Source organism: Eretmochelys imbricata, chromosome 1, assembly GCF_965152235.1.
Source record: "Eretmochelys imbricata isolate rEreImb1 chromosome 1, rEreImb1.hap1, whole genome shotgun sequence".
In the NCBI taxonomy this organism is placed as follows: domain Eukaryota; kingdom Metazoa; phylum Chordata; order Testudines; family Cheloniidae; genus Eretmochelys; species Eretmochelys imbricata.
This window is the reverse complement of record NC_135572.1, coordinates 9061986-9133698: the sequence shown is the minus strand read 5'-3', so window position 1 is coordinate 9133698 and position 71713 is coordinate 9061986. Positions and strand designations below refer to the sequence as shown.

At 45.9% G+C, this 71713-nt stretch overlaps 3 protein-coding genes and 3 pseudogenes across 3 annotated transcripts; 5 read left to right on the top strand and 1 right to left on the bottom strand.

Annotated features, from left to right (window-relative positions):
* Window positions 1-14725: 14725 nt before the first annotated feature.
* On the top strand, window positions 14726-16282 carry LOC144259706 (olfactory receptor 52R1-like; annotated as a pseudogene).
* A 424-nt stretch (window positions 16283-16706) lies between these two features.
* LOC144279774 (olfactory receptor 52B2-like) lies at window positions 16707-17705 on the top strand. The gene has a single exon (XM_077841420.1). The coding sequence runs from the start codon at window positions 16707-16709 to the stop codon at window positions 17703-17705; it is 999 nt and encodes a 332-aa protein (XP_077697546.1).
* Window positions 17706-31608: 13903 nt separating this feature from the next.
* LOC144259705 (olfactory receptor 52R1-like) lies at window positions 31609-32656 on the top strand (annotated as a pseudogene).
* Window positions 32657-33866: 1210 nt separating this feature from the next.
* LOC144279771 (olfactory receptor 52H1-like) lies at window positions 33867-34865 on the top strand. Its single transcript, XM_077841404.1, has one exon. The coding sequence runs from the start codon at window positions 33867-33869 to the stop codon at window positions 34863-34865; it is 999 nt and encodes a 332-aa protein (XP_077697530.1).
* Window positions 34866-53069: 18204 nt separating this feature from the next.
* Window positions 53070-54068, top strand: LOC144279764 (olfactory receptor 52R1-like; annotated as a pseudogene).
* Window positions 54069-68592: 14524 nt separating this feature from the next.
* Window positions 68593-69591, bottom strand: LOC144279756 (olfactory receptor 52D1-like). Its single transcript, XM_077841388.1, has one exon. It carries the CDS (start codon window positions 69589-69591, stop codon window positions 68593-68595), a length of 999 nt encoding a protein of 332 aa, XP_077697514.1.
* Between the last annotated feature and the right edge of the window lie 2122 nt (window positions 69592-71713).

The following is a 71713-nucleotide window of genomic DNA, read 5'->3' as shown; positions in this document are numbered from 1 at the left end:
CAAATCCCCCCTCATTCTTCTCTTCCACAGACTAAACATCCCCAGTTCCCTCAGCCTCTCCTCAGAAGTCATGTGTTCTAGTCCCCTAATCATTTTTGTTGCCCTCCGCTGGACTCTTTCCAATTTTTCCACATCCTTCTTGTAGTGTGGGGCCCAAAACTGGACACAGTACTCCAGATGAGGCCTCACCAGTCCTTTTGCAGAAAAGGACCTAGGGGTTACAGTGGACAAGAAGCTGGATATGAGTCAACAGTGTGCCCTTGTTGCCAAGAAGGCCAATGGAATTTTGGGATGTATAAGTAGGGGCATTGCCAGCAGATCGAGGGAAGTGATCGTTTCCCTCTATTCAACACTGGTGAGGCCACATCTGAGGAGCCTTCCTGGGAATGTTCAAGATAGCATATGAGCAATGGCTGCCACCTGCAAACTGAGCCATGCATGGACATGTGACTTGCCTATGTAACTTCAAACACCATCTTGCTGCTGTGATTTTCCACAGTAAGAACAAAGGGGTCCTTCCACATGGCAGAGGATATAAAAGGCCCTGGGATCCCCTCCATTTTGTCTTCAATCCTGACCTTTGGAGGAACTGTGCTTGAAACCAAAGCTCTGAACAAAGGACTCAATGACCCATCCGGGCTGGGATGTTTGTACTCCAGAGACTTGATTGCTTTAAATCAGCAGGAATCCCGTCAAGCCTGACACAAGCTTGAAGGAAGAACTTTACAATTGTTCTATGTATTTGATTCCATTTAACCAATTTTAACTCTCACCTATATTTCTTTCTTTTTTATAAATAACCCTTTAGATTTTAGATTCTAAAGGATTGTCAACAGTGTGGGTAAGCTATAGCTTGTATATTGACCTGGGTCTGGGGCTTGGTCCTTTGGAATTGGGAGAACCTTTTGTCTTTTACTGGGCTATTAGTTTTCACAACCATTCATCCCCATAAGGAGTGGTGCTGGTGGTGATACAAGGGAACTGGAGTATCTGAGGAAATGGCTTGTATGATCACCCCTCTCCGGCCCTGAAGGAGTTAAAACAGCCCTGGGAGAGATCTTCCTGGGGGAGGCAATAGTAAAAGCTGCAGCTGGGAATAGGGATTAAGAACAGCTGGGGGAAGCTGACTATATAGCTGACCACAGCTGTGGCTAGCTCAATCAGGGCCCAGCTGGCCTTTATAAGAGGGCTGTGAGCCACTAGCAGAAAAGAAGTCTCACTCTAGTCTGTGAGAAGGAAGGACTAGCTGCTTGAGAGTGGGGCAAAGGCAAAGGCAGCTGGAAAGCTCCAGCCTGGCAAAACCCCATGCTGCAGGCCTTGAGGAAGGCCTATGAAAAGGTACTGGGCCTGCAGAGGAGCAGCCCAGAGAAAGGCAAAGGCAGAAGGTCCTAACACCTTGCCAATGATGAGTGGCCATTACACACTGCAGTCTTCCCCAGTAAGCGGGGGCTAGATGATGACTGGCAGTAGCCACTGAGGTAAGGTGGGTTTAGAGGGTTGGGGTTCCCCTGGGAGGGGAGACCCAGAGTAAGTGGGTACTGCTGGGGGCAGAGCCCTGAGGCACTGGGGTCCTGGAAGGACCAGGGGCAGGTGAGCCAGCAGAGGGTGCTCTGATGCTGGAAAAGAGCTAATTCGCAAGGCAACCAGCAGGAGGTACAGCACCGGTGTGTAGTCGCTTCACTACAGTTAACCAGTGGGGTAAAACCAAAGTCCTGTCTGTTTGGCACGCCTTAAATGTAAAGGACCCGCAGCCTTGGGCTGTAGCTGCCCAACTCTAAGCCATTTGTCCTGAACTGATACTCTCAGTAGTGTCCCGTCAAAGGCTTCCTCATTACAAGGGGATATTGAGGGGAAAGGAAAACCGGTAACTAAATGCATATTAAGGTTCAGGGAGGAGTTGAAAAACACAATGGGTATTGAACAAGTCAAGCAGAAGGCTGCCACTTGAAAACACCTACCTGTGATAAAAGATTTGGTGGTGGTGTTAAATCTCATGGTGCAATGTTTGTTGCTAATGGTAAATTTTATAATAAAGAATTTGGTACTGATGGTAAATCCTATGAAAAGATGCAACATGCATGATTTGGGGGAAAAAGCTTTCGGACGTGCTACAAATAGTAAATAAGAAGCCCTAGGGGGATACTGCTTCTCAGCTAACACCTGTAAGCAGGCTCAAACCTCCTCACAGCAGGGAAACCATAATAAATCTGGCCTTCTATGTGGAAGGGGAAACTGAAGCACACCTCTGCATGGCATTCATGAATATCTGTATTGAGTTATCACCAGTTGGAAAAGCACAATGGTTGACAATGCTGCACAGATACAAAGAGAGGTTTTCTAGTGACCCAGAGAAGGCACATGTAACTCTGCAAAAACACATGTGGAGAACACTACAATGTTTGCAACACTTAAGTGTTGTATGTTCCAAACCTTAAGAAGACCTTGGGCACACTCCCTCAAAATTAGTCAGTAACTAATACTCCTTCAGTAAACTAAATGGGCGAGGTGTGACATTCTGTGCACCAAAGCAACTCCCTGGAACGCCCATATTTACCATGGTGATATGATTATGATATATTTAATCCAAAGTATGGCTTGTAAGGTATCAATGAAAAAGTTATGCTTTGCTAAATATGATTACCCTCTTTGTATGCATGTATCATTTTTGTACCTAAAGTTCTGAAAGCATGTGAGGGCATGTGACCAGCTCATGTGACACTGGATTCCATTTGTGCTTGTACTTAACTGTACTGGGGGCTTTTGCTTGGAAAAAGGAGGTTCTCTCCACGTGACAGAAGCCATAAAACATGGAAGTAACAAATCACTTGGCCTCACTCCCCCCACAACTCAACACCTAGTAAACGTTAGGAACAAGGACCGAACTGGGGATTTGATCCCAAGCTGAAGGCATTTCTAGCCTGTGTATGGAAGACAGGTGGACTGTTTGTGTCATCAGGGTGACACACTGCGTAATTCAAATCCTGTCTAGTTTATAGAACTCCGATTGTCATTTTGCTTTATTTCTTAGGTAATCTCCTTTGATCTGTACACTTATTACTTATCACTTAAAATCTATCCTTCTGTAGTTAATAAATCGTTTTTTTTTTTTTTTTTACCTAATACAGTGTGTTGTTTGAAATGCAAAAGGGAAACTTGCTCAGGAACTGCGGTTGGTTCATGGTCCTCTCCACATTGAGGGAGGATCGGACTGAGTAATAAACTTAGTCTCTGGGCTTCTGACCAGGGTAAGATGGTAGAACTCTGGTGTACGGGGAGACTTTGGCAAACCAGTAAAGTGCCTGAAACCACTATGGCTTATTGCTAAAAGCAGCCAAGTTAGCAGGCTGTAAATTGGCCATTCAGCAGTCTCAGTTAAACGAAGGCAGGAGGGGAGGAGGTTGGGGTGCCACAGAGAGGGCAGCTTGACCCCACGTCCTTGTGTTGAAGTTGCTGATACATGCATCTTACAAGAGCAGGATATGCGCCAGGAATGTCTATTGGGTCCTCAAAGCTACAAACTCTGGAAAATCCCACACCTGGTTAATCGATCATCAGAAGGAGCCTCTTGCTTGCCCATTGGAACTGCTTGCTTCACAAGTTTTCTTTAAGGGACATGTCATTCGATTACTAATGTATAAATAAGGGGAAAAAGTTTTGAGGTGGGGGGACTCTTCAGGACCGGACTCCCCCTCTGGCTGCATCTTGTGCTCCCCACCAGCAGACGGGCTGCCGCTGTGCTACTTAGCGGGGTTGGGGGTGTTTTACTCGCCTGTTGTGGACGTGTGTATAAGTGCTTGAGACTAACTAAAGTTTAGCTTTAAGTGAAACCATTTTTTTGTTGTCCTTTTTGTACCAGCCATCTATCGGTCGGACGGCCGTGTCTCCCCTGATTTATTTCCTGACACCACCTCACACAGAGTAAAAGTTACCAAGAGCTTTGGGTGGAAAGAATGGTGGCTAATACTGGGGTCCTAGGCTGGGGGGCAGGGTGGGGGGAATTGCCTGGAGCCTCTCTATTAGTGGTTCATGAGTGCCTAGTGAAAGTATTCATGTAACTGAAGCTGGCTGCATCCCTGGCTGTATCTGGCTGTGGAAGTGCAAAACCTGGAGCGGATTGCAGCTTGTCACAGCCTCACAGTGTGAGAGGGAGCCCAGGTTGGTATGACAGAGGGCTCAGCAGTGCCCGAGGTTGCATCCTGGGTAAGTATGTCACGCCCACCTAATGAACAAGCCCTGCCACACCATATTTCCATTTCCTTCTTGTCATGCACTCAGTTACTAACGGAGAGACTGTGGTGACAGCAGGGAAGTCAGGGCTCCTGGGTTCTGTCTGTCAGTCTCTAGGTGACCCTCATCATGTCACGTCTCCCTTTGCCTCATATTACCTTTCAGTATAATGGGTATATGCTCATAGTAAGTTTCCCTTGCGAGGTGTTTTGAAGATCCTTCAATGAAAATTGCTACACAGTATGATGCTAGTTATGATGATAGTTATTGATGAGAATTACTGATCTCTGATCCCTTAGCAATAGCCCTGTGTCTTCCCCTCAGTCACCTTTCTCTCTCTCTCTCTCCTATCTACCCATTAATACTGGGCATTCACAGGGTATCAGACCTATGGAGAGCTGCCCATTATCCCTAGTTTTCTTACTAATCAACTCTACTTTTAAAAATACACAAATACACAGAGCAGCCAATTCCTCTCTGACTTAGTGGAGAGCCCAAGTGTTCTCATCTCCCTTTGGGAAAGTCCCTTAATTACTTTTTACTCCCAAAGCTGGATAAAGAACACAGAAGCGCAGACCCTGAAAGAGAGACATTAGCTGAAGTGTCTCCGGTGTCCAGCCTGTTTCTGTTTAGATGCTGCTTCTCCCCTAGAGGCTGAGCGAACCCCCCTGGGATTGCACACAGCTAGATTATAAAGGGTGTATGCCTCTGTGTCGGGTCTCAGAGTGGGATGCTGCTGCAGATGCTGGGGTGAGAGAGATGGGGGAAACGGCTGCCTGCGGGGGATTCCCAGGGAAGACACGTCTGGCTCAGAATTCACAGGTACCCATCTCTTGCTGAGGAGCTCACCTGCTCGACAAACCCAGTGCAATGTGGGCGTGATGGGACAGCGAATAGGTCTGTGGACCTTTCTGCACTGTGCAGCCATTAAGCATGCCGGGGCCCTTGCCACAGGGAATGTGTTTGCTCCAATATCACTGGCCAAAATCTCTCTCTTTGCTCCCCTTGGAGTAAGAACTGAATAAAGACCTCAGGAGCCAGCTGCATGTGAGTTAATGCACAGGGACTCTCGCCTCCTCCTCTTGCATTTCAGGTCTCTGGCGATTAATGGAGGGGCTCTTACTTGACTTTCTAATGGAAAGAATGGGGGGGCTAGGGCTTCTCACTGGAATAATTATATGAATTTATCAACATGGGCAAGATGTCTTTTCTCCTGGCTTCATTCGAGAAGTCGGCTGAACTGTTATGCCTGAAACTTTCAAAAAAACAATTGAGCTGTCAGCAGACACCCAGTCTGGGAAACTTCAGTCCAAACAGTTAAAGTTTGGCAAACTTATAAGCAACTGAAAATGACGTCTCCTAATTGAAGGTGTCAGACAGCTGTTAGCATGTACATATTCAGGCCTGTCTGCAAAGGCCTATACTTTAAGAATTTAGGTGTATTCTTATCACTTAGCTAGCTATAGAAGTACAAAACAAGAATCAAAATCAGTCTGCCTGTTTATAGGCCTTCTCTCGCTATGATAGGCTAAGGCCTTTGGCTAAAGAGCAGGGGTAGCCATGAGCTGGGAAGCGAACGGTTACGTCCTCACCAGTCACACTGAAATAGAGCAGTTTGGGGCTGTTAAAAAGGTGATCCAATCTATCCTCTTCAGAGAAAGGGAAGAGCCTAGAAGATCTAAAGAAAACTTAGTTTGATAGCATCCTGTCTGTCAAGAACTCACTTATCAATAGCTGGGGTGTAGAATTTTCATTCCTTTGTTGTTCTATCACTGTAGTCCCCACTTCCCTATTGTTTCTCTGCATAAGCTCTGTCTGGTTCTGTGATTGTTCCTGTCTGCTGTATAATTAATTTTGTTGGGTGTAAACCAATTAAGTTGGTGGGATATCATGGGTTAGATAACCATGTTACAATATGTTAGGATTGGTTAGTTAAATTTCAGGAAAATGATTGGTTAAGTTACAGCTAAGGAGAACTCAAGTTTTACTAAATAGTCTGCAGTCAATCAGGAAGTCGGGCGGGGGGGGAATTGGAATCATGCTTTGCTAAGTCAGGGGGATGAGAACAGGGAATGGGAATAGGTATGCAGGCAAGGCTTTGTGGCATCAGAGCTGGGAAGGGGGACACTGAGAAAGGAAATAGGAATAGTTTCTTGCTGGAAGTTCACCCCAATAAACATCAAATTGTTTGCACCTTCAGACTTCAGGTACTGCTGCTCTCTGTTCATGAGAGAAGGACCAGGGAATGGGAGGGTGAAGGGATACGCCCTCTAACAACAGGCTTAACTAACGGTGGAGCCCCCAGCACCGTCTGCAATGGCCAATCCATTTGTGAATCCCATTCAGCTATGCTCTTCGCTCTCATAATGTCTGTGGCAAGAAGTTCCACTGGCCAAACATGGATTATGTAAAGAATCTTCTTTTCTCAATGTTATATGTTCAGACTCTCAATGTAATTGAATGTTCCCTTGTTCCTGTGTTATGAGACGGAGTAAATATAAATGCCTGACTCCTTTCTTTGTCGATAAATTCATAGGGCTTAAAATCAGAAGGGACAAGCAGATCATCCTGTCTGACCTTCTGTAGAACACAAACCACAAAATTTAACCCAGTTACCCCTGTATTGAGCTCCAAAACTTGTGTTTGACTAAGACCTGGACTACACTAGGATTGTACATTCTAGAATCATGGAGCCACAGGGTGAGAAGGGACCTGCAAGCGTCAGCTAGTCCAACCCCCTGCCAAGATGCAGGGTTTCTTATGTCTAAACCATCCAGGAGAGATGGCTCCAGCCACCTTTGGAAAACCTCCAGTGAAGGAGCTTCCACAACCTGCCTAGGCGACTGTTCCATTGTCCTGCTGTTCTTACAGTGAGGGAGTTTTTCCTGAGATTTAATCTAAATCTGCTCTGCTGTTCTTTGAACCCATTGCCTTTTGTCCTGCCCTCTGTCTCAAGAGAGAAACAAATTTTCCTCATCTTTTTTATGGCAGCCTTTGAGATAGTTGAAGATCGCTATCATGTCCCTCCTTAATCTCCTCTTTTCCAACCTAAACATACCCAGTTCCTTCAGCCTTTGCTCATACAGTTTGCATTCCATCCCTTGGACCATCTTTCTCACTCCCTTCTGGATCCTTTCCAGTTTCTCTACATCCTTTCTAGACAGCGGTGACCAAAATTGCACACTGCACTCCAACTGAGACTGAAGCAGTGCTGAGTAGGGCAATACTATCATCTACCATGACTTGCATGCTATGCCTCTGTTAATGCAACCCAAAATTGCATTTGCTTTTTTTGCAACAGCAAAAGAATCCACACCCCTGAGAACTGTCGCTATATCAAAGTAACCCCGATGTAGAGAGAATGAGGTTGACGGAAGAATTCTTCCATCAACTTTGCTACCATCTCTCGGGGAGGTGAAGTACCTACGCTGATGGGAAAACCCCTGTCATCCCTGTAAGTAGTGTAAGTAGTAAGTCTGCAGCGCTGCTGTAGTGTTTTAAGTGTAGACAAGCCCGCAAGCAGATCTTCCAGAAAAGCATCCAATCTGGAACTGCAATGGTTAATCACCCTCAGTGCTAATTGTTTGGCCCTTATTTCCGATTGGAATTTGTCTGGCTTCAGCTTCCAGCCATTGGGTCTTCCTCTGCCTTTCTAAACTAGATTACAGAGCCCGTTAGTACCCATGGTTTTCTCCCAATGGAAGTCCCTGCTTGATTGTCTTTTTGATGAGAGAAATAGATGAAGCTCTTTAAATCTCTCTCAGGCATTTTCTCCAGTCTCCAATCATTTTTGTGGGTGTTTTTGGTTTTGTTTTGTTTTTTGTTGTTGTTTTTCTGCACCCTCTCCAGTTTTTCAACATCCTTTTTGAACGGGACGCAGTCGGTTTAATCAATGCCATTAGCAGAGATAAAATCGTTCCCCTACTCCAAATCACCACTCCCCCATTTATGCATCTGTCAAGGTTCCTCCCCCACTCTGAACTCTAGGGTACAGATGTGGGGACCTGCATGAAAACCTCCGAAGCTGACTTTGACCAGCTTAGGTTAAAACTTCCCCAAGGTACAAATTAATTTTATCCTTTGTCCTTGGAATATCCACTGCCACCACCAAACTCTAATTGGGTTTACTTGGAAACGTAGTTTGGACACGTCTTTCCCCCCAAAATCCTCCCAACCCTTGCACCCCACTTCCTGGGAAAGGTTTGGTAAAAATCTTCCCCAATTTGCATAGGTGACCACAGACCCAAACCCTTGGATCTGAGAACAATGAAAAAGCATTCAGTTTTCTTACAAGAAGACTTTTAATAGAAATAGAAGCAAATAGAAGTAAAGGAATCACCTCTGTAAAATCAGGATGGTAGATACCTTACAGGGTAATTAGATTCAAAACATAGAGAATCACTCTAGGCAAAACCTTAAGTTACAAAAAAGACACACAGACAGAAATAGTCATTCTATTCAGCACAGTTCTTTTCTCAGCCATTTAAAGAAATCATAATCGAACACATACCTAGCTAGATTACTTACTAAAAGTTCTAAGACTCCATTCCTGTTCTATCCCTAGGAAAAGCAGCATATAGACAGACCCAGACCCTTTGTTTCTCTCCCTCCTGCCAGCTTTTGAAAGTATCTTGTCTCCTCATTGGTCATTTTGGTCAGGTGACAGCGAGGTTACATTTAGCTTCTTAACCCTTTACAAGTGAGAGGATTTTTCCTCTGGCCAGGAGGGATTTTAAAGGGGTTTACCCTTCCCTTTATATTTATGACAGCATCCAAGGATCGCATGAGCCCTTTTGCCCCCAGCATTGCGCTGGGAGCTTGCAATGAGTTGGTTGTCCACAATGGTCCCTATGTTCTATAATACAGTGCCCTAGCCTGGGGCTCAGGCCTGCATTCCCTCTTCCGACAGGATCACTTTGCATTTGATTGTATTAAAACATTTTGTTTGCATGGGCCCAGCTCAACAAATGCTCCAGATCAATCCGTATGCCTGCCCTGGCTGCCTCATTGTAACCACTCTGCCAATCTTTGGGTCATCCGCAAATATTACTTGTAATGATTTTCTATCTGCTTCCAGATCATTGATGGATTTGACAACCGCTTTCTGAGATCTGTCTGTTAGCCAGTTTTTAGTCAATTTAACATGTGCTCTACTGATATTGTATAGTGTTCATTTTTTAACTGAATGTTTTCCCCTGCTAAATCAAATGCCTCAGAGAAATCTAAGCCCGTTCCATCTGCTTGGTTCTCTTGATAAACCAAACATGTACTCTCATGAAAGAGTTAAATCGGATTTATTTGACAAGACTTGTTTCCATAAACCATGTTGTTGACTGGCATTGATTAGACTCCTAGACTTTTTTTTAACTAATCCCATATCAGCATTTCCATTGTTTCTTAATCTTGTCAAATCTTTTTTTTTAAACTTTCCCTTTATTTTTCTAATAGTTTACGTTTAATGCAGAACTGTTCTGTATTCGCCTTTGGAGTAAGGGGGGGCTCTGCTGCCGCCTGATTCCCTACTTCCGGTTCCGGTGAGATGTGTGGTTGATCGGTCAGTTTGTAACTCTGGTGTTTGTAACTCTGAGGTTCCACTGTGGATGCTGTTTAACATCCTCCTTGACTGCTAATGGACGGGAAAGTGTTTCATCACCACACTACCTTTTCTGCAACATTAACAAGTTTCCTTTCTCCCTCTAGGAACTGGCCGATACCTTTTCCAGGATTTCTTTTGTTCTTAATATACTTAATAACCTCCTTTTTGTTATCCTTAGCCCTGCAAAGCATGGATTTCCCCCTTATGTCTGTAATGTCCTGTATCAATTTTCATAACTTCCAATTTGTTTTGCTTGCTATCTATTTTCCCTTTTTCTTATTTTTATATGTTGCTTTCCCCCCTCAATTGCTGCCTTCACTTTGCAACTGAACTGGGTTTTTAAGCAAAGTTTTCCACTTTCTTGATTGTGGAATCATGGCTTTTTAGCTCTCTCATAAACTCTTCCTAAAGAACTTCCATTTTTCATTCCCATTTTTCTGTCTAAATTTTTCCTCCCAATCAGTTTTGCTGATCATTTGCCTCATCTTTGGGGAATTGGCCCTTTTGAAGGGTAGCTGTAGATAGCTATTACTGGCTGGGAGCTGTTCTCTGTTTGTCCATATCAGTGTAATCAGTTCCATTCTTTATTTTGTTCTCCTCTATCGTATGCCCCCTTAATTGTCTCTTCTCTAAACTAACCAGTCCCAGACTTTTCAGTCTTTCCACATACTTCAGCCTCCCCCATTCTCATAGGCTGCCTGGGAAATCCCCTTTCTATCTGCTAGATCTTTTATAGAGACTGGGTGACCAAAAGTGAGTGCATCTCCAAAGCAGGATATTCTCCCTCCCAATCCTTAGGCATCTGAACATTGTCTTTGTTGTGGCCACTACCGCAAATGAGCAGGTGTTTCCGTGGAGCTGCTATCAATGATGCCCAAGTCTTTTCCCTGAGGTGGGTTCTAGTTGGGATTTTCCCCCAGCACATGTCTTGGGAAAGGTGTTTTTTCCCACTCTCAGATTTGCAGTAAGTAGGTGAATGAGAAGCTCCCTACAGCTTGGCTCTGTAGCCTGGGTTTCATTGCATTAAAGCTATGTGAAAATTGGCAGACTTTTTTCACTGAAAGTTTGGTCAATGACTATAAAGTCTTTAAAGAAAATCGTTGTTGCATGTCCACGCTGTCTCTCTCTTTCGGCATAGCACGTCCACACATGGGGTGGTCACAGCGAAAGTGAGAGCAATGTATTGTGGGTAGCTATCCCACAGTTCAGCTCTCCATCTTGTGCACATAGGTATTGTGGGAAGGCAGAGCGGATCATGGCACATCAGGGGTCCGGAATCAATGTCCCATGATACATTGCTTTCCATCCCAGCATTCCATGTGCTTCCGTATCCAGTGTGTGGCATTTTTCAACGTCCCATGTTTTCTGCTTAGCCTGCCACCTCTCTCTGCAGGAATGGATCCCGCACTGCTCAGCTAGCTATCAGTAGCACATCACAAAGGCAGTGGAATCAGTCTTGAAGTTGCAAAGGCAACGGGAGTCACATTTGCCTGATGTGGTGTCTAACATGGATAACAGCAGCATTAGATTGCTTTTGGCTTTTACAGAACAGCTGAGAATGCTGGAACATCGCTTTTGGGCTTGAGAAACTAGCACTGAGTGGTGGAATCACATTGTTATGCAGCTCTGGGATGACAAGCAGTGCCTACAGAACTTTTAGATGTGGAAAGTCACCTTCCTGGAATTGTGTACTGAGCTCACCCCAGCCCTACGATGCAAAGAGACCCAAATGAGAGCTGCACTTTAGGTGGAAAAGCGCATGGAGATTGCAGTGTGGAAGCTGGTGACTCCAGGCTGCTACTGGTAGGTCACAAATCAGTTTGGAGTTGGGAAGTTGACCACTGGGGCTGTGTTAATGCAAGTGTGCAGGGCCAATAATCCCATTCTGCTGTGCAAGACCTTAACTCTTGGCAACGTGCGTGACATTGTGGATGGGGCAGAAATGGGTTTCCCCAACCATGGAGGGGTGAAAGATAGCATGCATATTCCAATTTTGGCACAGAACACCTTGCAATGGAATATATCAATCGGAAGAGGTACTTCTCTACAGTGTTGCGAGCTGTCAAGGTTCCTCCCCCACTCTGAACTCTAGGGTACAGATGTGGGGACCTGCATGAAAAACCTCCTAAGCTTATCTTTATCAGCTTAGGTCAAAACTTCCCCAAGGTACAAAATATTCCACCCGTTGTCCTTGGACTGGCCGCTACCACCACCAAACTAATACTGGTTACTGGGGAAGAGCGGTTTGGACGTGTCTTTCCCCCCAAAATACTTCCCAAAACCCTGCACCCCACTCCCTGGACAAGGTTTGGTAAAAAGCCTCACCAATTTGCCTAGGTGACCACAGACCCAAACCCTTGGATCTGAGAACAATGAAAAAGCATTCAGTTTTTTACAAGAAGACTTTTAATAAAAAATAGAAGTAAATAGAAATAAAGAAATCCCCCCTGTAAAATCAGGATGGTAGATATCTTACAGGGTAATTAGATTCAAAAACATAGAGAATCCCTCTAGGCAAAACCTTAAGTTACAAAAAAGATACACAGACAGAAATAGTTATTCTATTCAGCACAATTCTTTTCTCAGCCATTTAAAGAAATCATAATCTAAGACATACCTAGCTAGATTACTTACTAAAAGTTCTAAGACTCCATTCCTGTTCTGTCCCTGGCAAAAGCAGCATACAGACACAGACACAGACCCTTTGTTTCTCTCCCTCCTCCCAGCTTTTGAAAGTATCTTGTCTCCTCATTGGTCATTTTGGTCAGGTGCCAGCGAGGTTACCTTTAGCTTCTTAACCCTTTAGAGGTGAGAGGAGCTCTCCCCTGGCCAGGAGGGACTTCAAAGGGGTTTACCCTTCCCTTTATATTTATGACACTAGCACTCAAGCACGGGCATTTCATTGACATCAGTGCAGGGTAGTCCTGAAAAGTGCATGACACATGAATCTTTAGGAACACTGGCTTTTACAGACAGCTTAAAGTGGGGACTTCCTTTCCAGACCAGAAGATCCCCACAGGGGATGTCAAAAGGCCAAGGTGATCCTGGAAGACCTGGCATACCTCTCAATACCAGTGCTCATGAAGCTAAACATGGGAAACCTGGATAGCAGTAAGAAGCATTTCAACAATAAGCTGAGTAGGTGCAGGAAGACCATGGAATGTGCATTTGGCAGATTAAAAGTGCACTGGCGATGCCTCTTTGACAGGTTAGACCTCAGTGAGGAAAATATTCCCACGGTTGTAGCTCTGTGTTGCACATTGTATAATATTTGTGAAGGTAAGGGCTAAAAGTTTGCTCAGGGGTGCACTGCTCAGACAGAGAACATGGCTGCTGATTTTGAGCAGTCAGATACCAAGGCTATAAGAGGGCACAATGGGGGGCAATTTGAATCAGGAAGGCTTTGCAGTAACACTTTGAAAATGAGAACAAGTAATGTTTATTGCTATGTATGGGATTGTAAGGAATAATGAAGTCCAGTTTTGGTAGGGTAGGAAGCAGTTGTGATTGTTCAGGCCCAGGGTTCAATGTAAGGAAACGATAAAACTGCCTGTGGGTTTCCTGTTCCCATCTGCTATCATAACTTCAATGGAAACAAATAAAGAGTGCTTATTGTTCAAATAACTTTGCTTTTATTGCCAAAAAACCCACAACACCATGCACACACACACAGCTGAGCGTAAGTCCAGCTTTCATTTGAAAAGGTGTCTGTGGAGGTGGAGTGAACGGCACAGTGAGATGTCCCAGAAATCGGAAAGGAATGAGTGAGCAGAGTTTGGGGAAGACATGGGAAAGAGTTCTGAATGTGCTAAAGGGGAGGGCGGGCACCCATCTGCTCAGTCTGGAGCATCAGGAGGGACTAGCATGTTGGTTTGCTGCTCCAAAACTTTTATCAGTCTCTCCATTTCATCCCTAGGGTATGCTTCATTTTCTTTCCTTTCCTGCTTCTCGCTTTCCCTCCACTGCCTGCATTCCGTCTTGTCTGCATCAGAGTACTGCTGCACCTCCCAGAACATATCTTCCTTGCTCCATCTTTGGTGCTTTCTTATCCGGTGGAGACACTCGGCTGGAGTGGAGGGGGTGTCTCCTTTCAAGAACATATCCGGTGAAGCACAAGTAACAATGACCAGAAGCATTATTGTTAACTATATGTACAGCATTGAAATGCTACTTTAAAATACACCACTGGTAACACACGAGTCTCTTTCCCCATAAACCTTGACAAGCACACAAGTCGGTGAACAGTGCAAGCAAGGTGAGTGTTTCCAGGGGTCGGAGATGCTGGGTGTGGGAGAAAAGCAATGGGCCAATTACAGTGATAAAATCAAGCAGGGTATCTACACTGGCACGTTGGCGACAAAAAGTTTGAGTAAAAACCTTGCAACTCTCGTCTAGGTGGCTTTATTATGTCACTGAAACTGAGGAGTTCCGTCATGGAAAGTGGTTTTGAGGTGTTAACACCTCTACTATTTTGTCACCAAATGCTGCCTTTTAGTGAAAAAGCTTGGCAGTGTAGACAAGGCGTCGGGACCAATAAGGGAAATTGAGTATCCACTCGTGCTTCCTGCTGGTGCCTATTAAGGTTTCCCACACCAGGATGTGTAGGAATTATTGACAAAAGGAGCGCCATAAAATATGGAATTGGCATTATTAGGGTCTTTTGTTCATAATTCATTTATCTGAATAATGAAAATGTAATTTTTCAGTGTGTGTGGAGAGACCAACCTGCTTCATCCATGAGAACAGCCTCTAGTAGTGCATGAAGTGTATCATTTTAACACTGTCTCTCCATCCAGGTATTTGTCCTGCAACTATCGCCTTACAGCCTGGGCACATACAGGAAGTCAGGGTACATACGGTACATGCAGGAAACATAATTCTGGACACTTTCTCCCCGAGACAATGTCCGATTCCAACTCAACTGACTTTACAAACACCTCCACCTTCATCCTGTTGGATATTCCTGGCCTGGAGGCAGCCCATGTCTGGATCTCCATCCCCTTCTGCGCCATGTATGCCATAGCCATCTTGGGGAACATCAGCATCCTGTTCATTGTGAAGAGGGAGCCGAGCCTCCGTGGGCCTTTGTACTATTTCCTCTGCATGCTGGTCATCACAGACCTGGTCCTGTCTATGGCTGTCCTGCGCAAAATGCTGAGCATCTTCTGGTTCAATTCCAGGGAGATCAATTTCAGTGCATGCCTCACCCAGATGTACTTCATTCTCAGCTTCTTTATGATAGAATCTGGGATCCTCGTGGCCATGGCTTTTGATCACTTTGTGGCCATCTGCGATCCCCTGAGACATTCCACCACCCTGACAAACCCTGTGGTGGTCCAAAACTGGCCTGGCCGTGGTGCTGCGTGGCATCATGCTCATACTTCCCTATCCCTTCCTGGCAAGTAGGTGGCCATATTGCAGAGCCAACATCATTCCAAACACCTACTGTGAGCACATCGTTGTGGTGAAGCTTGCCTGTGCCGACATCCACCTCAGTAGTTACTACAGCCTCTCTGTGGCATTCTTGGCAATAAGTCTGGATTTTTTTTTAATCACCATGTTCTATACCAGATCCTCAGGGCCATCTTCAGCCTCCCAACAGAGGACGCCCAGCTCAATACTTTTGGGACATGCGGCTCCCACCTTTGTGTCATCTTAGCTTTTTACGTCCCACATCTATTCGCCATCATCACACAACGGTTTGTGCACAATCTTTCCCTGCATTTGCACATTCTCATGGCCAGCATGTACCTTCTGATGCCCCCGATGCTAAACCCCATTATCTATGGGAAAGAAATGAGTGGGCGAAGTTTGGGGAGGACATGGGAAAGAGTTCTGAATACGGGAAGGGTCCCATCTGCTCAGTCTGAAGCATCAGGAGGGACTGCAGCATGTTGGTGTGCCGCTCCAAAACTTTTATCTGCCTCTCCATTGCATCCCTAGTGTATGCCTCATTTTCTTTCCTTTCCTGCTTCTCGCTTTCCCTCCACTGCCTGCATTCCATCTTGTCTGCATCAGAGTACTACAGCACCTCCCAGAACATATCTTCCTTGCTCCGTCTTGAGTGCTTTCTTATCTGGTGGAGACACTCGGCTGGAGTGGAGGAGTGCCTCCTTTAAAGGACATAACTATTTAAGCACAAGTAACCATAAACAGAAGCATTATTGTTAAGTACATGCAGCATTGAAACACTACAATAAAATACAGCACTTGTAACACACCACTCACTTTCCTGCTGACCCTTGACAAGCACATATGCCAGCAAACACTGGAAGCATAGTGAGTGTTCCCAGGGGTGGGGGACATTGGGTGTGGGAGAAAACCAATGGGCAAATTGCAGTGATAAAATGAAGCAGGGTGTCTACACTGGCACTTTGGCGACAAAAATTTTGAGTAAAAACCTTGCAACTCTCATCCAGGTGGCTCTATTACGTCACTGAAACTGAGGAGTTCCGTTGACAAAAGCGGCTTTGTTGTATTTACACCTCCACTATTTTGTCACCAAACGCTGCCTTTTGGCGAAAAAACTTGGCAGTATACACAAGGCCGAGGGACCAATAAGGGATAACCAGTATCCACTCGTGTTTCCTGCTGGTGCCTATTAAGGTTTCCCACACCTTGATGTGTAGGAATTATTGACGCAGGGAGCACCATCAAATATGGAATTGGCATTAGTAGGGTCAGTTGTTCATAATACATTTATCTGAAAATTGATATTTTCATTTTTCAGTGTGTGAAGAGAGACCAACCTGCTTCTTCATGAGATCATCCTCCAGTAGTGCATGAAGTCTCATATTAACATTGTCTCTAAATCCAGGTATTTGTCTTGCAACCATCACCCAAGACCCTGGGCACATAAGGAAGTCAGGGGAATGTACAGTAGATGCAGGAAACACTGTTCTGCCTCAGTGTTGGACACCTTCATTCCTACACCATGTCAGATTGCAACTCAACCGACTTCACCAACCCCTCCACCTTCATCCTGCTGGGCATTCCTGGCCTGGAGGCAGCCCATGTCTGGATCTCCATCCCCTTCTGCATGATCTATGCCATAGCCATCTTGGGGAATTTCATCATCGTGTTCATGGTTAAGATGGAGACGAGCCTCCATGCGCCCATGTACTATTTCCTCTGCATGCTGGCCATCACAGACCTGGTGCTGTCTACATCAGTGCTGCCCAAAATGCTGAGCATCTTCTGGTTCAATTCCAGGGAGATCAATTTCAGTGCATGCCTCACCCAGATGTACTTCATTCTCAGCTTCTTTATGATAGAGTCTGGAATCCTTGTGGCCATGGCTTTTGATCGCTATGTGGCCATCTGTGACCCCCTGAGACATTCCACCACCCTGACAAACCCTGTGGTGGCCAAAATTTCCCTGGCCGTGGTGCTGCGTGGCATCATGCTCATACTGCCCACTCCCTTCCTGGCAAGGAGGTGGCCATATTGCAGAACCAACATCATTCCAAACACCTACTGTGAGCACATCACTGTGGTGAAGCTGGCCTGCACCGACATCCGCCTCAGTAATTACTACAGCCTCTCTGTGGCATTCTTGGTGATCGGTCTGGATGTGCTTTTTATTGCGATGTCCTATACCCAGATCCTCAGGGCCATCTTCAGCCTCCCAACAAAGGACGCCCGCCTCAAGACATTTGGGACCTGCGGCTCCCACCTCTGTGTCATCTTAGCCTTTTACATCCCACCTCTCTTTGCCGCCCTCACGGAACGGTTTGGGCACAATGTGGCCCTGCATTTGCGCGTTCTCATGGCCAACATGTACCTCCTGGTGCCCCCCATGCTAAACCCCATCATCTATGGGGCGAAGACTCAAGAGATCCGGAGTAGGCTGCTCCAGCTCTTTACTCAGAAAGGGACCTAAAATTTTCTGCTGGTGCTCTGGTTCTCAGACCGTACTCCGTGCAGAACTGGCTGGTGACATGGTGCTGGGCCCTCTTCCCTGAATCACTGACTGGAACACTGAGGCCCCACCCCTCTTCCCTGCCTCTTCTCCCAGGTTCCACCCCTGCTCTGCATCTTCCCCTTATTGCCCTTCCTGCAACTCTCTCCCCTCCTCCCCCTGTCATTCTCTGGATCATCCCTGTGACACTCTGCACTCTAAAGCACCCTATATTTACCATGGTGATGTAATTATGGTATGTTTTGTACAAAGCATGTCCTGTGAGGTATCATTCTAAAAATCTTAACCTGCAAGTTTGTTTAATTTCCTAAGTAACCTGCTTTGGTCTGTTTGCTATCACTTATAATTGCGTAACATCTACCGTTCTGTAGTTAATAAACCTGATTTATGTTTTATTTGAACCAGTGTGGTTTTGAGTGAAGTGTTTGGGACTCTTAGCTCTGCTAACAAAGGTTGGTGAATATCTTCCCCCACTGAGGGGAGGGCAGACTAATGAGTTCACACTGTACAGATCTCTGTGTAGTGCAAGATGGTATAATTTTGGGTTTATGGTCCAGTAGGGGTGCAAGGCTGGGGAGCTGGGAAATTCTCTGGTGCCTCCATTATTGGTCCATGAGTGACTTAGGTAAAGCACTCAAGTAACTTAGTTGGATGTGTGGCCACCACCTGCTGTCATTCTGGGTGATAACAGGGCCCAGAGGGGCTGGCTGTGTGTCATCAGAAGAGTTGTGGGAGAGGCCAACCCAGTTGAATGGTTTTGGGGGCACAGAGGTTTCAACAGCTTCCAGGCTGTCCCCCAAAACAACAACCTGGCACCCCTATATTCACCACTGTTATATAGTTGCCACAAATATAGCTTTTATATCATTGCCACAAAATTTGTACAAACTGTGTCATGTGAGGTGTCACTGGAAAAACTATGGTTTGCTGAATATGATGATCCTATTTGTATGCACGTCTCATATTTAAAATCTGAACATATGAATATTGATTATGTACCTGTATTTCAAATGTGTTTGCTCCTGTGGTAACTCCCATAAGGTAATTTACATCCAGTCAAGCCAGCGCTTTGTGAATGGACTATTCAAGTTGATGGCCCGTCGATGAGCATAATGGGCCATGGGAGAAGCTTCTCCCCACCGGATGGACTTTCCTGTAGATGTTGTAGCCAGAATATGGGTAATGGCCTCTGCTATGACTCACTGAAGCACGCAAGGGCATGTGACCAGCTATGTGACACCAGACTACATCTTGTGCCTGTACTTTCCCACTAATTGTGTTGGGGGCTTTGTTTGGGACAATGAAGTTCCCTGCACCTGGCAGAAGCTATAAAAGGGGGCAGTGACATCGTCACTTGGCCTCACTCCCCCCGCTCCCGCAAACTCAACATGTCAAAAGAAAAGATTTAGAGGGAAAAGATTTTGACTGGGGAGCTGGAAAGGAGAAATCCCGGCCAGTGTATGGAAGACTGATCAACTGTTTGTCCCATCAGGGTAAGATACTGCTTGATTCAAACCCTGTCTAGTTTAGGGAACTCAGATGGTGATTTTGCTGTATCTCTTAGGTCATCTACTTTGGTCTCTGCACTTTGTTATAATCACTAAAAATCTATCCTTCTGTAGTGAATAAAGCGCTTTTATGTTTTTTTTACCTAAACCAGTGTGTTGTTTGAAATGCAAAACGGAAATCTGCTCAAGGAGAGGGGCTGGTGCATTGTCCCCTCCACATTGAGGGAGGGGCAGACTTGTGAATAAACCAGGCTTCTGACCAGGGCAAGATGGTACAGCTCTGGGATCCTAAGCTGGTGAGCTGGGGGGAATTGACAGGAGCCTTGCTATTGTTGGTTCATGAATGGCTGGCAAAAGCATTCATGTAACTCAGCCGGGCGTGTCCCTGCCTGTGAATGTTTGTGTGAGTGTAGGACCTGGAGGGGTCTGCACATGATCACAGTGTGAGAGGGGACTCAGACTGGTGTGCCAGAGAGCTCAGCAGTACCCCAATTCCAGGTTGCACCCCGGGGAAGTCCTTCACAGTGGCACAGTGAACAGGGTAAAATGCACAACTTGCTCTGAGTGAGATTTGCACTTCATACACTGGTGTAGAAATTTTAAGGAAGACTTTAAGTGTGGTGGCTGGAGATCAGTCAAAGAGGTTACCAGTATGTTGTTTTCTGTTTGCTTATTTCAGGAAAGGGAAGTAGGGACAGAAAAGTAACAAGATGAGTGCAAAGAGCTAAACAATTGTGAAATCGGAGCTATTTAGATTGCAGGCATTAGAAAAATAAAAAGAGCAGCGGAGAATATTGCAGCTAAAGCTGGCAGAAGCTGCCAGAGCTGAGGCTGAACACAGAAGGGCTATGGAACTAAAACAAGAAGAAACTGAGGAGAAAGAGAGAGAGCGCGGACTCACCAGTTGGACTTGCTGGAAAAGCAGAACCACTCCACCGATTCCCACCTCTCCAAAAATCCTCAAATGGGAACAGCTGCATCCTGCATACAACGAAGCAGGAGATATTGCTGAATACTTCACTTACCTTTGAGAGACTGTGTGTGATTCATAAGGTTCCTGATGACAAGAAGATTCCCACTTTAGTTGCTAATTTAACTGGTTAAGCTGTGGATATATTCAATAAAATGCCATCTGATGATGCTTTAGATTATTGTAAATTCAAAGAAATGGTTTTAAAACCATTTCAGATTACCCCTGAAATGTATAGAGTGACATTTAGGAATCTTAAGTGGGGTGCTGGTACATAACGTGAAATATATTAACAAAATGGAAGATTTGAAGGGAAAGTGGGTAAGGGGCCCAGGTGCTACAAACTTTGAAGGAATGTTTGATCTAGTTGGTCAGGAGCACGTCTTAAAAACATGTAAAGATGATAGGTTTCAGAGTAACAGCCGTATTAGTCTGTATTCGCAAAAAGAAAAGGAGTACTTGTGGCACCTTAGAGACTAACCAATTTATTTGAGCATGAGCTTTTGTGAGCTACAGCTCACTTCATCAGATGCATACCGTGGAAACTGCAGCAGACTGAAGATTACTTTAGATAAGCTATTACCAGCAGGACAGTGGGGTGGGAGGAGGTATTGTTTCATATTCTCTGTGTATATATAAAGTCTGCTGCAGTTTCCACGGTATGCATCTGATGAAGTGAGCTGTAGCTCACGAAAGCTCATGCTCAAATAAATTGGTTAGTCTCTAAGGTGCCACAAGTACTCCTTTTCTTTTTATGTAAAGATGATGTGAAACAGCGTCTATAGGACAAAAAGTTGAAAACTACAGACGGAGGGTTTACACTTAGTGGGAAGTATGGTCCCATTTTACCCCTTCCTTCTAATCCCCAATCCTAATCTCCTGTAAAAACAGAAGAGTCCAGAATTATCATTGTAATTCCACTGATCACCTAAAAAGTAAATGCTCTGTGCTCAGAGGAAGCAGGCAGCAGGTAGCTCATGCAAATGCTGCAATTATGAGCACAGAAGCCCCTCAGGCACCTGTCACTTATCCTACTAGGTTTGTAAAATTAGCCTCTGCACAACTAGGCATGAAGCACGTAGTTAGGATGAGTATACTGCAACAAGGTGAGAAAATCCTTGTGCCTTTGGCTAAAGTGCACACAGAAACCCAAGGTTTGGAAGCTGTATTATCAGTGAGGGTAGTAGATGACACCCCTATTGATATGCTAATTGGCAATGATTTCTTTCATGTAGCTCAGGCTGTTAAATTGTCTGCCTGCAGCAAGAAGGAGCATTCTGCTGGGACCTCAGAGGGAAAGGGGAAAGTCTCAGGAACTGGTGAAGGGAAGAGAGAGAGTCTCCTTGATTCCTCTACAGCAGTGGGAAACTGCATGCTTCCGGGGTAGGGGTGGTTCAGACCAGCTCTTGCCCTTCAGCTGAAGGCAGCTCTGACTCAGGGAGAAAAATGTCTATGTTGCAGCTAAACAAGGGACAAGTCCAGTGCTAGGCAGCATAGGGAGATGTGTTCCAGAGGGGAGCCTAGAGAAGGGAGATAGAATCACAGAAATCACTGAGGAGGTGCGTGTGAGTTTCTTTAACACTGCAGCAGGAGGCAACACCACCCCAGGAAGGGAGGGGCGTGTAGAGCCTGCCACAGAGACAACTGTCCAGGTTGTTAGCTGTGACTCCTTCATGGCTGACTGGGGGATAGATTCCACTCTAGAGAGCATAGGAGTAGGTGTCCTAGGTGAGGCCCAAAGGAGGAAACTGGGGGACGAATAGTGGGAGTACAGGAATGTCTCCTAACTGATTACATGGGGGAGGATGCCCAGGACAGAATGGACGATTCAGCATTTGTGCTCCCAGGCACCCAACCTGTTGCTCAGCCTTTGAGAAAGAACTGACCTCCGGAAGAGGAGCCATCACACAAGTTGGGCCATTTCCTGCACAAATCCAGGTTTTCTCACTTTTCGGCCCCCCCACCCCCCCAAACTCACTCTCCTGCTGGTAATAACCCATCCAAAGTGACCACTCTCTTTACAATGTGTATGATAATCTAGGTGGGCCATTTCCAGCACAAATCCAGGTTTTCTCAACCCAGCAGAAGAAGCTGTCCTATCTCCGGGCCTCTCCTTCTGCCCCTCCACCCCCACGAACATGATACAGTTCTGTGGTGACCTAGAATCCTATTTTCGACGTCTCCGACTCAAGGAATATTTCCAAAATACCTCTGAACAACATACTAACCCACAGAGGCCTCCCTACCAACATTACAAAACGACGGATTCTGGGTGGACTCCTCCTGAAGGTCTAAACAGCAGACTGGACTTCTACATAGAGTGCTTCCGCCGACGTGCACGGGCTGAAATTGTGGAAAAGCAGCATCACTTGCCCCATAACCTCAGCCGTGCAGAACACAATGTCATCCACAGCCTCAGAAACAACTCTGACATCATAATCAAAAAGGCTGACAAAGGAGGTGCTGTTGTCATCATGAATAGGTCGGAATATGAACAAGCGGCTGCTCGGCAGCTCTCCAACACCACTTTCTACAAGCCATTATCCTATGATCCCACTGAGAGTTACCAAAAGCAACTACAGCATTTGCTCAAGAAACTTCCTGAAAAAGCACAAGATCAAATCCGCACAGACACACCCCTGGAACCCCGACCTGGGATATTCTATCTACTACCTAAGATCCATAATCCTGGAAATCCTGGGCGCACCATCATCTCAGGCATTGGCACCCAGACAGCAGGATTGTCTGGCTATGTAGACTCCCTGCTCAGGCCCTATGCTACCAGCACTCCCAGCTACCTTCGAGACACCACTGACTTCCTGAGGAAACTATAATCCATCGGTGATCTTCCTGATAACACCATCCTGGCCACTATGGATGTAGAAGCCCTCTACACCAACATTCCACACAAAGATGGACTACAAGCCGTCAAGAACACTATCCCCGATAATGTCACGGCTAACCTGGTGGCTGAACTTTGTGACTTTGTCCTTACCCATAACTATTTTACATTTGGGGACAATGTATACCTTCAGATCAACGGCACTGCTATGGGTACCCGCATGGCCCCACAGTATGCCAACATTTTTATGGCTGATTTAGAACAACGCTTCCTCAGCTCTCGGCCCCTAACGTCCTTACTCTACTTGCGCTATATTGATGACATCTTCATCATCTGGACCCATGGAAAAGCAGCTGTTGAGGAATTCCACCATGATTTCAACAATTTCCATCCCACCATCAACCTCAGCCTGGTCCAGTCCACACAAGAGATCCACTTCCTGGACACTACAGTGCTAATAAACAATGGTCACATAAACACCACCCTATACCGGAAACCTACTGACCGCTATTCCTACCTACATGCCTCCAGCTTTCACCCAGACCACACCACACGATCCATCGTCTACAGCCAAGCTCTGCGATACAACCGCATTTGCTCCAACCCCTCAGACAGAGACAAACACCTATAAGATCTCTATCAAGCATTCTTACAACTACAACACCCACCTGCGGAAGTGAAGAAACAGATTGATAGAGCCAGAAGAGTTCCCAGAAGTCACCTACTAGAGAACAGGCCTAACAAAGAAAATAACAGAATGCCACTAGCCGTCACCTTCAGCCCCCAACTAAAACCTCTCCAACGCATTATTAAGGATCTACAACCTATCCTGAAGGATGACCCAACACTCTCACAAATCTTGGGAGATAGGCCAGTCCTTGCCTACAGACAGCCCTCCAACCTGAAGCAAATACTCACCAACAACCACATACCACACAACAGAACCACTAACCCAGGAATCTATCCTTGCAATAAAGCCCGTTGCCAACTGTGCCCACATATCTATTCAGGGGACACCATCACAGGGCCTAATAACATCAGCCACACTATCAGAGGCTCGTTCACCTGCACATCCACCAATGTGATATAAGCCATCATGTGCCAGCAATGCCCCTCTGCCATGTACATTGGTCAAACTGGACAGTCTCTACGTAAAAGAATAAATGGACACAAATTAGATGTCAAGAATTATAACATTCATAAACCAGTCAGAGAACACTTCAATCTCTCTGGTTACGCAATTACAGACATGAAGGTCGCTATCTTAAAACAAAAAAACTTCAAATCCAGACTCCAGCGAGAAACTGCTGAATTGGAATTCATTTGCAAATTGGATACTATTAATTTAGGCTTAAATAGAGACTGGGAGTGGCTAAGTCATTATGCAAGGTAGCCTATTTCCCCTTGTTTTTTCCTGCCCCCCCCCCCCCAAGATGTTCTGGTTAAACTTGGATTTATGCTGGAAATGGCCCACCTTGTTTTTCATACACATTGTAAGGAGAGTGCTCACTTTGGATAAGCTATTACCAGCAAGAGAGTGAGTTTGTGTGTGGGGGGGGGGGGGCAGAGGGTGAGAAAACCTGGATTTGTGCTGGAAATGGCCCAACTTGATTATCATACACATTGTAAGGAGAGTGATCACTTTAGATAAGCTATTACCAGCAGGAGAGTGGGGTGGGAGGAGGTATTGTTTCATGGTCTCTGTGCATATAATGTCTTCTGCAGTTTCCACAGTATGCATCCAATGAAGTGAGCTGTAGCTCACTGAAGCTTATGGTCAAATAAATTGGTTAGTCTCTAAGGTGCCACAAGTACTCCTTTTCTTTTTGCGAATACAGACTAACACGGCTGTTACTCTAAAACCTATCTCCCCTCAGTCACCTTTCTCCAGATCTCATTGGCGAGAGTGTCTCCAGTCTCCAGCCTGTTTCTGTTCACCTGCTGCTTCTCCCCTAGAGGCTGAGTGAACCCCCCTGGGATTGCGCACAGCTAGATCATAAATGGTGCAGACTCCTGTGTTGCTGCTGCAGATGCCGGGGTGAGAGAGGTGTGGGAAACGGCTGCCTGCAGGGGATTCCCAGGGAAGACACGCCTGGCTCGGAATGCACAGGTACCCATCTCTTGCTGAGGAGCTCACCTGTTCGACACACCCACTGCAATGTGGGCGAGATGAGCTAGAGAATAGGTCTGTGGTCCTTTCCACTCTGCGAAGCCATTAAACATTCTGGGGCCCTTGCCACAGGGGATGTGTTTGCGCTAATTTCACTGGCCAAAATGTTCCTCTTTCCTCTACCCCTGGCTGATGGCCTCCAGCAGGTGAGAAGGGACCTGCAAGGGTCAGCTAGTCTAACCCAATACAAAAATGTAGGATTTGTTGTGTCTAAACCATCCAGGACACATGCTATCCAGCCTCCTTTGGAAAACCTCCAGTGAAGGAGCTTCCACCACCTGCCTAGGCGACTGTTCCAATGTCCTGCTGTTCTTACAGTGAGGGAGTTTTTCCTGAGATTTAATCTCAATCTGCTCTGCTGTACTTTGAACCCATTGCCTTTTGTCCTGCCCTCTGTCTCAAGAGAGAAACAAATTTTCCTCATCTTTTTATGGCAGCCTTTCAAATATTTGAAGATTGCTATCATGTCCATCCTTAATCTCCTTTTTTCCAAACTAAACATACCCAGTTCCTTCAGCCTTTGCTTGCACAGTTTGCATTCCATCCCTTGGATCATCTTTCTCGCTCACCTCTGGATCCTTTCCAGTTTCTTTACATCCTTTCTAGACTGGACCAAAATTACACACAGCACACCAACTGAGACCTAACCAGTGCTGAGTAGGGCGGTACTATCACCTACCATGACTTGCATGCTATGCCTCTGTTAATGCAACCCAAAATTGCATTTTACAGCAAAAGAATCCCCACCCCCGAGATCTATTGCTATATCAACCTAACCCCGATGTAGAGAGAATGAGGTCGGGAGAATTCTTCCATCGACTTAGCTACCATCTCTCGGGGAGGTGAATTACCTACCCTGATGGGAGAACCCCTGTCATCCATGTAAGTAGTGTCTACACTTCGGTGCTTTGCAGTGTTGCTGTAGTGTTTTAAGTGTAGACAAACCCTCACGCAGAGCTTCCAGAAAAGCATCCAGTCTGGATCTGCAGACATGGGGCGTTGGAGAATCCACCACTTACTTCCCTTTGCAGTGCAAATCATTTGGCCCATATTTCCGATTGGAATTTATCTGGTTTCAGCTTCCAGCCATTAGGTCTTTCTCTGCCTTTCTAAACTAGATTACAGAGCCCATTAGCACCCACTGTTTTCTCCCCAGGGAAGTCTCTGCTTGATTGTCTTTTTGATGAGATAAATAGATGAAGCTCTTTCAATCTTTCTCTGTCAGGCATCTTCTCCAGTCTCCAATCATTAATATATTTTTTTTCTGCACCCTCTCCAATTTTACAACATCCTTTTTGAAATGGGGACCCCAGAACTTGATGCAGTCAGTTTCATCAATGCCATGTACAGAGGTAAATCCTTCCCCTGCTCCAACTCACCACTCCCCTGATTATGCATCCAAGGATCGCATCAGTCATTTTGACCAGAGCATCACACCGGGAGCTCACGATGAGTTGGTTGTCCACAATCAACCCTAAATCCTTTTCAGGATCCCTGCATTCCATAATACAGTGCCCTAGTCTGGGGGTCGGGCTGGTATTCCCTGTTTCGAGAGGATCACTTTGCATTTCACTGTATTAAAACATTTTATTTACATGGGCCCAGCTCAACAAATGCTCCAGATCAATCGGTATGCCTGCCCTGGCTTCCTCATTGTAACCACTCTGCCAATCTTTGGGTAGTCTGCAAATTTTACTTGCAACAATAATCTATTTGCTTCCAGATCATTGATGAAAATATTGAATAGCATCTAGCCTGGAACTGATCCCTGCAGAACCCCACTACAAACCCCCCCATTTGCGGACAATGGCCCATTGACAACTGCTTTCTCAGATCTCTCAGATAGCCAGCTTTTAGTCCATTTAACATTTCATAAAATCTACTGGTATTGTACAGTGTTCATTTTTTAAACTGAATGTTTTCCCCTACTAAATCCAATGCCTCAGAGAAGTCGAAGTCTGTTGCATCTCTTGGTTCCCTTGATCAACCAAACGTGTACTTTCACGCAAGGATGAAATCGGATTTATTTGACAAGACCTGTTTCCATAAACCATGTTGTTGACAGGAATTAATTAGACTCCTAGACTTCTTTTTAAACTTATCCCATATCAGCTTTTCCATTGTTTCCTGACTGCCTACTTCTGGTTCCGATTGAGATGTGTGGTTGATCGGTCAGTTTATAACTCTGGTGTTTCTATCTCTGAGGTTCTACTGTAGATGCTGTTTAACATCCTCTGTGACTGCTAATGGACTGGAAAGTGTTTCATCACCGTGTGTGATCTGAGTACCTGATACTGCTCCTTTCCAAACGCAGAACAAAAACATTTCTTGAACACATCTCCCTTTTCTCCAACATTAACAAGTTTCCTTTCTCCCTCTCGGAATTGGCCTTTACCTTCTCTAGGATTTCTTTTGTTCTTAACAACCTCCTTTTTGTTATCCTTAGCCCTGCAAAGCATGGATTTCCCCCTGATCTCTGTAATGTCCCGTATCAATTTTCATAACTTCCAATTTGTATTGCTTGCTATCTATTTTCCCTTTTTACAATTTGTTATATACTGCTTCCCACCCCGCCCCCGCCCCCCTTGCTGCCTTCACTTTCCTACTGAACTGGGTTTTTAACCAAAGTTCTCCACTTTCTTGACTGTGGAATCAACGCTTTTTAGCTCTCTCATAAATTCTTGTTAAAGAACTTCCATTTTTCATTCCCATTTTTCTTTCTAAATTTTTCCTCCCACTCAGTTTTGCTGATCATTTGTCTCCTCTTTGGGGAATTGGCCCTTTTGAAGAGTATCTGTAGATAGCTATTACTGGCTGGGAGCTGTTCTCTGTTTGTCCATTCATTGTAATCCGTTCCATTCTTTTATTTTATTCTCCTCTATCCTATGCCTCATTATTTGTCTTCTTTAAACTAACCAGTCCCAGACTTTTCAGTCTCTCCACATATGGCAGCCTCCCCCTTTCTCACAGCCTGCCTGGGAAATCCCCTTTCTATCTGCTACATCCTTTATAGAGACTGGGTGACCAAAACTGAGTGCATCTCCAGACAGGATATTCTCCCTCCCATTCCTTAGGCATCTGAACATTGTCTTTGTTGTGGCCACTGCCGCAAATGAGCAGGTGTTTCTGTGGAGCTGCTATCAATGATGCCCCAGTCTTTTCCCTGAGGTGGGTTCTAGTTGGGATGTTTCCCCCGGCACATGTCTTGGCAAAGGTGTTTTTTTCCCCACTCTGAGATTTTCAGTAACTAGGTGAATGAGAAGCTTCCTACAGCTTGGCTCTGTAGCCTGGGTTTTATTGCATTAAGGCTATGTGAAAATTGGCAGACTTTTTTCACTGGAAGTTTGGTCAATGACTAAAAAGCCATTAAAGAAAATCGTTGTTGCATGTTCACACTGCCTCTCTCTTTCGGCATAGCATGTCCACACGTGGGGCGGTCGCAACGACAGTGAGAGCAATGCACTGTGGGTAGCTATCCCACAGTTCAGCTCTCCATCTTGTGCACATAGGTGTTGTGGGAAGGCAGAGCAGATCACAGCATATCATGGCTCCAGGCTCAATGTCCCATGATGCATTTATTTCCGTCCCAGCATTTTCCAACGTCCTGTGTGTCATTTTCCAATGTCCAGTGTTTTCTGCTCAGTCTGCCCCCTCTGTCTGTGGGAATGGATCCCGCACAGCTCTCCTAGTTGTCAGTAGCACATCGCGAATGGCAGTGGAGTCAATCTCGAAGCTGCAAAAGCAACAGGAGTCACAGTTGCCCGACACAATGTCTGACACGGATAAGAGCAGCATTAGATTGCTTTTGGCATTCACAGAACAGCTGTGCATGGTGGAACGACATTTTTGGGCTCGGGAAACTAGCAGTGAGTGGTGGAATTGCATCGTTCTGCAGGTCTGGTATGACGCGCAGTGGCTGCAGAACTTCTGGATGTGGAAAGCCACCTTCCTGGTATTGTGTACTGAACTCACCCCAGCCCTCCCGCGCAAGGACACCCAAATGAGAGCTGTGCTCTCGGTGGGAAAGCGCATGGCGATTGCATTGTGGAAGCGCAACTCCAGGCTGCTACTGATCGGTCTGAAAATGGTTTGGAGTTGGGAAGTCGACCGTTGGGGCTGCGTTAACGCAAGTGTGCAGGGCCATTAAGCACATCCCGCTGCATAAGACCGTAACTCTTGTGGACGTGCGTGACATTGTGGATGGCTTTGTAGAAATGCGTTTCCCCAACTGCAGAGGGGCGATAGATAGCACACATATTCCAATTTTGGCACTGGATGCCTTGTGATAGAATATATTAATTGGAAGGGGTACTTCTCCATGGTGTTATGGGTACTCGAGGATCACTGTGGGCATTTCATTGACACCAATGCAGGGTGGTCCTGAAAAGTGCATGACGCATGAATCTTTAGGAACACCGGCCTTTACAGAAAGCTGAAAGTGGGGACTTTCTTTCCAGACCAGAAGATCCCCACAGGGGATGTTGAAATGCCCATAATGCTCCCAGGAGACCTGCCATACCCTTCAACGCCAGGGCTCATGAAGTCGTACCTGGGAAACCTGGATAACAGTAAGGAGCATTTCAAGAATAGGCTGAGTAGGAGTAGAATGATGGTGGAATATGCATTTGGCTGATTAAAAGTGCGCCGGTGATGCCTTTTTGACAGGGTAGACCTCAATGAGGAAAATATTCTCCTGGTTCTAGCCATGTGTTGCATCTTGTATAATACTTGTATAGGTAAGGGCATAAAGTTTTCTCAGGGGTCCACTGCTGAAACAGAACACATGGCTGCTGATTTTAAGCAGTCCAATATCAAGGCTAGCAGATAGCACAATAGGGGGCAATTCAAATCAGGGAGGCTTTACGGCAACACTTTGAAAATGAGAACAAGTAATGTTTATTGCTATGCATGGGATTGTAATGCATAATGAAGTCCAGTTTTGGTAGGGTAGGAAGCAGTTGTGATTGTTCTGGTCCAGGTTTCAATGTAAGGAAATGACGAAACTGCTTGCTAGTTTGCTGCTGCCATCTGTTATCATAACTTCAACAGAAACAAACAAAGAGTACTTATTAGTCAAATAACTTTGCTTTTATTGCCAAAAAACCCACAACACCATACGCACACACACACTACTGAGCGTAAGTCCAGCTTTCATTTGAAAAGGAGTCTGCGGAGGTGGAATGAACAGTAAAGTGAGACTTCTCAGAAATCGGAAAGGAATGAGTGGGCGGAGTTTGGGGAAGACATGGGAAAGAGTTCTGAATGTGCTGAAGGGGAGGGCGGGCACCCATCTGCTCAGTCTGGAGCATCAGGAGGGACTCCAGCATGTTGGTTTGCTGCTCCAAAACTTTTATCAGTCTCTCCATTTCATCCCTAGTGTATGCTTCATTTTCTTTCCTTTCCTGCTTCTCGCTTTCCCTCCACTGCCTGCATTCCGTCTTGTCTGCATCAGAGTATTGCTGCACCTCCCGGAACATATCTTCCTTGCTCCATCTTTGGTGCTTTCTTATCCGGTGAAGACACTCGGCTGGAGTGGAGGGGGTGCCTCCTTTCAAGAACATATCCGGTGAAGCACACGTAACAATAAACAGAAGCATTATTGTTAACTATATGTACAGCATTGAAATGCTACATTAAAGTACACTGCTGGTAACACACCAGTCTCTTTCCCCATTACTCTTGACAAGCAAACATGCCAGTGAACAGTGCAAGCACGGTGAGTGTTCCCATTGGTGGGGACACTGGGCGTGGGAGAAAAGCAATGGGCCAATTACAGTGATAAAATTAAGCAGGGTGTCTACACTGGCACTTTGGTGACAAAAAGTTTGAGTAAAAACCTTGCAACTCTCGTCCAGGTGGCTTTATTATGTCACTGAAACTGAGGAGTTCCGTCACGGATAATGTCTTTGCGGTGTTAACACCTCCACTATTTCGTCACCAAACGCTGCCTTTTGGCGAAAAAGCTTGGCAGTGTAGACAAGGCCTCGGGACCAATAAGGGAAAACCAGTAACCACTCGTGCTTCCTGCTGGTGCCTATTAAGGTTTCCCACACCAGGATGTGTAGGAATTATTGACAAAAGGAGCACCATAAAATATGCAATTGGCATTATTAGGGTCAGTTGTTCATAATTAATTTATCTAAATAATGAAAATATCATTTTTCAGTGTGTGTGGAGCGACCAACCTGCTTCATCCATGAGAACAGCCTCCAGCAGTGCATGAAGTGTCTCATATTAGCACTGTCTCGCCATCCAGGTATTTGTCCTGTGACTATTGCCCTAGACCCTGGGTACATACAGGAAGTCAGGGGAATGTACGGTACATGCAGGAAACACCATTCTGCCTCAGTGTTGGACACCTTCTCCCCTAGACCATGTCTGATTTCAACTCAACTGACTTTACAAACCCATCCACCTTCATCCTGCTGGGCATTCCTGGCCTGGAGGCAGCCCATTTCTGGATCTCCATCTCCTTCTGCGCCATGTATGCCATAGCCATCTTGGGGAATTTCAGCATCCTGTTCATCGTGAAGAGGGAGCCGAGCCTCCATGGGCCTTTGTACTATTACCTCTGCATGCTGGTAGTCACCGACCTGGTCCCATCTACGGCCATCGTGCCCAAAATGCTGAGCATCTTCTGGTTCAATTCCAGGGAGATCAATTTCAGTGCCTGCCTCACCCAGATGTACTTCATTCTCAGCTGCTCTGCGATAGAATCTGGGATCTTTGTGGCCATGGCTTTTGATCGCTATGTGGCCATCTGCGATCCCCTGAGACATTCCACCACCCTGACAAACCCTGTGGTGGCCAAAATTGGCCTGGCTGTGGTGGTGCATGGCGTCTATGCTCATACTGCCCTATCCCTTCCTGGCAAGTAGGTGGCCATGTTGCAGAGCCAACATCATTCCAAACTCCTACTGTGAGCACTTCGCTGTGGTGAAGTTGGCCTGTGCCGGCATCCGCCTCAGTAGTTACTACAGCCTCTCTGTGGCATTCCAGGCAATCGGTCTGGATGTGCTTTTTATCACCATGTCCTATACCCAGATCCTCAGGGCCATCTTCAGCCTCCCAACAAAGGACGCCCCGCTCAAGACTTTTGGGACATGCAGCTCCCACCTTTGTGTCATCTTAGCCTTTTACATCCCACATCTATTCGCCATCATCGCACAATGGTTTGGGCACAATGTGGCCCTTCATTTCCATGTTCTCATGTCCAACGTGTACCTCCTGGTGCCCCCAATGCTAAACCCCATCATCGAAGGGAAAGAAATGAGTGGGCAGAGTTTGGGGAGGACATGGGAAAGAGTTCTGAATATGCTGCAGGGGAAGGTCCCATCTGCTCAGTCTGAAGCATCAGGAGGAACTGCAGCATGTTGGTGTGCCGCTCCAAAACTTTTATCTCCCGTTCCATTGCATCCCTAGGGTATGCCCCGTTTTCTTTTCTTTCATGTTTGTCGCTGTCCCTCCAGTGCCTGCATTCCATCTTGTCTGCATCAGAGTACTACAGCATCTCCCAGGACGTATTTTCCCTGCTCCATCTTGGGTGCTTTCTTATCTGCTGGAGTCACTTAGGTGGAGTGGAAGGGTGCCTCCTTTCAAGGACATAACTGGTGAAGCACAAGTAACCATAAACAGAAGCATTATTGTGAAGTACACATACAACATTGAAACACTACATTAAAATACACTGCTGGTAACACACCAGTCACTTTCCCGCTGACCCTTGACCCTTGTCAAGTTGCAGTGGGGGAGGTTTAGGTTGGATATTAGGAAAAACTTTTTCACTAGGAGGGTGGTGAAACACTGGAATGCGTTACCTAGGGAGATGGTAGAATCTCCTTCCTTAGAAGTTTTTAAGGTCAAGCTTGACAAAGCCCTGGCTGGGATGATTTAATTGGGGATTGGTCCTTCTTTGAGCAGGGGGTTGGACTAGATGACCTCCTGAGGTCCCTTCCAACCCTGATATTCTATGGTTCTATGATTCTATGATTCTAAGCACATATGCCAGCAAACACTGCAAGCATGGTGAGTGTTCCCAGGGGTGGGAGACGTTGGGCATGGGAGAAAACCAATGGGGCAATTACAGTGATAAAATCAAGCAGGGTGTTTACACTGGTACTTTGGCAATAAAAATTTTGGGTAAAGACCTTGCAACTCTCGTCAAGGCGGCTTTATTATGTCACTGAAACTGAGGAGTTCCGTTGTCAAAAGCAGCTTTGTCGTACTTACACCTCCACTACTTTGTCACCAAATGCTGCCTTTTGTCAAAAAAATTTGGCAGTATAAACAAGGCCGAGGGCCAATGAGGGAAAACCAGTATCCACTCGTGTTTCCTGCTGGTGCCTATTAAGGTTTCCCACACCAGGATGTGTAGGAATTACTGACACAGGGAGCACAATCAAATATGGAATTAGCAGTAGTAGGATCAGTTGTTCATAATTCATTTATCTGAAAAATGAAAATATCATTTTTCAGTGTGTGAAGAGAGACCAACCTGCTTTATTCATGAGAACAGCCTCCAGTAGTGCATGAAGTGTCTCATATTAACATTGTCTCTAAATCCAGGTATTTGTCTTGCGATCATCACCCTAGATCCTGGGCACATACAGGAAGTCAGAGGAATGTACAGTAGATGCAGGAAACACTGTTCTGCCTCAGTGTTGGACAACTTCATTGCTACACCATGTCAGATTCCAACTCAACCGACTTCACCAACCCCTCCACCTTCATCCTGCTGGGCATTCCTGGCCTGGAGGCAGCCCATGTCTGGATCTCCATCCCCTTCTGCATGATCTATGCCATAGCCATCTTGGGGAACTTCATCATCATGTTCATCGTCAAGATGGAGCCGAGCCTCCATGCACCCATGTACTATTTCCTCTGCATGCTAGCCATCACAGACCTGGTACTGTCTACATCAGTGCTGCCCAAAATGCTGAGCATCTTCTGGTTCAATTCCAGGGAGATCAATTTCAGTGCATGCCTCACCCAGATGTACTTCCTTCTCAGCTTCTCTGTGACACAGTCTGGGATCCTCGTGGCCATGGCTTTTGATCGCTATGTGGCCATCTGCGATCCCCTGAGACATTCCACCACCCTGACAAACCCTGTGGTGGCCAAAATTTCCCTGGCCATGGTGCTGCGCGGCATCATGCTCATACTGCCCCATCCCTTCCTGGCGAGGAGATGGCCATATTGCAGAACCAACATCATTCCAAATACCTACTGTGAGCACATAGCTGTGGTGAAGCTGGCCTGCACCGACATCAGCGTCAGTAGTTACTATAGCCTCTCTGTGGCATTCTTGGTGATCGGTCTGGATGTGTTTTGTATCGCTGTGTCCTATATCCAGATCCTCAGGGCCATCTTCAGCCTCCCAACAAAGGACGCCCGACTCAAGACTTTTGGGACATGCGGCTCTCACCTCTGTGTCATCTTAGCCTTTTACATCCCACATCTCTTCTCTGCCCTCACGCAACGGTTTGGGCACAATGTGGCCCTGCATTTCCATGTTCTCATGTCCAACATGTACCTCCTGGTGCCCCCCATGCTAAACCCCATCATCTATGGGGCGAAGACTCAGGAGATCCGGGATAGGCTGCTCCAGCTCTTTCTTCAGAAAGGGACCTAAAATTTTCTGTTGGTGCTCTGTTTCTCAGACCGCGCTCCATGCAGAGCTGGCTGGTGACATGGTGCTGGGCCCTCTTCCCTGAATCACTGACTGGCCAGTCAAAGAGACATTAAATCCGTTCCTGACCTTACTGTGCTGTGTCAGCGTGACAAACTGGGGAGTCCATCTATGTAGAACTCATAGGGTTGCCACCCTTCTAATTGCTGGGAACTGGAACACTGAGGCCCCACCCCTCTGCCCTGCCTCTTCTCCCAGGTTCCACCCCTGCTCTGCCTCTTCCCTCAAGGCCCTTCCTGCAACTCTCTCCTCTCCTCCCCCTGTCACTCTCTGGATCATCCCTGTGACACTCTGCACTCTAAAGCACCCTATATTTACCATGGTGATGTAATTATGGTATGTTTTGTACAAAGCATGTCCTGTGAGGTATCATTCTAAAAATCTTAATCTGCAAGTTTGTTTAATTTCCTAAGTAACCTGCTTTGGTCTGTTTGCTATTACTTATAATTGCGTAACATCTACCGTTCTGTAGTTAATAAACCTGATTTATGTTTTGTCTGATCCAGTGTGGTTTTGAGTGAAGTGTTTGGGACTCTTAGCTCTGCTAACAAAGGTTGGTGAATATCTTCCCCCACTGAGGGGAGGGCAGACTTATGAGTTCACACTGTAGAGATCTCTGTGTAGTGCAAGATGGTATAATTTTGGGTTTATGGTCCAGTAGGGGTGGAAGGCTGGGGAGCTGGGAAATTCTCTGGTGCCTCCATTATTGGTCCATGAGTGACTTAGGTAAAGCACTCAAGTAACTTAGTTGGATGTGTGGCCACCACCTGCTGTCATTCTGGGTGATAACAGGGCCCAGAGGGGCTGGCTGTATGTCATCAGAAGAGTAAGGGGAGAGGCCAACCCAGCTGAATGGTTTGGGGCACAGAGGTTTCAATAGCTTCCAGGCTGTCCCCCAAAACAACAACCTGGCACCCCTATATTCACCACTGTTATATAATTGCCACAAATATGGCTTTTATATCATTGCCACAAATCTTGTACAAACTGTGTCATGTGAGGTGTCACTGGAAAGACTATGGTTTGCTGAATATGATGATCCTATTTGTATGCACGTCTCATATTTAAAATCTGAACATATGAATATTGATTATGTACCTGTATTTCAAATGTGTTTGCTCCTGTGGTAACTCCCACAAGGTAGTTTACATCCAGTCGAGCCAGCGCTTTGAGAACAATGGGCCATGGGAGAAGCTTCTCCCCACCGGATGGACTTTTCTGTAGATGTTGTAGCCAGAATATGGGTAATGGCCTCTGCTATGACTCACTGAAGCATGCAAGGAAATGTGACCAGCTCATGTGACACCAGACTCCATCTTCTGCCTGTACTTTCCCACTAATTGTGCTGGGGGCTTTGTTTGGGACAATGAAGTTCCCTGCACCTGGCAGAAGCTATAAAAAGGGGAAGTGATATCATCACTTGGCTTTACTCCCCTCCAACCCCCCCCCCCACACACACACACACAAATGCAACATGTCAAAGGATAAGATTTAGAGGGAAAAGATTTTGACTGGGGAGCTGGAAAAGAGAAATCCCGGCCAGTGTATGGAAGGCTGATGAACTGTTTGTACCATCAGGATGAGATACTGCTTGATTCAAACCCTGTCTAGTTTAGGGAACTCAGATGGTGATTTTGCTGTATCTCTTAGGTCATCTACTTTGGTCTCTACACCTTGTTATAATCACTAAAAATCTATCCTTCTGTAGTGAATAAATCGCTTTTATGTTTTTTACCTAAAACAGTGTGTTGTTTGAAATGCAAAATGGAAATCTGCTCAAGGAGAGGGGCTGGTGCATTGTTCCCTCCACATTGAGGGAGGGGCAGACTTGTGAATAAACCAGGCTTCTGACCAGGGCAAGATGGTACAGCTCTGGGGTTCTAAGCTGGTGAGCTGGGGGGAATTGACTGGAGCCTCACTATTGTTGGTTCATGAATGGCTGGCGAAAGCATTCATGTAACTCAGCCGGGTGTGTCCCTGCCTGTGAATGTTTGTGTGAATGCAGGACCTGGAGGGGTCTGCAGCTTGTCACATGATCACAGTGTGAGAGGGGACTCAGACTGGTGTGCCATAGGGCTCAGCGGTACCCCAATTCCAGGTTGCACCCCGGGGAAGTCCTTCACAGTGGCACAGCAAACAGGGTAAAATGCACATCTTGCTCTGAGTGAGATTTGCACTTCATACACTGGTGTAGAAATTTTAAGGAAGACTTTAAGTGTGGTGGCTGGAGATCAGTCAAAGAGGTTACCAGTATGTTGTTTTCTGTTTGCTTATTTCAGGAAAGGGAAGTAGGGACAGAAAAGTAACAAGATGAGTGCAAAGAGCTAAACAATTGTGAAATCGGAGCTATTCAAATTGTAGGCAGTAGAAAAATAAAAAGAGCAGAGGAGAATATTGCAGCTAAAGCTGGCAGAAGCTGCCAGAGATGAGGCTGAACACAGAAGGGCTATGGAACTAAAACAAAAAGAAAGTGAGGAGAAAGAGAGAGAGCGCGGAATCACCAGTTGGACTTCCTGGAAAAGCAGAACCACTCCACTGATTCCCACCTCTCCAAAAATCCTCAAATGGGAACAGCTGTGTCCTGCATACAACGAGGCAGGAGATATTGCTGAATACTTCACTACCTTTGAGAGACTGTGTGTGATTCATAAGATTCCTGATGACAAGATGACAAGAAGATTCCCACTTTAGTTGCTAATTTAACTGGTAAAGCTGTGGATATATTCAATAAAATGCCATCTGATGATGCTTTAGATTATTGTAAATTCAAAGAAATGGTTTTGAAACCATTTCAGATTACTCCTGAAATGTATAGAGTGACATTTAGGAATCTTAAGTGGGGTGCTGGTACGTAACGTGAAATACGTTAACAAAATGGAAGATTTGATGGGAAAGTGGGTAAGGGACCCAGGTGTTACAAGCTTTGAAGGAATGTTTGACCTAGTTGGTCAGGAGCACATCTGTCATAAATATAAAGGGAAGGGTAAACCCGTTTAAAATCCCTCCTGGCCAGAGGAAAACTCCTCTCACCTGTAAAGGGTTAAAAAGCTAAAGGTAACCTCGCTGGCACCTGACCAAAATGACCAATGAGGAGAAAAGATACTTTCAAAAGCTGGGAGGAGGGAGAGAAACAAAGGGTCTGTGTGTCGGTCTATATGCTGTTTTTGCCGGGGATAGACCAGGAATGGAGTCTTAAAACTTTTAGTAAGTAATCTAGCTAGGTATGTGTTAGATTATGATTTCTTTAAATGGCTGAGAAAAGAATTGTGCTGAATAGAATAACTATTTCTGTCTTTGTATCTTTTTTGTAACTTAAGGTTTTGCCTAGAGGGATTCTCTATGTTTTGAATCTAATTACCTTGTAAGGTATCTACCATCCTGATTTTACAGAGGCGATTTCTTTACTTCTATTTACTCCTATTTCAATTAAAAGTCTTCTTGTAAGAAAACTAAATGCTTTTTCCTTGTTCTCAGATCCAAGGGTTTGGGTCTGTGGTCACCTATGGAAATTGGTGAGGCTTTTTATCCAACATTTCCCAGGAAAGTGGGGGTGCAAGTGTTGGGAGGATTGTTCATTGTTCTTAAGATCCAAGGGTCTGGGTCTGTAGTCACCTGGGCAAATTGGTGAGGCTTTTTACCAAACCTTGTCCAGGAAGTGGGGTGCAAGGTTTTGGGAAGTATTTGGGGGGAAAGATGTTTCCAAACAGCTCTTCCCCAGTAACCAGTATTTGTTTGGTGGTGGTAGCAGCCAATCGAAGGAAAAAGGGTGGAATATTTTGTACCTTGGGGAAGTTTTGACCTAAGCTGGTAAAGATAAGCTTAGGAGGTTTTCATGCAGGTCCCCACATCTGTACCCTAGCGTTCAGAGTGGGGGAGGAACCTTGACAACATCTTAAAAACATGTAAAGATGATGTGAAACAGCGTCTATAGGATAAAAAGCTGAAAACCACAGACGGAGGGATTACACTTAGTGGGAAGTATGGTCCCATTTTACCCCTTTCTTCTAATCCCCAACCCTAATCTCCTGTAAAAACAGAAGAGTCCAGAATTATCATTGTAATTCCACTGATCACCTAAAAAATAAATGCTCTGTGCTCAGAGGAAGCAGGCAGCAGGTAGCTCATGCAAATGCTGCAATTATGAGCACAGAAACCCCTCAGGCACCTGTCACTTATCCTACTAGGTTTGTAAAATTAGCCTCTGCAGAACTAGGCATGAAGCACGTAGTTAGGATGAGTATACTGCAACAAGGTGAGAAAATTCTTGTGCCTTTGGCTAAAGTGCACATAGAAACCCAAGGTTTGGAAGCTGTATTATCAGTGAGGGTGGTAGACGATACCCCTATTGATATGCTAATTGGCAATGATTTCTTCCATGTAGCTCAGGCTGTTAAATTGTCTGCCTGCAGCAAGAAGGAGCATTCTGCTGGGACCTCAGAGGGAAAGGGGAAAGTCTCAGGAACTGGTGAAGGGAAGAGAGAGAGTCTCCTTGATTCCTCTACAGCAGTGGGAAACTGCATGCTTCCGGGGTAGGGGTGGTTCAGACCAGCTCTTGCCCTTCAGCTGAAGGCAGCTCTGACTCAAGGAGAAAAATGTCTATGTTGCAGCTAAACAAGGGACAAGTCCAGTGCTAGGCAGCATAGGGAGATGTGTTCCAGAGGGGAGCCTAGAGAAGGGTGATAGAATCACAGAAATCACTGAGGAGGTGCGTGTGAGTTCCTTTAACACTGCAGCAGGAGGCAACACCACCCCAGGAAGGGAGGGGCGTGTAGAGCCTGCCACAGAGACAACTGTCCAGGTTGTTAGCTGTGACTCCTTCATGGCTGACTGGGGGATAGATTCCACTCTAGAGAGCATAGGAGTAGGTGTCCTAGGTGAGGCCCAGAGGAGGAAACTGGGGGACGAATAGTGGGAGTACAGGAATGTCTCCTAACTGATTACATGGGGGAGGATGCCCAGGACAGAATGGACGATTCAGCATTTGTGCTCCCAGGCACCCAACCTGTTGCTCAGCCTTTCAGAAAGAACTGACCTCCGGAAGAGGAGCCGTCACACAACTGACCTCTCGGGGATAGAGTGGGGTGACGCAGGGTATTCCAATCCAGCTCCCGATTATTCAGGACTTTGTTCCTGATATGCTTGTGAAAAGTAACTCTGTCCCTCTCAGACAGGATGCAGGTCCAACTGAATCAATGGTTTTCTGTGGAAATGCTGATGACCCAACTGACAGAGGGGAGGAGGAAATTCCCTGGGTTGGGAAGACTTTGTATTTTAAAGAATCCTTATTGAGGTTACAGGGACAAACCATCCCGATGTGTAGAAAGAAGAGTAAATATGGCAGGCGACCAGCTTGGCTTAACAGTGAAATCCTTGCTGACCTTGAACACAAAAAAGAAGCTTACAAGAAGTGGAAGATGTTAAGAGTAACAAGAAGTTAGGTATGTTAGCAACAAGAAGAAAGTCAAGGAAAGAGTGGGCCCCTTACTGAATGAGGGAGGCAACCTAGTGACAGAGGATGTGGAAAAAGCTAATGTACTCAATGCTTTTTTTGCCTCTGTCTTCACGAACAAGGTCAGCTCCCAGACTACTGCACTGGACAGCACAGCATGGGAAGGAGGTGACCAGCCCTCTGTGAAGGAAGAAGTCGTTCAGGACTATTTAGAAAAGCTGGACGAGCACAAGTCCATGGGGCAGCATCCGAGAGTGCTAAAGGAGTTGGCGGATGTGATTGCAGAGCCTTTGGCCATTATCTTTGAAAACTCATAGTGATTGGGGGAAGCCCCGGAGGATAGGAAAAAGGCCAATGTAGTGCCCATCTTTAAAAACGGGAAGAAGGAGGATCCTGGGAACTACAGGCCAGTCAGCCTCACCTCAGTCCCTGGAAAAATCCTGGAGCAGGTCCTCAAGGAATCAATTCTGAAGCACTTCGAGGAGAGGAAAGTGATCAGGAACAGTCAGCATGGATTCACCAAGGGCAAGTCATGCCTGACTAACCTAATTGCCTTCTATGAGGAGATCACTGGCTCTGTGGATGAGGGGAAAGCAGTGCACGTGTTCTTCCTTGACTTTAGCAAAGCTTTTGAGACCATCTCCCACAGTATTCTTGCCAGCAAGTTAAAGAAGTATGGGTTGGATGAATGGACTATAAGGTGGATAGAAAGTTGGCTAGATTGTCGGGCTCAACGGGAATTGATCAATGGCTCCATGTCTAGTTGGCAGCCGGTATGAAGTGGAGTGCCCCAAGGGTCGGTCCTGGGGCCGGTTTTGTTCAATATCTTCATAAATGATCTGGAGGATGGTGTGGATTGCACCCTCAGAAAGTTTGCAGATGACACTAAACTGGGAGGAGAGGTAGATACGCTGGAGGGTAGAGATAGGATACAGAGGGACCTAGACAAATTGGAGGATTGGGCCAAAAGAAATCTGATGAGGTTCAACAAGGACAAGTGCAGAATCCTGCACTTAGGATGGAAGAATTGCATGCACCGCTACAGACTAGGGACTGAATGGCTCGGCGGCAGTTCTGCAGAAAAGGACCTAGGGGTTACAGTGGATGAGAAGCTGGATATGAGTCAACAGTGTGCCCTTGTTGCCAAGAAGGCTAATGGCATTTTGGGATGTATACGTAGGGGCATTGCCAGCAGATCGAGAGACGTGATCGTTCCCCTCTATTCGACACTGGTGAGGCCTCATCTGGAGTACAGTGTCCAGTTTTGGGCCCCACACTACAAGAAGGATGTGGAAAAATTGGAAAACGTCCAGCGGAGGGCAACAAAAATGATTAGGGGACTGGAACATATGACTTATGAGGAGAGACTGAGGGAACTGGGATTGTTTAGTCTGCGGAAGAGAAGAATGAGGGGGGATTTGATAGCTGCTTTCAAGTACCTGAAAGGGGGTTCCAAAGAGGATGGATCTAGACTGTTCTCAGTGGTAGCTGATGACAGAACAAGGAGTAATGGTCTCAAGTTGCAGTGGGGGAGGTTTAGGTTGGATATTAGGAAAAACTTTTTCACTAGGAGGGTGGTGAAACACTGGAATGCATTACCTAGGGAGGTGGTGGAATCTCCTTCCTTAGATATTTTTAAGGTCAGGCGTGACAAAGCCCTGGCTGGGATGATTTAGTTGGGGATTGGTCCTGCTTTGAGCAGGGGGTTGGACTAGATGACCTCCTGAGGTCCCTTCCAACCCTGATAGTCTACGATTCTGTGACACAGGAAGCAGGTGTGAAAAGACACAGCTTTTAGCCCAGACAGCACAGACCACAGCCCTCTTGGAAAGGGGAGGGGAAGGTCTCAGTGCTGGCAGTGGGGATCACAAGGAGAGTCCAAGAGGGAGGTGGATTATTTCCATGGCCATAACTCTAGGGTTGGGAAGCAGCTCTGCAGGGGGCTAGCCAACATGTAAAGCCCACTTACTTCCTTATCTCATCAGACCCTGGCATACCAAGACCCCAAAGATCGCCTTAGACTGAGATCGCTACTAAAGGGGTGTGATGTTATTGACATGAACTGTGACCATATAGATCATTGTTGCAAGCAAGGTCCTATAGCGGCACCAAATCTTGTACAAAGAAGGTCAAGTAAGGTGTCTATGAAAAGCTTGTAATTTGCTGGTTATGATTATGCTGTATGTATGTGTGTATCATGTTTATATTTGAAGTTATGGATATTAGCTATGTACTTGTATCTCAATATGTTTGATTCTAAGTAGCATCAGTGAAGCATTTGGTTAGCTTCTTGAGAAAGGACTATTCTAAGTGCCCAGTGAAGAAACACTTAACTGAGAAGGGACCTTCGGAGACTCCCATCCGCATCTGAGGAGCTTTCCTGGGAACGATCAAGATAGCACGTGAGCAATGGCTGCTGTCTGCAAACCGAGTCATGCATGGACATGTGACTTACCCATGTGACTCCCAACTCTATCTTGCTGCTGTGATTTTCCACAGTAAGAACAAAGAGGTGTCCTTCCACATGGCAGAGGATATAAAAGACCCTGGAATCCCCTCCATTTTGTCTTCAATCGTGACAGGGTTCCCTCCCCACTCTGAACTCTAGGGTACAGATGTGGGGACCCACATGAAAGACCCCCTAAGCTTATTTCTACAAGGTTAGGTTAAAAACTTCCCCAAGGCACAAATACTTCCTTGTCCTTGGATGGGTACTGCTACCACTACCAAGTGAGTTAGACAAAGATTCAAGAAAAGGACCACTTGGAGTTTCTGTTTCCCTAAAATATCCCCCCACACCCCTTCACCCCCTCTCCTGGGGAGGCTTGAGAATAATCTACCAACGAAATAGGTAAACCAGGTGAGCACAGACCAGACCCTTGGGTTTTAGGACACTTAAAACCCCAATCAGATTCTTAAAAACAGAACTTTATTATAAAGAAAAGAAGTAAAAGAAGCACCTCTGTAAAATCAGGATGGAAGGTAACTTTACAGGGTAATCAGATTCAAAACACAGAGGATTCCCCTTTAGGTAAAACTTTAAAGTTACAAAAAATAGGGATAAATCTCCCTCTAAGCACAGGGAATATTCACAAGCTAAAACAAAAGAGAACCTAATGCGCCTTGCCTTGTTTACTTACACTTTTTGTAGTATCAGAGACTCATTTCAGGATTGTTTGGAGGAGATGGATTTCCCTGACCTGGTGCCCCTCTGCCTCCCAAGAAAACACAAAGAAAACACAAAACAAAAACCTTCCCCAAAGATGTGAAGGTATCTTCTCCCCTTATTGGTCCTTTTGGTCAGGTGCCAGCCAGGTTATCTGAGCTTCTTGACCCTTTACAGGTAAAGGAGGGATTTTATGCTATCTTTAGCTGTATGTTTATGATCCTGCTTCTGACTTCTGGAGGAACTGTGCTTGAAACTGAAGCTCTGAACAAAAGACTGAACAACCCATCCAGGAAGGGATGTTTGTACTCCAGAGACTTGATTGCTTTAAATCAGCAGTAATCCCATCAAGCCTGACACAAGCTTGAATGAAGAACTTTACAATTGTTGTATGTATTTGATTCCATTTAACCAATTTTAACACTCCTCTATATTTCTTTCATTTTATAAATAAACCTGTAGATTTTACATTCTAAAGGATTGACAACAGCATGATTTGTGGGTAAGATCTAACTTGTATATTGACCTGGGTCTGGGGCTTGGTCCTTTGGGATCGGGAGAACCTTTTTCCTTGAACTGAGGAATTGGTTTTCATAACCATTCAGCCCCATAAGGAGTGGCACTGGTGGTGATACAAGGGAACTGGAGTATCTGAGGGCATTGCTTGTATGACTTCTGGTTAGCCAGTGGGGTAAAACCAAAGTCCTCTCTGTTTGGCTGGTTTGGCGTGCCTTAAAGGTAAAGGACCCCAGCCTTGGGCTATGACTGCCCTGCTCTAAGCAATTTGTCCAGAATTGATACTCTCATTAGTGTCCTGCCAAAGGCCATCTCTTTTCAAGGGGATATTGAGGGGAAAGGAAAACCAGTAACTAAACAACTGTTAAGGTTCAGGAAGGAGTTGAAAGACACAATGGGTATTGAACAAATCAAACTGTCCAAGCAGAAGGCATGGTATAATAAAAATATTTGAAAACACCTATCTCTGATAAAAGATTTGGTGGTGGTGTTAAATCTCATGATGCAATATTTGTTGCTAATGGTAAATTTTATAATAAAGAATTTGGTACTGATGGTAAATTGTATGAAAAGGTGCAACATGCATGATTTTGGAGAAAAGCTTTCGGACATGCTACAAATAGTAAACAAGAAGCCCTATGGGGATACTGCTTCTCAGCTAACACCTGTAAACAGGCTCAAACCTCCTTACAGCAGGGAAACCATAAAAAATCTGGTTGTCTTTGTGGAAGGGGAAACTGAGACACACCCCTGCATGACATTGATGAATATCTCTATTGAGTTATCACCAGCTGGAAAAGCACAATGGTGGACAATGCTGCACAGATACAAAGAGAGGTTTTCTAATGACCCAGAGAAGGCACACAGAACTTTGCAAAAACACATGTGGAGAACACTACAATGTTTGCAACACTTGGGAGTTGTATGTTCCAACACTTAAGAAGGCCTTGTGCACACTCCCTCCAAATAAGTCAGTGACTAAAACTCCTGCAGTAAACTATGGGGGGAGGTGTGACATTCTGTGCCCCAAAGCATCTCCCTGGCACTCCCATATTGACCACGGTGATATGACTGTGATATATTTTATATAAAGTATGTCATGTAAGGTATCAATGAAAAAGTTACGCTTTGCTGAATATGATTACCTTCTTTGTATGCATGTATCATTTTTTATTCTAAAGCTCTGAAAGCGTGCGAGGGCATGTGACCAGCTGATGTGACACTGGATTCCATTTGTGCCTGGACTTTTCCACTAACTGTACTGGGGGCTTTTGCTTGGAAAAATGAGGTTCCCTCCACAAGACAGAAGCCATAAAAGGTGGAAGTAACAAATCACTTGGCCTCGCTCCCCGCATAACTCAACACCTGGAAAAACCTTAGGAAGAAGGACCAAACTGGGGATTTGGTCCCAAGCTGAAGGCATTTCTAGCCTGTGTATGGAAGACAGGTGGACGGTTTGTACCATCAGGGTGACACACTGCGTGATTCAAATCCTGTCTAGTTTATAGAACTCAGATTGTCATTTTGCTTTATTTCTTAGGTCATCTCCTTTGATCTGTACACTTATTACCTGTCATCACTTATAATCTATCCTTCTGTAGTTAATAAAGAGGTTTTATATATTTTTACCGAATACAGTGTATTGTTTGAAATGTAAAAGGGAAATATGCTCAGGAACAGGGGCTGGTGCATTGTCCTCTCCACCCTGAGGGAGGGGCAGACTGAGTAATAAACTTACACTCGCCGGGCTTCTGACCAAGGTAAGACAGTACATCTCTGGGGTCCTAGGCTGGGGGGCAGGGTGGGGGGAATTGGCTGGACCCTCTCTGTTGGTGGTTCATGAGCGCCTAGTGAAAGCATTCATGTAACTGCAGCTGGGTGCGTCTCTGGCAGTGGAAGTGCAAAACCTGGAGCAGATTGCAGCTTGTCACAGCCTCACAGTGTGAGAGGGAGCCAGGCTGGTATGCCAGAGGGCTCAGTGGTACCGCAATTCCAGGTTGCATCCTGGGCAAGTCTCTCACAGCCATGGAACGAACAAGCAATGCTATACCATGAATCCATTTCCTTCTTGTCATGCGCTCAGTTACTAATGGAGAGACCGTGGTGACAGCAGGGAAGTCAGGACTCCTGGGTTCTGTCTGTCATTCTCTGTGTGACCTTCACCAAGTCACGTCTCCCTTTGCCTCAGTTTACCTATTAGTATAATGGGGATATGTTCCTAGTGACCTTCCTTTGCTAGGTGTTTTGAAGATCCTTCAATGACACTTTCTGCACAATATGATGATGGTTAATGATGAGAATTACTGATCTCTGACCCCTTAGCGATAGCTCCATGTGCCTGCAGAAAGTGTTTGTATCTCCCCTCAGTCATCTTTCTCCAGATCTCATTGGCGAGAGTGTCTCCAGTCTCCAGCCTGTTTCCGTTCACATGCTGCTTCTCCCCCGGAGGCTGATCAAACCCCCCTGGGATTGCGCACAGCTAGATTATAAATGTTGCAGACCCCTGTGTTGCTGCTGCAGATGCTGGGGTGAGAGAGGTGTGGGAAATGGCTGCCTGCGGGGGATTCCCTGGGAAGACACGTCTGGCTCAGAATGCACAGGTACCCATCTCTTGCTGAGGAGCTCACCTGCTCGACAAACCCAGTGCAACGTGGGCGAGATGGGCTAGAGAATAGGTCTGTGGTCCTTTCCACACTGCGCAGCCATTAAACATGCTGGGGCCCTTGCCACAGGGGAGGTGTTTGCGCCAATTTCACTGGCCAAAATGTCCCTCTTTCCTCTACCCCTGGCTGATGGCCTCCAGCAAGTGAGAAGGGACCTGCAAGGGTCAGCTAGTCTAACCCAAAACCAAAATGTAGGATTTGTTGTGTCGAAACCATCCAGGACAGATGCTATCCGGCCTCCTTTGGAAAACCTCCAGTGAAGGAGCTTCCACCACCTGCCTAGGTGACTGTTCCATTGTCCTGCTGTTCTTACAGTGAGGGAGTTTGTTGGAGACCCCAGGGCATGGCCACTAGTTAAGTTGAGGGGATGGAAGGCCATAAGGGTCGAGGAAGTCTCCCTGCTGAAGGCCTAAGGGCTTCTTCTTAACCCCCCTTAATAGAATGCAGGCCTGGCTGGTTTGAGTAAGCTCTTTGTTTTAAGAGCAAATGTTGCAGCAGCAGATAATGCCTTATAGTGTAAGGTTTGCTGACGCCAAGTTAAAGATAATAGGAGAGACAGTTACAAGGCCAGACAGAATGTGCTGGTTGTTTAAGTTGCTAGGAATGCTTGTTAGAGGTTGCAGGAAATAAACATTGTTGTAACCCATATAAGGAAGGCAGAGTATTTGTGTAAAGTTTTGATTGGCTGATGTGTAGTGCAGTAGCATTAAGGAATATAAAAGTGTGTGTAATGACCTGCTCTGGGGTGCAGGATTTGAGATTCTATTCTCCCTGTACCTTGTTTGCAGCTGCAAATAAACTTTTCTGCTTCTCCACCCCGTTGTGATTATTGAGTGAAACACACCGGGTAACGAACCCCTGCTGTTGTTTTGCCTCTCGGCACTGGGTGCCAGCAACAAGTTTCTTCTGACATTTAATCTCAATCTGCTCTGCTGTACTTTGAACCCATTGCCTTTTGTCCTGCCCTCTGTCTCAGGAGAGAAACAAACTTTCCTCATCTCTTTATGGCAGCCTTTCAAATATTTGAAGATCGCTATCATGTCCATCCTTAATCTCCTTTTTTCCAAACTAAACATACCCAGTTCCTTCAGCCTTTGCTCACACAGTTTGCATTCCATCCCTTGGATCATCTTTCTTGCTCACCTCTGTATCCTTTCCAGTTTCTTTATATCCTTTCTAGACAGCAGTGACCAAAATTGCACACAGCACTCCAATTGAGACCTAACCAGTGCTGAGTAGGATGGTACTATCACCTACCATGACTTGCGTGCTATGCCTCTGTTAATGCAACCCAAAATTGAATTTGGCTTTTTTTCCAACAGCAAAAGAATCCCCACTCCTGAGAGCTGTCGCTATATCTACCTAACCCCGATGTAGAGAGAATGAAGTCGGGAGAATTCTTCCATCGACTTAGCTACCATCTCTCGGGGAGGTGAATTACCTACCCTGATGGGAGAACCCCATCATCCATGTAAGTAGTGTCTACACTTCGGTGCTTTGCAGTGTTGCTGTAGTGTTTTAAGTGTAGACAAACCCTCACGCAGAGCTTCCAGAAAAGCATCCAGTCTGGATCTGCAGACATGGGGCGTTGGAGAATCCACCACTTATTTCCCTTTGCAGTGCAAATCATTTGGCCCATATTTCCGATTGGAATTTATCTGGTTTCAGCTTCTAGCCATTAGGTCTTTCTCTGCCTTTCTAAACTAGATTACAGAGCCCACTAGCACCCACTGTTTTCTCCCCAGGGAAGTCTCTGCTTGATTGTCTTTTTGATGAGATAAATAGATGAAGCTCTTTCAATCTTTCTCTGTCAGGCATCTTCTCCAGTCTCCAATCATTAATATATTTTTTTTCTGCACCCTCTCCAATTTTACAACATCCTTTTTGAAATGGGGACCCCAGAACTTGATGCAGTCAGTTTCATCAATGCCATGTACAGAGGTAAATCCTTCCCCTGCTCCAACTCACCACTCCCCTGATTATGCATCCAAGGATCGCATCAGTCATTTTGACCAGAGCATCACACCGGGAGCTCACGATGAGTTGGTTGTCCACAATCAACCCTAAATCCTTTTCAGGATCCCTGTGTTCCATAATACAGTGCCCTAGTCTGGGGGTCGGGCTGGTATTCCCTGTTTCGAGAGGATCACTTTGCATTTCACTGTATTAAAACATTTTATTTACATGGGCCCAGCTCAACAAATGCTCCAGATCAATCGGTATGCCTGCCCTGGCTTCCTCATTGTAACCACTCTGCCAATATTTGGGTAGTCCGCAAATTTTACTTGCAACAATAATCTATTTGCTTCCAGATCATTGATGAAAATATGGAATAGCATCTAGCCTGGAACTGATCCCTGCAGAACCCCACTACAAACCCCCCCATTTGCGGACAATGGCCCATTGACAACTGCTTTCTCAGATCTCTCAGATAGCCAGCTTTTAGTCCATTTAACATTTCACAAAATCTACTGGTATTGTACAGTGTTCATTTTTTAAACTGAATGTTTTCCCCTACTAAATCCAATGCCTCAGAGAAGTCGAAGTCTGTTGCATCTCTTGGTTCCCTTGATCAACCAAACGTGTACTTTCACGAAAGGATGAAATCGGATTTATTTGACAAGACCTGTTTCCATAAACCATGTTGTTGACTGGAATTAATTAGACTCCTAGACTTCTTTTTAAACTTATCCCATATCAGCTTTTCCATTGTTTCGTGACTGCCTACTTCTGGTTCCGATTGAGATGTGTGGTTGATCGGTCAGTTTATAACTCTGGTGTTTCTATCTCTGAGGTTCTACTGTAGATGCTGTTTAACATCCTCTGTGACTGCTAATGGACTGGAAAGTGTTTCATCACCATGTGTGATCTGAGTACCTGATACTGCTCCTTTCCAAACGCAGAACAAAAACATTTCTTGAACACATCTCCCTTTTCTCCAACATTAACAAGTTTCCTTTCTCCCTCTCGGAATTGGCCTTTACCTTTTCTAGGATTTCTTTTGTTCTTAACAACCTCCTTTTTGTTATCCTTAGCCCTGCAAAGCATGTATTTCCCCCTGATCTCTGTAATGTCCCGTATCAATTTTCATAACTTCTAATTTGTATTGCTTGCTATCTATTTTCCCTTTTTACCATTAGTTATATATTGCTTCCCGCCCCGCCCCCGCCCTCCTTGCTGCCTTCACTTTGCTACTGAACTGGGTTTTTAACCAAAGTTCTCCACTTTCTTGACTGTGGAATCAACACTTATTAGCTCTCTCATAAATTCTTGTTAAAGAACTTCCATTTTTCATTCCCATTTTTCTGTCTAAATTTTTCCTCCCACTCAGTTTTGCTGATCATTTGTTTCCTCTTTGGGGAATTGGCCCTTTTGAAGGGTATCTGTAGATAGCTATTACTGGCTGGGAGCTGTTCTCTGTTTGTCCATTCAATGTAATCAGTTCCATTCTTTTATTTTATTCTCCTCTATCCTATGCCTCATTATTTGTCTCTTCTTTAAACTAACCAGTCCTAGACTTTTCAGTCTCTCCACATATGGAAGCCTCCCCCTTTCTCACAGCCTGCCTGGGAAATCCCCTTTCTATCTGCTACATCCTTTATAGAGACTGGGTGACCAAAACTGAGTGCATCTCCAGAGCAGGATATTCTCCCTCCCATTCCTTAGGCATCTGAACATTGTCTTTGTTGTGGCCACTGCCGCAAATGAGCAGGTGTTTCCGTGGAGCTGCTATCAATGATGCCCCAGTCTTTTCCCTGAGGTGGGTTCTAGTTGGGATGTTTCCCCCGGCGCATGTCTTGGCAAAGGTGGATTTTTTCCCCACTCTGAGATTTTCAGTAACTAGGTGAATGAGAAGCTTCCTACAGCTTGGCTCTGTATCCTGGGTTTCATTGCATTAAGGCTATGTGAAAATTGGCAGACTTTTTTCACTGGAAGTTTGGTCAATGACTAAAAAGCCATTAAAGAAAATTGTTGTTGCATATTCACACTGCCTCTCTCTTTCGGCATAGCACGTCCACACGTGGGGCGGTCGCAACGACAGTGAGAGCAATGCACTGTGGGTAGCTATCCCACAGTTCAGCTCTCCATCTTGTGCACATAGGTGTTGTGGGAAGGCAGAGCAGATCACAGCATATCATGGCTCCAGGCTCAATGTCCCATGATGCATTTATTTCCATCCCAGCATTTTCCAACGTCCTGTGTGTCATTTTCCAACGTCCAGTGTTTTCTGCTCAGTCTGCCCCCTCTGTCTGCGGGAATGGATCCCGCACAGCTCTCCTAGCTGTCAGTAGCACATCGTGAATGGCAGTTGAGTCAATCTCGAAGCTGCGAAAGCAACAGGAGTCACAGTTGCCTGACACAATGTCTGACATGGATAAGAGCAGCATTAGATTGCTTTTGGCATTCACAGAACAGCTGAGCATGGTGGAACGACATTTTTGGGCTCGGGAAACTAGCAGTGAGTGGTGGAATCGCATCGTTCTGCAGGTCTGGTATGACGTGCAGTGGCTGCAGAACTTCTGGATGTGGAAAGCCACCTTCCTGGAATTGTGTACTGAACTCACCTTAGCCCTCCTGCGCAAGGACACCCAAATGAGAGCTGTGAAGTCGTACCTGGGAAACCTGGATAACAGTAAGGAGCATTTCAAGAATAGGCTGAGTAGGAGTAGAATGATGGTGGAATGTGCATTCGGCCGATTAAAAGTGCACCGGTGATGCCTTTTTGACAGGGTAGACCTCAATGAGGAAAATATTCTCCTGGTTCTAGCCATGTGTTGCATCTTGTATAATACTTGTATAGGTAAGGGCATAAAGTTTTCTCAGGGGTCCACTGCTGAAACAGAACACATGGCTGCTGATTTTAAGCAGTCCAATATCAAGGCTAGCAGATAGCACAATGGGGGGCAATTCAAATCAGGGAGGCTTTACGGCAACACTTTGAAAATGAGAACAAGTAATATTTATTGCTATGCATGGGATTGTAATGCATAATGAAGTCCAGTTTTGGTAGGGTAGGAAGCAGTTGTGATTGTTCTGGTCCAGGTTTCAATATAAGGAAAAGACAAAACTGCTTGCTAGTTTGCTGCTGCCATCTGTTATCATAACTTCAACAGAAACAAATAAAGAGGGCTTATTCTTCAAATAACTTTGCTTTTATTGCCAAAAAACCCACAGCACCATACGCACACTTACACTGCTGAGCATAAGTCCAGCTTTCATTTGAAAAGGAGTCTGCGGAGGTGGAATGAACAGTAAAGTGAGACGTCTCAGAAATCGGAAAGGAATGAGTGGGCGGAGTTTGGGGAAGACATGGGAAAGAGTTCTGAATGTGCTGAAGGGGAGGGCGGGCACCCATCTGCTCAGTCTGGAGCATCAGGAGGGACTGCAGCATGTTGGTTTGCTGCTCCAAAACTTTCATCAGTCTCTCCATTTCATCCCTAGAGTATGCTTCATTTTCTTTCCTTTCCTGCTTCTCGCTTTCCCTCCACTGCCTGCATTCCGTCTTGTCTGCATCAGAGTATTGCTGCACCTCCCGGAACATATCTTCCTTGCTCCATCTTTGGTGCTTTCTTATCCGGTGGAGACACTCGGCTGGAGTGGAGGGGGTGCCTCCTTTCAAGAACATATCCGGTGAAGCACACGTAACAATAAACAGAAGCATTATTGTTAACTATATGTACAGCATTGAAATGCTACTTTAAAATACAGCCGTGGTAACACACCAGTCTCTTTCCCCATAGCCCCTGACAAGCACACATGCCAGTGAACAATGCAAGCATGGCGAGTGAGAAATGGGCCAATTACAGTGATAAAATCAAGCAGGGTGTCTACACTGGCACTTTGGAGACAAAAAGTTTGAGTAAAAACCTTGCAGCTCTCATCCAGGTGGCTTTATAACATCACTGAAACTGAGGAGTTCCATCATGGAAAGTGTTTGAGGTGTTAACACCTCCACTATTTCATCACCAAATGCTGCCTTTTGGCAAAAAAAGCTTGGCAGTGTAGACACGGCCGAGGGACCAATAAGGGAAAACAAGTATCCACTCATGCTTCCTGCTGGTGCCTATTAAGGTTTCCCACACCAGGATGTGTAGGAATTATTGACAAAGGGAGCACTATAAAATATAGAATTGGCATTATTAGGGTCTTTTGTTCATAATTCATTTATCTGAATAATGAAAATATCTTTTTTCAGTGTGTGTGGAATGACCAACCTGCTTCATCAATGAGAACAGCCTCCAGGAGTGCATGAAGTGTCTCATATTAACACTGTCTCTCCATCCAGGTATTTGTCCTGCGACTATCGCCCTACAGCCTGGGTTCATACAGGAAGTCAGGGGATCGTACGGTACATGCAGGAAACACCATTCTGCCTCAGCGTTGGAAACCTTCTCTCCTACTCCATGTCAGATTCCAACTCAACTGACTTCACCAACCCCTCCACCTTCATCCTGCTGGGCATTCCTGGCCTGGAGGCAGCCCATGTCTGGATCTCCATCCCCTTCTGTGCCATGTACGCCATAGCCATCTTGGGGAACTTCACCATCCTGTTCATCGCGAAGAGGGAGCCAAGCCTCCATGGGCCCATGTACTATTTCCTCTGCATGCTGGCCATCACCGACCTGGTCCTGTCTACATCCATCCTACCCAAAATGCTGAGCATCTTCTGGTTCATTTCCAGGGAGATCAATTTCAGTGCCTGCCTCACCCAGATGTACTTCATTCTCAGATTCTCTGTGATACAGTCTGGGATCCTCGTGGCCATGGCTTTTGATCGCTCTGTGACCATCTGCGATCCCTGAGACATTCCACCACCCTGACAAACCCTGTGGTGGTCCAAAATTGGCCTGGTTGTGGTGCTGCGTGGTGTCATGCTCATACTGCCCTATCCCTTCCTGGTGAGGAGGTTGCCATATTGCAGAGCCAACACCATTCCAAACACCTATTGTGAGCACATCGCTGTGGTGAAGTTGGCCTGTGCCGACATCTGCCTCAGAAGTTACTACAGCCTCTCTGTGGCATTCTTGGCGATCGGTCTAGATGTGCTTTTTATCACCATGTCCTATACCCAGATCCTCAGGGCCATCTTCAGCCTCCCAACAAAGGATGCCCACCTCAAGACTTTTGGGACATGTGGCTCCCACCTCTGTGTCATCTTAGCCTTTTACATCCCACATCTCTTTGCCGCCCTCACGGAACAGTTTGGGCACAATGTGGCCCTGCATTTGCATGTTCTCATGGCCAACATGTACCTCCTGGTGCCCCCCATGCTAAACCCCATCATCTATGGGGTGAAGACTCAGGAGATCCAGAGTAGGCTGCTCCAGCTCTTTACTCAGAAAGGGACCTAAAGTTTTCTCCTGGTCTCTGGCTCTCAGACAAAACTGCATGCAGAGCTCGCTGGTAATATGGTGGTGGGCCCCTTCCCTGAATCACTGACTGGCCAGTCAAAGAGACATTAAATCCTTTCCTGACCTTACTGTGCTGTGTCAGCGTGACAAACAGGGGAATCCATCTTTGTGTAACTCATAGGGTTGCCACTCTTCTAATTGCTGGTAACTGGAAACCTGAAGCCCCACCCCTCTGCCCTGCCTCTTCCCCCAGGTTCCACCCCTGCTCTGCCTCTTCCCCTTAAGACCCCACCCCTCACTCACTGCTCTCCTCCCCACCCCCTGTCACTCTCTGGATCATCCCTGTGACGCTCTGCACTACTGTGCTTCGTTTGGGACAATGAATTTCCCTGCACCTGGCAGAAGCGCTGAAAAGGGGAAGTGACATCATCACTTGACCTCACTCCCCTCACAATTCAACACCTCAGAACACAGCTAGAGGGAAAAGATTTTGAATGAGGAGCTGTTCTCAAGCTGGAAAGGAGAAATCTCAGCCCGTGTATGGAAGACTCAGGGTGAGAAAGCACTTGAGTCAAACCCTTTTAAGTTTATAGAACTTAGATTGCAATTTTGCTTCATTTCTTAGGTAATCTACTTTGATCTGTTAACTTATTAGTTATAATCACTTAAAATCTATCTTTCTGTAGTTAAGAAATCGGTTTTATGTTTTTTTACCTAAAACAGTGTGTTGTTTGAAATGCAAAAGGGAAATCTGCTCCAGAAGAGAGGCTGGTGCATTGTCCTCTCCACATTGAGGGAGATGCAGACTGGATAATAAATTTACACTGGTCAGGCTTCTGACCAGGGCAAGACAGTACAGCTCTGGGGTCCTAAACTGGGGAGCTGGGGGGAATTGGCTGGAGCCTCTCTATTGTTGGTTCATGAGCGGCTGGCGAAAGTCATGTAACTCAGCTCGGTGTGTCACTTCCTGTGAATGTTTGTGTGACTGCAGGACCTGGAGGGGTCTGCAATTTGTTACATAATCACAGTGTGAGAGGGGACTCAGATTATAGTGTGCCAGAGGGCTCAGGGGTACCCGAGTTTGAGGTTGCGCTCTGGGGAAGTCCAGCACAATGAGCAGGGTGAAATGCACCACTTCTTGTTCTGAGATTTGTACTTCATACACTGGTATAGAAATTTTAAGTGAGATTTGAAGTGTGGTGGCTGGAGATCAGTCAAAGAGGTGGCCAGTTTGCTATTTTCTGTTTGCTTATTTTGGGAAAAGGAAGTAGGGACAGAAAAGCAGCAAGATGAGTGCAAACAGCAAAAGGATTGTGAAATCGGAGATATTCAGTTTGCAGGCAGTAGAAAAAGAAAAAGAACACAAGAGAATTTCGCAGCTAATGCAGGCAGAGTCTGCCAGATAGGGGGCTAAACACAGAAGGGGTACGGAACTAAAACACAAGAAAGTGAGAAGAAAGAGAGAGAGCGGAATCACCAATTAGACTTGCTGGAAAAGCAGAACCAGAACTCTTCCACTCCACTCATTCCCACCTCTCCAACAATCCTCAGATGAGAACAGCTGTGTCCTGCATACAATGAGGCAGGGGATATTGCTGAATCCTTCACTACCTTTGAGAGGCTGTGTGTGATTCATAAGATTCCTGATGACCAGAAGATGCCCACTTTAGTTACTAATTTAACTGGTAAAGCTCTGGATATATTCAATAAAATGACAATTGATGGTGCTTTAGGTTATTGTAAATTCAAAGAAATGGTTTTGAAAGAAAAAGAAAAGGAGTACTAGTGGCACCTTAGAGACTAATCAATTTATCTGAGCATAATCTTTTGTGTAGGGAATGATGTTGGTTCTGCAATATGGCCACCTCCTCGTTAGGAAGGGATGGGGCAGTATGAGCATGACGCCACGCAGCACCACGGCCAGTCCAATTTTGGCCACCACAGGGTTTGTCAGAGTGGTGGATCACAGATGGCCACGGAGCAATCAAAAGCCATGGTACGAGGATCCCAGAATGCATCACAGAGCAGCTGAGACTGAAGTACGTCTGGGTGAGGCAGGCACTGAAATTGATCTCCCTGGAATTGAACCAGAAGATGCTCAGCATTTTGGGTAGGATGGCCGTAGACGGGACCAGGTCGGTGACGACCAGCATGCAGAGGAAATAGTACATGGGCCTATGGAGGCTCGGCTACCTCTTCACGATGAAAAGGATGGTGAAGTTCCCCAAGATGGCTATGGCATACATGGTGCAGAAGGGAATAGAGATCCAGACATGGGCTGCCTCCAGGCCAGGAATGCCCAGCAGGATGAAGGTGGAGGGGTTGGTGAAGTCGGTTGAGTTGGAATCTGACATGGAGTAGGAAAGAAGGTGTCCAACGCTGAGGCAGAACGGTGTTTCCTGCATGTACCGTATGTTCCCCTGACTTCCTGAATGTGCCCAGGATCTAGGGTGATGGTCGCAGGACAAATGCCTGGATGGAGAGACAGTGTTAATATGAGACACTTCATGCACAGCTGGAGGCTAGTCTCATGGATGAAGCAGATTGGTCGCTCTTCACAAACTGAAAAATGACATTTTTATGATTAAGATAAATGAATTATGAACAATTGCCCCTACTGATGTCAATTCCATATTTTATGGTGCTCCTTTCATCAATAATTCCTACACATCGTGGTGCGGGAAACCTTAATAGGTGCCAGCAGGAAACACGAGTGGATACTGATTTTCCCTGATTGTTCCTTAGGCCTTATATGTACTGCCAAGTTTTTTTGCCAAAATGCAGCAGTTGGTGAAGAAATAGTGGAGGTGTAAACACTACAAAGCCGCTTTTGATGATGGAACTCCTTAGTTTCAGGGACAGAATAAAGGCACCTGAATGAGAGTTGTAAGGCCGTTTGCTCAAAAGTTTTGTCGCCGAGGTGCCAGTGTAGACACGATGCTTGATTTCATTGCTGTAATTGGCCTCCTGAAGGCATCCCACAATGCCCATCCTAACCACGCCGGTCAGGAGTTTCAACTCTGCTGCCCTGCATCCAAGTAAATACTTTCCACTCCTCCCCCTTTAAAGACCCAGGAATTTTGAAATTCCCCTTCCTGTTTACTGGGTATGGAGTGTTCACATCACATCTTCCCAGGTAGCCATGGTGGATCCATGCCGCAAATGATCTTCCACTTGGACCAGTGTGGATCTGCTGGATCTGCTCAGTATTTGGAGAGAGGATGCTGTGCAGTCCCAGCTGTGCTCCAGCTGTAGGAATTTTGATACCTAGGGGAAGATTTCTTGCAGCTTGCAGGAAAAGGGCTTTGATCGGGAGAAGTGGAAGTGCAGAGCAAAGGTGAAGGAGCTGAGGCACACGTACCAGCAGGCAAGGGAGGCAAACAGTTGCTCCTGTGCTGCGCCCCAGAGTTGCCATTTTTATAAGGAGTTGGATGCTATCCTTGGTAGTGACCCCACTTCCACCACCAAGAGCCCTGTGGATACTTCAGTGGGGCCGGAGCCAATGGAAATTCGACCTAACCCAGAGGAGGAGGTCATCAATAATGATGTGGAGGCATTAAAAGATGTGGAGCCCATGCCAGGGTTGCCCAGTGCTGTGTCCAGTCAGGAGCTGTTCTCCACTCTGCAGGTGTCTTATCAGTCACTATCAGGTGAGCCAGAAGCAGGAGAGAAGGCCCCTAGGAAGTGGTTTTGCTTTGTGAAGTGCAGAGGTGGGTTGAGGGAAGAGAAATGTACAAGGCTGGCTGTGTTTGTGTGTGCTGGGCATTTCCACAAGCAGCTAGGGTGTTGATGCACACCAAGAACAGGGTGTTGATGCACACCAAGATTTTACTGGAATCCTCCAGAGAGATCTCTAGGAAACTTTCCTGCAGGTACTTGCCAATCCTCTGCTGGAGGTTCCTTGACAGAACTGCTTTGTTCCTTCCCCCATTGAGGGACACTTTCTCACGCCATTCAGCCATTACTTGGGCAAGGACCAAAGGAGCACACAGGCAAGTATCATAGGGACCAGGGCGGAAACCGCAAGCCTTTAGTAGATGCATGCCTGCTTTCTTGCTTACTCTCAGGAGAGAGGTATCTGCCACAATGACCCCCACCTGTAGAAAACTTTAGAGTATTGTCCCCTGAGAAGTGCCCCGCGACCCGTTTCACATTGCTTTTTTCCCACCCCCAATATCCACCACCCCTGGAAACACTCACCATCCTTGTAGTGTTCGCCGGCAGGTGTGCTTGTCAAGGGTCAGTGGGAAAGTGACGGGTGTGTTACCAACAGTGTATTTTAACGTTGTGTTTCAATGCTGTATGTGTACTTAATGATCATGCTTCTTTTTATTGTTTCTTGTGCTTCACCAGATATGTCTTTGAAAGAAGGCACCCCCTCCACTCCAGCTGAGTGTTTCCTCCCAGTGAGAAAGCACCCAAGCCAGAGCAAGGAAGATATATTCTGGGAGGTGCTGCAGTATTCTGATGCGGACAAGACGGAATGCAGGCAGTGGAGGGAAAGCGAGAAGCAGGAAAGTAAAGAAAAAGAGGCATACACTAGGGATGCAATGGAGAGGCTGTTAAAAGTTTTGGGGCGTCAAACCACCATTCTGCAGTCCCTCCTGATGCTCCAGACTGAGCAGATGGGTGCCCGCCCTCCCCTTCGGCACATTCAGAACTCTTTCCCATGTCCTCCCCAAACTCCAGCCGCACATTCCTTTCCGATTTCTGGGACGTCTCACTTTACCGTTTACTCCACCTCCGCAGACACCTTTTCAAATGAAAACTGGACTTATGGTCAGCTGTGCTTGTGTGCATCATGTTGCGGTTTTTTTGGCAATAAAAGCAAAGTTATTTAAATGATAAGCTCTGTTTATTTGTTTCTGTGGAAGTTATGATAGCAGATGGCAGCAGGAAACAAGCAGGCAGATTTATCATTTCCTTATATTGAACCCTAGACCAGAACAATCAAAACTGCTTCCTACCCTACCAAAACTGGACTTCATTATGCATTACAAACCCAAGGATAGCAACAAATATTACTCATTCTCCTTTTCAAAGTGCTACTGCAAAGCCTCCCTGATTCGAATTGCCCCCCATTATGCCCCTCTAATAGCCTTGGTGTCTGGCTGCTCAAAATCAACAGCCAAGTGCTCTGTCTCAGCAGTGCACCCCTGAGCAAACTTTTTACCCTTCCCTTTACAAATATTATACAACAAGCAACACATGGCTATGGGAATATTTTCCTCATTGAGGTCTAACTTGTTGTCATAAAAATAAAGGGAAGGGTAAACCCCTTTAAAATCCCTCCTGGCCAGAGGAAAAATTCTCTCACCTGTAAAGGATTAAGAAGCTAAAGGTAACCTCCCTGGCACCTGGTGATTCATAGTCATCAATGTAGTATGGTCCGGAAAAGTGCATGATGCATGAAACTATAGGAACACCAGCCTTTACAAAATCCTAAAAGCGGGGACTTTCTTTCCAGACCAGAAGATCCCTGTAGGGGATGTTGAAAGACCCATAGTGATCCTGGGAGACCTGGCATACCCCTCAATGCCAGGACTCATGAAGCCGTACACAGGGAAACTGGAGACAAGTAAGGAGCATTTCAACAATAGGCTGAGTAGGAGCAGGATGACCGTGTAGTGGGCATTTGGCACGCTGGTGATGCCTTTTTGACAAGTGTCAGGGTTCCTTCCCCACTCTGAACTCTAGGGTACAGATGTGGGGACCTGCATGAAAACCTCCTAAGCTTACTTTTACCAGCTTAGGTTAAAACTTCCCCAAGGTATAAATTATTTTACCCTTTGCCCTTGGATTCCACTGCCACCACCAAACTTTATCTGGGTTCCTGAAAAAATGTAGTTTGGACACGTTTCCCTCCACAATCCTCCCACCCCTTGCACCCCACTTCCTGGGGAAGGTTTGGTAAAAATCCTCACCAATTTGCATAGGTGACCACAGACCCAAACCCTTGGATCTTAGAACAATGAAAAAGCATTCAGTTTCTTACAGGAAGACTTTTAATAGAAGTAAAAAAGGAATCACCTCTGTAAAATCAGAATGGTAGATACCATACAGGATAATTAGATTCAAACATAGAGAATCCCTCTAGGCAAAACCAATGTCATGCATGTTGCCAAGAGTCAAGGTCTTGTGCAGCAGGATGTGATTAATGCCCTGCCCTGTCGGGTTGACACAGCCCCAGCGAATGACTTCCCAACTCCAAACTGATTTGTGACCGAAGAGTAGCAGCCTGGAGTCACCAGCTTCCACACTGCAATCGCCACATGCTTCTCCACCGAGAAAGCAGGTCTCATTTGGGTGTCCTTCCACAGCAGGGCTGGGATAAGCACAGTACACAATTCCAGGAAGGTGGCTTTTCACATCCAAAAGTTCTGCAGCCACTACTTGTCATCTCAGACCTGCATAACAATGCGATTCCACCACTGCGTTCTAGTTTCCCAAGCCCAAATGCGACGTTCCCTCATGTTAACTGTTCCGTGAATGCCAAAATTAATCTAAAGCTGCTGCTATCCACATCAGACACCACATCGGCCAACTGTGACTCCTGTTGCCTTTGCAACTTCAAGATTGTTACCAGCAAATACACTGCTGGTAACACACCAGTCACTTTCCTACTGACTCTTGACAAGCACACATGCCTGTGAATACTACAAGCATGGTGAGTGTTCCCAGGGGTGGTGGACATTGTGCTTAGGAGAAAAGCAATGTGAAAAGGGTCGTGGGGCACTTCTCAGGGGACAACATTGCCATTCGCGATGTGCTACTGACAGCTAGCAGAGCTGTGAGGCATCCATTCCTGTAGAAAGAGGTATCAGGCTGAGTAGAAATCAAGGGACGTTGAAAAATGCTAGAAACTGGAGAGAGAAGCACATGGAATGTTGGGATGGAAAGCAATGCATCATGGGACATTGATTCCGGAGCTATGATGTGATGCAATCTGCTTTGCCTTCCCACAACACCAATCGGCACAAGATAGAGAACTGAACTGTGGGATAGCTACCCATAGTGCACTGCTCTCACTGTCATTGCGACTGCCCCACATGTGGACGCTCTATGCTGAAAGAGAAAGACAGCATGAACATACAACAATGATTTCCTTTTAAGGCTTTTTGGCCATTGACCAAACTTTCAGTGAAAAAAATCTGCCAATTTACACATAGGCTCAATACAATGAAACCCAGGCTAGCAAGCCCATGCTGCAGGGAGTTTCCATTCATGAAGTGACTGAAAATCTGAGAGTGGGGAAAAAACACCTTTGCCAAGACATGCGCCGGGGGAAACATCCCAACTAGAACCCACCTCAGGGAAAAGACTTGGGCATCATTGATAGCAGCTCCACGGAAACACCTGCTCATTTGCAGTAGTGGCCACAACAAAGACAATGTTCAGATGCCTAAGGAATGGGAGGGAAAATATCCTGCTCTGGAGATGCACTCCCTTTTGGTCACCCAGTCTCTATAAAGGATGTAGCAGATAGAAAGGGGATTTCCCAAGCAGGCTGTGAGAATGGGGGAGGCTGGAGTATGGGGACAGACTGAAAAGTCTGGGACTGGTTAGTTTAGAGAAGAGACAATTAAGGGGGCATACAATAGAGGAGAACAAAATAAAGAATGGAACTGATTACATTGAAATGGACAAACAGAGAACAGCTCCCAGCCAGTAATAGCTATCTACAGATACCCTTCAAAAGGGCCAATTCCCCAAAGAGGAGGCAAATGATCAGCAAAACTGATTGTGAGGAAAAATTTAGACAGAAAAATGGGAATGAAAAATGGAAGTTCTTTAAGAAGAGTTTATGAGAGAACCAAAAAGCATTGATTCCACAATCAAGAAAGTGGAGAACTTTGATTAAAAACCCAGTTCAGTAGCAAAGTGAAGGCAGCAATTGAGGGGGGGAAAGCAATATATAACAAATGGGGGAAAGGGAAAAGAGATAGCAAGCAATAGAAATTGGAAGTTATGAAAATTGATACAGGATGTTACAGACATCGGGGGAAATCCATGCTTTACAGGGCTAAGGATAACAAAAAGGAGGTTATTAATTATCATAAGAACAAAAGAAACCCAAGAAAATGTATAGGCCAATTCCTAGAGGGAGAAAGGAAACTTGTTAATGTTGGAGAAAAGGGAGACGTGTTCAAGAAATAGTTTTGTTCTGCATTTGGAAAGGAGCAGTATCAGGTACTCAGCTCACACACAGTCATGAAATACTTTTCCAGTCCATTAGCTGTCAAAGAGGATGTTAAACAGCATCTACAGTAGAACCTCAGAGTTACAAAAACCAGAGTTACGAGCTGACCGATCACCAAACATCTCATTCCGAATCAGAAGTAGGCAGTCGGGCAGCAACAGAGCTTCCCCACATCAGACCCCCAAAGGAAATAAAGGACAGTTCTTCATTAAAGTGCTGCTCCGATTAATCTCTGGGAAGGTGTTTAAGGGGATCAGGTTGTATATTCACGCAGTGGCAGGTCTGTTGTGTCACCTAAACTTTTGGCACCCAGGTGATCACTGGCCACATTGTGATATTCCTTGGTATGCCCACTTCAGAATATGCTGGTCTTTCACTCTAGCTATGTGTCCCCAGCAAGAAGGCTGCCAAGACTGGCACAACACTGATGGGAGTGGTTGTGGGTTCAAGAATTCCTCACGCCTGTTCTTGTGCTGCTGATCTTGATACGGAGCAGCTGCTGGAGACTGTGAGCAATGAAAACATCAGCCTGGAGTTCCTCAGCCCCCCACATTTTCCTTTCATCCACTGGAGCTGGGGTACCCATTGTTCTATAGATCTCTAGCTTTGTAGCAAGCCTGCGGCCATGACATCCCCACAAATGCTGCACTGTAAGAACGCAGCCCCCACATCTTTCTAGCAGCATCCAGCCCTATCTAAGAAGCCACCTTCTGCCCAACAGTGCCTCTAGACAGGTTAATACTGAGCTGGTTGCAGTTTGCAATTGCAGGCTGCTTGATGGTAATGATGAGGGACTTAGCGTTATGTGGATTATTAACCAGACTAATGCGCACTGCTTCATGCCCAGCCAGATCAGTGCTCAACCGCAGCAGTTCACAGTGCTACACCTGCTATTTCCACTGAAGTGGATGGACTTACAGAGCCTTGAGTGTTTGTAACTGGCACCTAGGGTGGGATGCGCATTAGAAGTGGCAGAGAGAGGGAGGCATGTGTGTGTGTGAGGAGTTAGAAAGGAAAGGGAGAGAAAAGGCACCAAAATTCATGGAGAGAGAGAGTGAGATGGGACAAAATCCACGAGAACAGGGACTCCCTGCCTCTTCCATTCTGCGGAGCACTTTCCAAGGGAGAGACTGTCAGGGTTCCCCCTCCCCACACACTCTCAACTTGGGGTACAGATGTGGGGACCCACATGAAAGACCCCGTAAGCTTATATTCTACCAGTTTAGGTTAAAACTTCCCCAAGGCACAAATTCCTGTCCTTGTCCTTGGACGGTATTGCTGCCACCATCGAGTGATTTTATCAAAAACTCAGGGAAGGATCACTTGGAATCCCTATTCCCCCAAAATATCCCCCCAAGCCCCTTCACCCCCTTTCCTGGGGAGGCTTGAGAAGAATAGACCAACTAATTGCCTTAGCAATGTGTGCACAGACTAGACCCTTTGTCTTCAGGACACTGAAATTTATCAGGTTTTTAAAAGAAGAACTTTATGATAAAGAAAAAAGTAAAAGAATTACATCTGCAAAATCCAGATGGAAGGTAACTTTACAGGTTAATAAAAAGATTTCAAAGAAAGAGGATTCCCCTCTAGCTTCATCTTCACAGTTACAAAAACAGGAATCAAACCTCCTCGGTAGCATAAAAGATTTCTCAGTTGAAATCCCGGACGATTCACCACTTGTAACACCAACAGACGCTGGTCGTCAGTGGGCGGGATCGAACCTTGGACCTTTGGAGCTTAGTACATGAGCCTCTACCACATGAGGTAAAAGCCAACTGCCTATTAGTTAAGGCTGTCAAGCAGACTCATTTTATCTCTCTCTTTAAGTGGTCTCGGTGCCACTAGATGGGACAGAACACCACACCCAGGAGGCGTGTGGGTTATACAGAGAGCTGCATGCCAAGCACCAGGGCCCAGAGACTAGATTTGGCTTGGCTCCCCCAGACTCTCCAATTCCTTCAACACACCTTCCCAGAGCCCCCCCCGCCGCCTTGGGCAAACTCTGTTTTCAGTTTCCTTCTTTCAGGGCACAGGATCGTTAAAGCAAACAGATCCAGGCTTTCCAAAAGGGGTTGCTAAACCAATTCCTCTACTTTACACAGCACAAGAGATACCCGGATCCAGTTAAACACAGTACCACACTTGTACACTATTCCCACCTCAGTGTCCTCACTGCCCTGGAGCATTCTTTGGGATTTCGTCAGAGCCCTCTAAGGTGTCCAGAGGCCACCTCCTGGCTTCTCCTCCATCTGGAGTCTGCCTCTCTGCTGCAGCCATAGCTCTGAAACCAAAGAGTCCCCTCTGCCTCCATTGTGCCTCTCTCCTGCCCCAGCTTCTTCTGACTCATCCAATCTCTGTGTTTGTAAAGGGCTGGACCAAGACTGCCTCTCTCTGGTCCGTCTTCTGGGGAGGTTCCATTCCTTCCAAGCCCACCCCTCAGCAGAGAAGCTGGAGAAAACGGATTTTATCTAAAATGCAGTTACTCCTTTCTTCTATCCACTCAAGCCTCCTGCCTCTGAGCACAAGGAGCATGAGCGAAGAGTACAGTAAAAGCCCCAAGACGTAAGGATAGAGATCATAGAATCATAGAATATCAGGGTTGGAAGGGACCTCAGGAGGTCATCTAGTCCAACCCCCTGCTCAAAGCAGGACCAATCCCCAATTAAATCATCCCAGCCAGGGCTTTGTCAAGCCTGACCTTAACAACTTCTAAGGAAGGAGATTCTACCACCTCCCTAAGTATCGCATTCCAGTGTTTCACCACCCTCCTAGTGAAAAAGTTTTTCCTAATATCCAACCTAAACCTCCCCCACTGCAACTTGAGACCATTACTCCTTGTCCTGTCCTCTTCTACCACTGAGAATAGTCTAGAACCATCCTCTCTGGAACCACCTCTCAGGTAGTTGAAAGCAGCTATCAAATCCCCCCTCATTCTTCTCTTCTGCAGACTAAACAATCCCAGTTCCCTCAGCCTCTCCTCATAAGTCATGTGTTCCAGACCCCTAATCATTTTTGTTGCCCTTCGCTGGACTCTCTCCAATTTATCCACGTCCTTATTGTAGTGTGGGGCCCAAAACTGGACACAGTACTCCAGATGAGGCCTCACCAATGTCGAGGTGGTTCCTACAATCAAATGTGAGTAAATAGGTGTGACATGGTCAGAAAGGGTTATGCAACTAGCATGCTAATTGACCAAAATTCAACCTTTAAAGACATATTAGAGAAGTATATAAATGATCAATAGGACCATTTCTCATAAATAGCAACATAGCCATGGGAAATGGACTTGAGCTTTAAAATGCAAACCTGTACTGTTAGAGAATTAGAGGTGTCAGGGTTCCCTCCCCACTCTGAACTCTGGGTACAGATGTGGGGATCTGCATGAAAGACCCCCTAAGCTTATTTCAGCTTAGGTTAAAAACTTCCCCAAGGCACAATTTCTTCCTTGCCCTTGGTATCGCTGCCACCACCAAGTGATTTAAACAAACGTTCAGGGAGGGCCACTTGGAGCCCTATCTCCTCCAAAATATCCCCCCAAACTCCTACACCCCCTTTCCTGGGGAGGCTTGAGAATAATATCCTAACCAATTGGTTACAAAGTAAGCACAGACCTAAACCCCTGGGTCTTTAGGACACTGAAAATCAATCAGGTTCTTAAAAGAAGAATTTTATTTTTTTAAAAAGGTAAAAGAATCACCTTGGTAAAATCAGGATGGAAGGTAACTTTACAGGGTAACAAAAGATTTAAAACACAGAGGAATTCCCTCTAGGCAACTTTAAAGTTACAAAAACAGGAATAAACCTCCCTCTAGCACAGGGAATAGTCACAAGCTCAAACAAATGATAACCTAATGCACCTCACCTTGCTTACTTTCACTTTTTGTAGTATGAGAGACTCGTTTCAGGATGGTCTGCAGGAGAAGGAGTTTTCTGCCTGGCCCTTCTCAGTCCCAGGAGAGAGCACACAAACAAAGAGCCCAAACAAAGCCTCCCACCCCCACCCCCCCAGATTTGAAAGTATCTTCTTTCCCATATTGGTCCTTTTGGTCAGGTGTCAACCAGGTTACCTGAGCTTCTTAACTCCTTACAGGTAAAGGAGGAATTCTAGGCTACCCTTAGCTGTATGGTTATGACAAGAGGTAATCCTACTTGTATGTGTTTATTTATATCTTGTTAGATGTTAACCATGTAAACAGATGGTTCCTGTCTGTTGGTATATCTGTTGATTCAAAGATCAAAAGAAAATAGTAACATTGAAATTAAACGTGGGTGTAATAATTTCATTGTCTAGACTTCTATTTGATGTTTGTAGTTAACTACCAATGCATGCTTAATGGATAATTACCTTATGCTGATGAATGGAAGAGTTACCAGTGTATTCACAGGAAATAGGTAATTCTATTTCAAAGCAACAATTCTTCATTATCATAGCCTGCAAATGGTCCTTAAAAGAATACTTGGGTCCTGATCCTGTCATCTCAAATCCGCTTCAGCTTCGTCAGGAGAAGCTCAAGTCACAAGGCTGAGGTCTGCAGCTCCATTCTGGATCACCTTGATCCTGAACATTGGGCTGCAAGCGAAGGGTTAATTCTGAAAGATCTCTTGGCAACTCTAAAGCTCACCATCTCGACCATGAAACTGACTTAAGAATTCTACTCATATCTCTATGTATAACGATGTCCAGTTACTGCAGGGCAGAGGGATGCACTGGGTCATTAACTGGGGCCGCCTCCTACCCGCACGCAGGCTCCTTGTCAGGCTGCAGCATCTCCCGTCCCATCCCCAGAGCAGAGGGAGCCCAACTGGGGGGGCTGGGTGGGAGGAGGAGATTGTGATGGGATGTACCTCTGGGAGAAGCCTGGAAGCTGTTGGAACTGCTGTGCCCCCAAACCATTCAGCTGGGTTGGCCTTTCCCCCTGCTCTGCTGGTGACACACAGCCAGCCCCTCCGGGCCCTGTTCTCACCGAACATGACAGCAGGTGTTACCACACACTCAACTAAGTTACCTGAGTGCTTTACCTAAGCTACTCATGGACCATCAGCCAATATCCCAGCTCCCCAGCCTTGCACCCCTCCAGGAGCATAGAGTCAGAATTACACCGTCTTGCACAACACAGAGATGTGTATGGTGCAAGCTCATTAATTAGCCTCTCCCCCCTCGATGGGGGAAGATATGCACCTTTCTTTGCTTATGGAGCTAAGAGTCCCAAACACTTCACTCAAAAACACACTAGTTAAGATGAAACATAAATCAGGTTTATTAACTACAGAAGGATAGATGCTAAGTGATTATAAGTGATAAAAGAACAGATCAAAACAGGTTGCTCAGGAAGTGAAACAAACCTGCAGCTTAAGACTTATACATGCTTGATAGGATTTGAATCAGCAATATCTCACCCTGACTGATGATACAAGCAGGCTTACAGATTCCTGAGGAAAAGGCTGTACCTGCTTTGAAGCCTGGGTTCCCCTGCCCCATTCAAACTCCTTTGTCTTCCTCTGAGCTTCTTGCAGATGTTGAGTTGTGGGGCATTCAAGACAAGAGATGATTTCACTCCCCACCTTTTATAGTTTCTTCCAGTTTTCTGAAAAGTCTGTGTATGTGACGTGCAGGGTCTGCCCCCATTGGCCAAACATTCTCCGTTGTCTCCGTACTCCCTCTGCGGAGGCTTTCTTATACAGAGTTCCTGTGCTAGTGGATTCTTCCCTCGATGAGTGTTTATGACAGCGATTAACACTGTCTAGCTAATCCTTTGACACACCTGAAAGGCTGGTTTTGGGTGTTTCCAGCCTCGTATCACAAGTTAGGAACTCACACAAAGCATGATTTCATTACTTCATATACAACCCAAGGAGGTATCAATGTTAAGCAGATTAAGCCCTTTAGAATAATACCTCACAGGACATACTTTGTACAAAACGTACCATAATTGCATCACCATGGTAAATATGGAGTGCTTTGGAGTGCAGAGTGTCACAAGGACGATCCAGAGAGTGACAGGAGGTGGGGAGGAGAGGAGAGAGTGAGGGCCAGGGCCTTGCGGGGAAGACACATAGCAGGGGCGTAACCTGGGGGAAGATGCATGGCACATGGGTGGGGCCTCATGCTTCCAGTTACCAGGAATTAGAAAGGCGGCAACCCTCGGAGTTGCACATCGTCAGATTCCCCAGTTTGTCACACTGACACAGCACAGTAAAGTCAGGAAAGGGTTTCAGATCTCTTTGACTGGCCAGTCAGTGATTCAGGGAAGAGGGCCCAGCACCATGTCACCAGCCAGCTCTGCATGGAGCTCAGTCTGAGAGCCAGATAACCAGGAGAAAGCTTTAGGACCCTTTCTGAGTAAAGAGCTGGAGCAGACTATCCCGAATCTGTTGGCTCCTCACCCCATAGATGATGGGGTTTAACATGGGGGGCACCATGAGATACATGTTGTTCATGAGAACATGGAAATGCAGGGCCATATTGTGCCCAAACCGTTCCGTGAGGGCGGAGAAGAGATGTAGGATGTAAGAGGCTAAGATGACACAGAAGTGGGAGCCGCAGGTCCCAAAAGTCTTGAGGCGGGCGTCCTTTGTTGGGAGGCTGAAGATGGCCCTGAGGATCTGGGTATAGGACATGGCGATACAAAACACATCCACGCCGGTCACCAAGAATGCCACAGCCAGGCTGTAGTAACTACTGAGGCGGATGTTGGCGCAGGCCAGCTTCACTACAGCTATGTGCTTGCAGTATGTGTAGGGAATGATGTTGGTTCTGCAATATGGCCACCTCCTCGCCAGGAAGAGATAGGGCAATACGAGCATGACGCCACGCAGCACCAGGGCCAGGCCAATTTTGGCCACCACAGGGTTTGTCAGAGTGGTGGAATATCTCAGGGGATCACAGATGGCCATGTAGCGATCAAAAGCCATGGCCACGAGGATCCCAGAATGCACCACAGAGCAGCTGAGAAGGCAGAACATCTGGGTGAGGCAGGCGCTGAAATTGATCTCCCTGGAATTGAACCAGAAGATGCTCAGCATTTTGGGCACGATGGCCGTAGATGGGACCATGTCGGCGACGACCAGCATGCAGAGGAAATAGTACATGGGCCCATGGAGGCTTGGCTCCCTCTTCACGATGAACAGGATGGTGAAGTTCCCCAGGATGACTATGGCATACATGGCACAGAAGGGGATAGAGAGCCAGACTTGGGCTCCCTCCAGGCCAGGAATGCCCAGCAGGATGAAGGTGGAGGGGTTGTTGAAGTCAGTTGAGTTGGAATCTGACATGGAGTAGGAGAGAAGGTTTCCAACGCTGAGGCAGAATGGTGTTTCCTGCATGTACCGTGCGTTCCCCTGACTTCCTGATTGTGCCCAGGGTCTAGGGTGATGGTCGCAGGACAAATGTCTGGATGGAAAGAAAATGTTAATATGAAACACTACATGCACAGCTGGAGGCTTGGCTCATGGATGAAGCAGGTTGGTCGCTCTTCACACACTGAAAAATGACATTTTAATGATTAAGATAAATAAATTATGAACTGTCATCAATATAAAGGGAAGGGTAAACCCCTTTAAAATCCCTCCTGGCCAGAGGAAAAATTCTCTCACCTGTAGAGGGTTAAGAAGCTAAAGGTAACCCCACTGGCACCTGACCAAAATGACCAATGACGAGACAAGATAGTTTCAAAAGCTGGGAGGAGGAAGAGAAACAAAGGGTCTGTGTCTGTCTATATGTTGCTTTTGCCCGGGATAGAACAGGAACGGAGTCTTAGAACTTTTAGAGTAACAGCCGTGTTAGTCTGTATTCGCAAAAAGAAAAGGAGTACTTGTGGCACCTTAGAGACTAACCAATTTATTTGAGCATGAGCTTTCGTGAGCTACAGCTCACTTCATCAGATGCATACCGTGGAAACTGCAGCAGACTTTATATATACACAGAGAATATGAAACAATACCTCCTCCCACCCCACTGTCCTGCTGGTAATAGCTTATCTAAAGTAATCATCAGGTTAGGCCATTTCCAGCACAAATCCAGGTTTTCTCACCCTCCACCCCCCCACACAAATTCACTCTCCTGCTGGTGATAGCCCATCCAAAGTGACAACTCTTTACACAATGTGCATGATAATCAAGTTAGGCCATTTCCTGCACAAATCCAGATTCTCTCACTCCCTCACCCCCCTCCAAAAACCCACCCCCAGACACACACAAACTCACTCTCCTGCTGGTAATAGCTCATCCAAACTGACCACTCTCCAAGTTTAAATCCAAGTTAAACCAGAACATCTGCGGGGGGGGGTAGGAAAAAACAAGAGGAAATAGGCTACCTTGCGTAATGACTTAGCCACTCCCAGTCTCTATTTAAGCCTAAATTAATAGTATCCAATTTGCAAATGAATTCCAATTCAGCAGTTTCTCGCTGGAGTCTGGATTTGAAGTTTTTTTGTTTTAAGATAGCGACCTTCATGTCTGTGATTGCGTGACCAGAGAGATTGAAGTGTTCTCCGACTGGTTTATGAATGTTATAATTCTTAACATCTGATTTGTGTCCATTTATTCTTTTACGTAGAGACTGTCCAGTTTGACCAATGTACATGGCAGAGGGGCATTGTGCAGGAAATGGCCTATCATGCACATTGTGTAAAGAGTTGTCACTTTGGATGGGCTATCACCAGCAGGAGAGTGAATTTGTGTGGGGGGGTGGAGGGTGAGAAAACCTGGATTTGTGCTGGAAATGGCCTTTTTTCTAAAAGTAAATAGGGGGGGTGTTCTACCTATTTGCCTGGAGACAAAAGTGGCAGGGGCTTTTTTTTTTAGGATTTTGATTTTTTTTACAAGGAGCACAAGTTTGAAAAGGAATTTTTTTTTCTTTTGGGCTGCTGGTAAGCAGGTTTCCAAGTAGTTGGAGGTTTTTTACTTTGATTTGGGGCCAGAGCAGAGACAAGGGAATTGTCTTTTTCTGTATGCTGACAATCATTATCAGAGAATAGGTATTCTATTCCAGCACAGCGAAATTTTACAGCCAAGTTTTGTTTCTTTATTTCTAAACCTCAGGTGTAAAGTTAGTTAAAAACAGAGGTTAGGATGACAAAATCCATGGCTCCACAAAAGCTGGAATTAGCCAGATTTCAGGCTGAGGACAAACAAAGGGAACATGAAAGACAGATAGAACTCATGCGGCTGAAGGAGGAGGAGAGGGAAAAAGAGAGGAAGCATGCAATGGAGATGGAGAAGGTAAAGGCTCAGCAGAATATACCAACAAACCCTAGCAATCCTTCTCCAGGTACCACTCCCCATCCCAGAAAGTTCCCCACCTACAAGGCAGGCGATGATATGGAGGCCTTCTTAGAAAACTTCGAAAGGGCCTGCCTTGGGTACAACATCTCTACTGACCAATACATGATAGAGCTGAGGCCGCAGCTCAGTGGACCCTTAGCGGAGGTGGCAGCTGAAATGCCTA

Bases quoted from the DNA above. Each gene is read 5' to 3' on its own strand.
- LOC144279774 (XM_077841420.1), top strand. From the start codon at position 16,707: ATGCAGGAAACACTGTTCTGCCTCAGTGTTGGACACCTTCATTCCTAC.
- LOC144279771 (XM_077841404.1), top strand. From the start codon at position 33,867: ATGCAGGAAACACTGTTCTGCCTCAGTGTTGGACAACTTCATTGCTAC.
- LOC144279756 (XM_077841388.1), bottom strand. From the start codon at position 69,591: ATGCAGGAAACACCATTCTGCCTCAGCGTTGGAAACCTTCTCTCCTAC.